Below are 72,089 nucleotides of genomic sequence, written 5' to 3' on the forward strand. Positions count from 1 at the left end.
CATTCAGACTTCTTACAAACAGGTGCATACCAGCTCTGCTGCTGAGCCGCTGCAATGTTGCGCACACGGTTGATGTGATTAGTAAGGGAGGTTAACGGGATTGTTCACCGCGGGCAGGGAAGACTGAGATTAACAGTGGATTGTTTTGAACTCTGGGCTTAGAAGCACACAGCTGACAACTATTTTGAGAGCTCTGTCTTAGTCAGCCCACCTGATTTTCTTTTAATTTAACTGAGCAATCAGCCCTGCAGACCTCTTTGTTTATCTGCCAGATGGGTTGGGGGATTCCTGTCTGTCTTTATAAAATAGGCTTAGGTTAACAGATCATCTTTTGAAAAACTCATATATCTATCATACTTTAAATCAAAATGATCTTTCACCATAATCTGACTCTTCACTGCTGCAGTAGGTCATTGTTGGATTTGTGCAGTCAGCTGCTGGCTCAGTGCGAGGAACCAAAACAAAAGTGCTATTGTTCTGTTGGAGCATACTGTTGGAGCAGTGGTCCACATGACCACAAAATAATTGCAGGAAAAGTAAAATTCCACCAGAGACCATTTTTTTTGTAACACCAAAGTATGCTGCTTTTTTTCCACCGGTGTGGCTGGTATATCTGTAGCAGACTGTGTTTACAGACACAAAACAGCTGCTTTACAGCTTCAGTATTGTTGCAGTGAATCATTCCCGGTCAAACGAGTCTCAGGAGGTTTTTCTATGTTTTATTTGGTGCAGCAGGTGTGATTACATCAGAGTAAATACAACAAATCTAACTGTAACTGTAGCTTTCTTTGGCCTTTGCCCATTAATCTCTCAAAGATTATTAAAGTACGTGTGTGCACTAAAGCTAACGATGGCTTCAAACTGGTCCAAATACTGCTGTTGACCCAGAATGATTCTTTAGTACCTCCATGTTGGCAATAAATACATTCACAAAATACTGTAAACACGAAGGCAGATGTTATTACTTAAACAAGCGGTTTAAAAGCATCTCTGTATATATATATATATCTGCAAAACATTGAAGCTTTTCTCTTTATGGTGATTAAAAAAAAGTAAAAAACCCAGTCATAACTCATAAACGGAACAGAATATAAAAGGTCGATCATACACAGGAGACTGTCTCACTGACTTTATAAAATTTTAATTTGCAGTAAAAATATAGCACGCACTCACCTCAGACTACACGAAAAATTACCACTTGAATATTCAAGTAAAATAATTCACACGTAGAGCACATGCTCGCTGCTTCAGTGACTACAAATCTAGAGATATGTGGCGGGGATCCGTTTTAGCACCTGAAGACAAAAGGTTTGTGTCTTTCTTTCTGAGTTAGTGAGGTGTATCTTTATTCCCGCTTTGGTTTCTAAGTTGCTGGGAAGTTACTGGTGATTAAGAAATCTTGTTATTCAGCTGTCCGGGATATTTCTCAAATCTCCTCTCTGCCTCCTCGCTCAATGCATCCCCTGCAGGGAGATCAAATAATCAGTAAAGGTGGTCAGAGATGCCAATAAGAGTACATTTTATTATCATTATCATTATCTGGTAGTCTTACTGCTTTCCACTGCTTACCAATGTGGCAGTTGTGGAACCAGATCCGATGTCCATCGTACTTGCAGTTGCACTTCATGGCGTTGTTGGTGAAGTCGCTCTCAGCCACTTCATAGTTTGGATTGATTACAACCTGAACAGAGGAGAAGTATTAAATAAACTATTCTTACTCTGTTGGTTTTATGATCAGACAAGCTGTATGACCCAAAACTAAGTATACTAAGCACACGAAAATGCAGAATGAGACCACAGGGTGATGACAAAATCCAATGCAAGCACTCTGGTTTGAAAGAACTGAAACTGTCTGCAATTCTGTCCTTTAAAGCAAACCTAAGCTGGATGGTAGTGGGCATGCCACTTAGCCATCGTTACGCTAAAGACGATTCAGATTTTTTTTCTCTGTAGCAGAATTTTTTTTGAGTATAAGAGAAGTTAAAGAGAAGAGTTCCCCACACTAAACACTGCTGTATCCACCTTATCACAGTGAAGATGAGTGATGATGTACTTTATTCCCTGGACCTGAAAACGGGACTTTCAGAGAAATAAAAAAGAAAACTATGGAGATCAACTTTCTTAATCTACCCTGTAGGTGTTATTATGTGTGGAGCTCTTTAAAAAATGAAGTACTTTTTTATTTCCTGCAGAGAAACACTGAGATTCAGTCCTGCAAAAAACAAAGGTAAAAAGCTAAGTATACCCCATGATTCAGTAGCTTGTAGAAACCATTTAGCAACAATAACATGAAGCAATAATCTGTGACTTTATCAGCCTCTCACGTTGTTGTGGAGGAATTTTGGCCCACTCTTCTCTGCAGCATTGTTTCATTTTATTGAATCGCATGCACAGCACTCTTAAGGTGACACCACAGCATCTCAGTCAGGTTGAAGTGTTGACTTCTTTTCTTTGTCAACCATTCTGCTGCAGATTTGCTGCTGTGCTTGCGATCATTGTTCCATGACTCAGTTTTGGCCAAGTGTTAAGTTGTTGAACAGATGGCCTCACATTTGGCTCAAGATAGGCAAAGAGTCAAAACATCTCCATTTATAGAGATTGTCACACTTTGTTCAATCAACTCTTTGTACTACAATTAAATTCTGAAGAAGACATAGCCGTGTTGCCATGGCAATGTTTTGTTGTTGATTATGGCAATTTGTTTCTAACAGGTATAAGTGCAGTGGTAATAGATCTGCTGGCTTACTGAAGCTCCAGTATTAGCACGATAAACTGAAAGACGGCAGCTGAAGTACAATCAATCAAAGCACCATCTATCCTTGTTTGCCTTTACTAGCACTGAAATATATATATGAATCTGCCAAAGAGCTCTGAAACTGGCCTCATGTGGGTAAAACCAATCTGAACGTCACCATTTTTGGGGTTCTGTGCTTTGAATTTCCACTATAACTCTCTCAAACAGGTTTCTACACACTGAGTCCCACAGTCTCACCTGCATAATGTAATTTCCAGGTTTGATGTCTGTGATGTCAATCCACTGGCAGTCAATGTCATGACGGTACAAATCCCAGCAGCCCACGGTGATGCCCTGATCGCCAAAATTGGCGCACTCGTATCGTTTAGAAATGCCTTAATGTCCCAGAAGAAGAGACAGATTCAGTGAGATATGTTTGAAAGACTAGCAGCAATGCAAAAAGGTCGTTAGGGAATTTTCTGCTCATGTTTATTTGATAATAAATTCATTAAAAGGAAATCATCATTCTGACCTTCTTGACAGTCTGTGTCCTCCAGACAGAAACTGGCTTTGTGTCCCTCTGCCACTTTGGTACCGTTGGCATTCAGCAAATCATAGTGGGTAAATATATCCATACTGTGGTAGTGGCTGTATTTAATAAAAAAAGAAGTAAATGTTATCTTTTATATCCTGTATTTCTCTTTTGATGACTGACCACACACTGATGTCCGTGATGGTATTTGCTTATATCTGGAATCTACATGGTGATAACAGGATGACTTTACAGGAATTTAGAGGAATATTTGGCAAAATGATAAAAACCAAAGATAACACAGGAAGTGCATTAGTTTGATGCTCATTCTAACAATGCAATACTAGGACATGTTTTTAATAGATATACTAACGCCTCAAATATATGACCTGTGAACACTTATCCCCAAAGTCTAAACACTCAGTCAGTTCATACCAGTCATGTTACTGGATAAACACAATTGGTCCTCTGCTGTTATCTGAATAGCAGACATAAGCAGCCCTTCCTACTTTCTTTCAGCCAGTCTGAGCACATTTTTTGTTTCTCACAGACTAAACAAAAACACACATAGACTGGAGTTATACTAGACTCTAGTCCTTTTTAAATGAAATAATAATAAACATAGTTATCTCCTATGTTCATTTGGTCATTTTATTCATACCTACTTTTCTGCTTCAATGGTGAATTTTGTTTTAACACGATTTTGGGAACAGGAAGATACTCCCAAAACTGATTTATCAGTATGTGTGGATCACCTGACGTGTTATAAATATTTTTTCTTTTCTTTTTTCAAATAAATCCAGATCAACTTAAGAAATTTGATTTTAATCCCAGACCTTAAAATAAGTAGGGAAAACCCCAACAACACATGATCTCATATGAGTGAGAAATTGGCGACTGTGAGGAGGAAGAACTCCCTTTTAACAGGATGAGACCTTAACAAAGTGAACCTAAACAAAAGTTTCTTCCTTTGTCTTTCCACTGAGACTTTGAGAGTCAGAGACCTTCTGAAATTTTTGCTATAATAAAAAAAAATTAAACTTCCACAAACTTATTTTGATTGAAATGTAAATCACTATTCGGGGTTTAACCTTTAATTCTTTAATCACATATTGAGGTTATTGTTTTCATAATAGACCTGGTTTCTTACCCGTGACAGGCGTGCCACACCCACGAGTGCCGTCCAGCTTTTGGCTTGAAGTCAGCGCGGCCGATGTTGTGGATCTGAGAGGAGAAGCGGAGCAAGCGGCGGTGTCCGTATGGCCAGTTGGCCTTCGCAGCTGATTTAGACAGGCAGTCCTCCTCTGCAGCGCAGTAGAGCATGTGCAGAGGGCGATCCTCGATATAAACTGTCTGCTCAACCAGAGAGGCATTCAGGACGAGGTCAGAGGCCGCTGGATAGAGAAGGAGGGTTAGGATTGAGATTTAGTCCTCATTCTTTTTGTGGTAATACACAGCAGAAGTTTAATCTTGCTGCAGATTTACATAAATATGAACAATCAAAGCTTTTGTTTGTCTCCGTGTCACTCACTCTCTGAGCAGATTACTCCCGCTGCAAACTTTGCTGCCGCTCTCTGGCAGCTGACAGTTTTGTGGTACTGGCACTGACTCAGAGCCATCTCATTTCCCATGCACTTCACACCGCTCATCACCATGTCTGTCACATTACTGCTGTCCCAGTACCAGGTTTCCTTAAAGAGATATAACAAAACAGGCACACGTGCAAAGACAAAAAAAAACAAAAAACACGGTGCGTCGATCAGGACAAAATCCTTCACAGACTGCTGCAGAGAGTTCAGTGCGCTATTACGTTCTGAAAAACAGATGTTCATGACTCATTTTTGGCTCCTGAATGAGGACACAGTGTAATGCTGACTTTATGACCACTTTGTTCAGATGCTAAGAGACTCAATAGTCTTTCTGCAAGGCTTCTCAACCTCAGGCAACAATAGCCTAATCGAACCCTTAAATATAACATGCAACAGTCACTCTCTAGTGATCAAAGTAGAAATCTGCCTGTAGTGGAAAATTCAATAGCACATCCTTGTAATTGTGCACATCCTTGTCCGCTCTAGCCATTTTTTATACTTTAGCCAGTGAGGTTGCACATCTGCACATTTTGCTTGGTTTTCTGCTTGGCTTCAAAATATCAGCAATGAACTGGGATTCAAATTCTGTTGCACCAATAACTATGATCTACCTAGAATAACATTTTTAAGCAATATTGTTTACAAAAATTGGATTCTGCAAAGTTCAATTTTGAACTTCTACATATTTCTTACAAATAGTTTTTTGTATGTTTGAAATGTTCACTTTATATCAGTCACTGTGACAAATATGAGGGTCTGAAAAGCTTCACTAGCTTTTAGAATTTTCTAAATGCTGTCAGTTAAATTCAGCAATTTGGGGGGTTTTTGGTCAGTTTTCCTGTGAGCTTTCCTCAGTTTTTACAGAAAAAAAGACAATAGTTTATAGTAAGAAATCTAAAACACAACATACTTGTAATTCAAATCTATGTTTCTTCAACTTAATAGTGCTTCTACTGCAATCCTGAATATCACATCAGCGATATCACAGTCTGTGCTATCATTACTTCTGTGCATGTTTTGTTCATGTGTGATTTAAGTCTTCATTCCTACTTACAGTGATGGCATGCATGGAGTAGCCGAGCCCTAGCTGCCTGCAAACCACCATGGCTTCCTTTGTGGTCCAGCCTGTGCTGCACACTGTGCCCCACTTGGACCCAACCTGAACCTCCACCCGGCCCTCATAACTGCTCCGGCCGCCCACTATCCGGATCTGCAGAGTTTTCCTGCTGGGAGTCAGTGAGGGGACACACTTCCTGTCCTGTCTCTGAACTGTCTAAGCTAAACCTGTCAATGTTCATATCCAGTCCTCCCGCAGTAGAAAGTGTGTTGTCGAAGCAGCAGTTTGGTTAGTCTTTTCTAGGCGACGAAAACATCGACATGGTTTCCACATGAGGTCACCACATCACTTTGGTGGCGAGCGGTTTTGGGTCAGATTAGAAGCTTCACTTGCACGAAAGTGGGTTGTTTTTTATTCCCCCAGACAGAGAAAGAAACATCTACCCATATGTAAATTATAATATGCTGTCACATGTTCATGAATGCATGCTCAAATATATTCTTAAAACATATACTGCAACAATTTAAGTCTACGTTAGTCATTACTAAAAACGTTATATATTTGAGCATTTATGCACCAAAAGAAAAAAAAAAGCTGCACACTCAGTGGCCGTTTCATTTATTGCACTCTGTGGTGCGTGTGCCTGTGATGAGCTGAGTGCTTCATGATTACGTGCCGGTAAACGTGCCCCTGCAGCTACTGCCAGAGAAGCTGGATTCAGCATCTCAGAAACAGAAAAACAGCTGCAACTTTTTCGAGGATGTCGGCATCTGGAGTTTACTACACTACTGTCTTTAAGGCGACAGAGTATTGGTGCCCGGAAGAAAATGGAAAGTCTCCTGTCCTCTTAGGCAACATGGCCTACACAGCTAAAACTTTGAGTTTCATCAGAACGTAAGAAGGCAATGGAAAACTACCACATGAGAAGAAACAGGATTTTTTCTATGTATCCATCCTGACTGATTCAAGCAGTTAAGGATGATTTTGGTGATACAATTACAAAAATAATGGACTAGTACTTAAATGACAGCAACCATAGATCAGTAGTCCAATAGAAGACTTGTATGAATTGATTGTATGATTTCAAATCTAAATCTGCTACCACAGAATCCACCGTTGCAGACCACATTTTAAATGCACCAGGCTCATGTGAGGCAAAATCTATGGCGTGAACACTCCCCAGTCTTAGATTCTGTCTATTTGAGTACACTGTTGCCTTGAATACAGTCAACTGCAGATACAGTCGTCTAAACAAGGAGTTTCTTCACTTTTAACAACACTGAAGCCTTAAAAACAAACTAAAATGAAAGGCCATTGGGTGTACATGACAGTATATTATATTTCCATATGATATATATGTACCAAAAAAGACAACAGTTTACTCTGTTGCAGAATGTTGTCCTTGGTGGTGTTAATAACCTACTTGCAGGCCCTGGTTAGCGTAGCCCAAGCCCAGTTGCCTACAGGCCACCATGGCCTCCTTGGTGCTCCAGTTTTCACCACAGATCAGACCCCAGCTCTGTGTCCCATTAGGGTCTGAGGTCAGCACCTCGACACGGCCCTCATAGCGGGTTCGTCCTCCTGTGATTCGGATCTGTGCGGGACCAAGGGGTTAGGAACCACAAAGCAAAGTGTAGATGCACAAAGAGACGGGTTTTCTCTTGTGAACAACCTCTAATTATGTCAAAAATATTACAGGCTACTTTATGAAAAATCGATACATGTTTAACTACAGATGATAATTAATGAGATTACATTTTCAGAAGGTTTATTTTGATGATAGTATCTAATTTCAGGAGGTTTTAGCCCGCCGTCTGTGTGTATCTACACAAGGGGAAGTGTAACCAGAAATACTCGGGTTTCAGAAGAGGTCACTGCTGTCAGAAAAAGCTTTTTCAAACTGAATTTAGATTTTTTTAAAAACATTTTGATTTGCTTTTTCAGCAACTCAACAAGGAAACTCATTCAAAGCAGACAAATGTAAAACTCAAACTGAGGATTTGGCCAATGAGCTTTTTTGTGACAACAGTACCGAAGGATTATTGGTTGAGAACAGATGTGAGATTGTTCTTACTGTTAGCTCTAAATCTCACATTTTTGTGCACAAAGACGACTAAAGCAGCTTCTACTGAAGGCCAGAAAAGATACTAAAATAAACAGTGTGAAATAAGACAATATTTAACTTCTTTCCTATCCCCCCTGTAGAGGATAGAAACAATCTAAACATTCGAATCATTCAGCCTGTTTAGAAAAGTAAGTCTATTTGCTATGAATTCCATATAAAACAACAAAAATTTCTCAAATTAACAACTTTTAAATGAAACATTTTAGTGAGAAAGTTCAGGTCTGACCGAGGTCTCGAGGCCCATGTAAGGCACGTTGCAGCGAACAGCAGCGTCCTCTGAGTGCTGGCAGTTCTCTGATGTGATGTTTTTAACGGGGCAGTCCCAGATGGACCTCTCCTGCCCGAGGCACTTCACCTCATTCATGTAGATCGGACCCATTCCTGGACAAGCAGACAGACAGATGCACTGACAACTTTGAAGTTACTTTTGATAGTCTTTCAAGGCAAAATGATGAGACACATCCTACAGTATTTAAGAGCTTGGAAACACAACACATTTAGAGCTTCTGACAAAATAGATTTCAGTTATGGATGTTGTAATTAATTATGGGGAAACCTTATCTGAAAACATTTTTTGACAAAAACTGAGGGTTTCACAAAAGTTTTAAATGGTACAAGATCTTTAAGCTGTATGTGGCGGCAACTGCAGTAATCACTGAGCCCCAAGGCAGTTAATTAGGAGTTTAATCCGATTTAGTACAATCCAGGTCACGACTGCTTTTTGGACCTTTCAAAAGGCTCAATCTGGTTTTGAGAAGCTCAGCCAATAAAGATGAAGAAGCACCCCAAACTAGCAGTACTGAAATTGTAGTCTTTGGATTTTATGGTGGTTATTTTAATATACTTGATATGCTACAATATGCAGAATTAAAAGGTCTCTTTTTGCATGGCTTCCAAACTGTATGCAGCACTGAAACGAATACCGAGCTCACTTTTTAACATCGGTCAGCACCACCCTGCTTCATATTTACTCTCTAAACTCTCACTCTGTCTCTGCAAGTCATGGCACCATGAGGTGATTGTGATGCGTAATTTCTGTGAAAGGAATTCCTTCAGCCGCACTCGTTTCCGACTTCAGTGACGTTCAGGAATGTTTCTTGGACTCGCTGAGCCAGGTGGTGGTCTGACAGGAGTCTGAACACACAGCAAAGGTCTGTTCCAGGAAGCATGACTGACAATGTCCGAGTGTAACCCCGCTCTGGATCCACAGCAGCTGATCGGAATAAATTTAATGAAAGAAGTGGCATAAAATATATTTGGAAGGTGCTTATCCCACAGCAGTTTTGCCATTTGAAGCCTCTATCCAGTCTAGCTTTCACTGGAGCTAAGGGACTGAGCCCAACTCCTGAAAAACAACCCCACACCATAATCCCCCATCACCAAACTTTATATTTGGTACAGTGCAGTCAGACAAGTATGGTTCTCCTGGCAACCACCAAACACAGACTCGTACATTGAGTTGCCAGATGGCGAAGCGTGATTCGTCCAGAAACATGTCTCCACTGCTCTAGAATTCAGTGGCAACATGCTTTACACCACTGCATCTGATGCTTTGAATTCTGCTTGCTGATATAAGGCTTGATGCAGCCATGGAAACCTATTCTATAAAGCTCTCCATCTTCTGTTCTTAAGGTAATCTGAAGGCCACATGAAGTTTGGAGGTCTGTAGTGATTGACTCTGCAGAAAGTTGGTGATCTCTGCACTCTATGCACCTCAGCATCTGCTGAATCCGCTCTTTGATTTTATGTACCTGAGTTGCTGTTGTTCCCAATCGCTTCCACTTTGTTACAATACTACCAACAGCTGACTGTGGAATATTTAGTAGCAAAGCTGCATGTCTACATGCTTGATTTTACATACCTGTGGCCATGGAAGTGTTTGAAACAACTGAATTCAATGATTTGGATGGGTAAGTGAATACTTTTGATAATATAGGCTTTAAAAGATTCCAGAGCTGGTGCTACCAACATCACCTCCAACAGAGGCAGACTGAGAAAACGTCTGCTGCATGTAATATTTTAAAGCTAGAGTGCTGTTCAGATAAAAATAGTTATTTAAACAAATCAATTTGTCTTCACATTCATATGACAGATAACTGGTATAAACATCTAGATGATGGGAACTTGGTTGGGGTGGTATTCTTGGACTTTAGTGCTGCATTTGATTTGATAAATCATGATCTTTTGATAGACAAACTAAAATGTTATGGATTTTCACCAGCTGCTTTGTGCTGGATGGAAAGTTATTTGTCTGGAAGAAGGCAAAAGGTTTATTATAATGGTTATTTCTCTGGGGCTGTGAAATGAACTGTGGTCTACCCCAGGGCAGCTGCCTCGGTCCACTTCTCTATTCAGTTTTCACAAATGATCTGCTGTATGTCCTGGATAAATCTCATCTTGTAATGTATGCTGATGATTCTACCATGTTTTATTCAGACAGTGGCAACTCTGAATTGACAAGCATATTACAACAAGATTTGCTGAACGTGTTTGACTGGATCAGTAAAAACAACAGGATTTTAAACGTATCCAAATCCAAACCTACGTTAATAGGAAGTAGAGGACGCTTAGTCAACAGCCCACAACTAAATCTTTCCATAGCTGGATCGGTATTAGAACAGGTCACCCAGATTAAATTACTTGGTGTTACCATAAACCACCACCTTTCATGGTCTCAGCCCATCGACTCTGTTATTAAGAAAATGGGGCAGGGCATAGCTATGGCCAGGAAATGCTCCTTTTATATTACTTCTTCAATTATGAAAAATGTCATTAATGCACTAGTATTATCTAATCTAGAGTACTGTTCAATCATTTGGTCAGCAGCTAATAAGACAGATCTGAACAGACTTCAGTTAGTCCAGAACAAGGCGGCCAGATTAGTGTTAAGGTGTTCATACTGTACAAATATTGATAAAATGCATGATAAACTTTCTTGGCTTTCTGTACAAGCTAAATGATACTATGGCTTACTTGTATTTTTAAAGAAAGCAATACTGTTAAACACACCATATTTTTTTCTACTCAGTTGCAGCATCCAGATGAAATACATAATCGTAGTACACGATTTTCAACAAGCCGCAATTTAGTAACTCCTCGAGTTAAAAGCAACTTTTTGAAAAACTCTGTTATATTTAGAGCATCTTTTTTATGCAATTAGAGAATTGGCTTCTATTCATAATTTTAGAAATCACTTAAAAGCCTAATTAGGCAGCTTTTAATTCATTGTAAATACTGTAAGAGGGCAATGTCATTTGGTATGGAAATTTGTGTATTTTGTTTTGGTGTTATTGATATTTATATGCTTATATTTTCACAATTGTAAAACCTTACTGTGGATGTAAGAGCCAAATTATGTGGATATTTGGTATCCACTTTATTGTGTAATATTTTATTTGATTGTATTTGATGGTTTGGGCCCCATGAAGACTAGCAACCACTGTTGTGGAAGCTAATGTGGTTCCTTATAAATAAACAAATAAACATTGATCATGTAAAGGACACCCTGTGTCTTAAAAGCTGAAAACTAAACTCAAGGCATGCTAAGGAACACGTGCCAGTGAGAAGAGCAAGATTTCAGAAATGAACCCAGAGTTTGTGTTGCTTTTCTGTCTGGAATGGAAAATCCAGAGTTTATCGCATCTCAGGGTTAATGAATTCAAGGTTTTGACTAAACCTGCTTTCTGGAAGACAGCCCAGGTACAGAAAAATTATCTGACGAGCCTCCTTCGCCAACTTCTTCTGTGGTAGATATCATAATATACACAAACTACAGCAGACATCCGCACCCAGCATTTCTGAGAGCAGGTGTGACGGGTGTGTTCTTTCTAAAGTTGCAAGAAACTAATTGTATTATCTATGTGCAGCTGTTGTGTGTGTGGATTGGTTTTAGAAAATTCTTCGAAATTCTGCACCTTAAACGACCTAACAAAGGCGCAATTTGTTCACAAGGACATGCATTTCTTCACACACATACACAAAAAACTGCTTCATTCAGGATTCCCAACCTGCCTGCTCTAAGCCTTCAGTGAGGCTTTTGGAAGCAGATCAGCTTTTCAGCCAAATTTCAACAACTTTAATATTTTTCCTACAAGCCAAGGAAATGGACAAAGTGCAGACCAGGGAGTTTAGCTACAAAAATGATTACAATTGTTATTTAACAACACAACTCACCATAATCTATGCATATATTGTCATAGATTATATTTCTATATGTCTTCAGTGTACACACATCTTTGACTCTATGTAATGTCTTCTACACCTTGGCAGAAAAAGTCATTCTTGTTGCTCATGTGGAGCCCAGGTGGCTCAGACACAAGCTGGCCTTATAAAACTGACTGCCTCGTCGTCACATGAAATGATCCATAGCCCAGCTGGAAAAAAAATACTTTTCTGCTCTAAAAGTGCCTGACCACCACTTAGGAATCACAAACACATTTAAAAAACAGCTATTTAATGAATGGGGCACTCAGTAGGAGAATTAATGGATAAAACACACTATGAAAGGCCCATTATTGTAATGACTTCATCAGAAAATGCACAATACATTTATAGCTCTGTCTCTCATGTCTGCCATTCCTTCAGTTTTATCTTTCTACAAGTGTAGCATTCCTTTACTTTTTCAAAAAGCTTCAAATGAGGAATCCGTGTAGGAATGTTAAAGGCAGATTATCAGTTCTGCAGGTTGAAGCGATGACCTGAGAGATTAGAAGGCCAGAGACGGACAGCTGGCTACTGAAGTCCTCTCTGAAGACAGTTATAAACACATCCTGCCTCAGGTGATGGCTTCAAAGAGATTTAATGCAAAAAAAACCCCTCAAACAGAATCCACTCAATGATCAAAGTCTACAAACATGTACAAACATTTCTCTATAAATAACCTCTTCAGTTGAGTTAGATTTCTATATGTGGAACCAGATCAGTTAACTTTTAGATATGCACTGGTACTTTTCTGTTAAATTTGAGCCATCTAAAGCACTTTCTTACTACAAGCCTCATTCACCCAGTCACACACATTCAAACAGGCACTTTTTACTTTTTACTAACATTCACACACTCACACTCTGATGAATGCATAGGGGGCAGCTTGAGTCTCAGTATCCTACTCAAGGATACTCTGACATGCAGATTGGAGGAGCCAAAGATCACCATTGTACAAACTTTTTAATTATTCCTGACCTTGACCCATGCGGGCACCGGTGAGAGCCTCCTTGGTGCTGCCAAAGCCGAGCTCCCTGCAGACAACGCTGGCCGACAGCAGATTCCAGCGGTCGTCGCACACAGTCCCCCACACGTTGTCTTTCAGCACCTCGACCCGACCCTCGCCTACCTTGGCGCCTCCCTTCAGCCTCACATTGGTCTAAACAACAAAGAGACACTTCACGTTATTCAACTATACCAGCACATATCTGTGATCACTTCACAAAAAAATACTTTACCGAAATTTTCAGTTTCTTTTTCAAACCGCTGTTTTGCATGAACAGCGGCCCCGGCATGCAGCTAATGACAGCCGGCATGCCACCCGCGCAGGAGGATGTGGCGTTTGGCTTGTTGAATTCCAGCGGACAGGCGGCCAGATGGACCTCTGTACCCGTACATGCCACAGAGTGAAGATGGAAGTTGTTCTTCTGACGTTCCAAATACAACCTGGAGGGAGCAGAAGCACGGGCAGGGACTGTGGTGAGTGAAATACTGAGCGAATCAATACCCTGGTTGTATTTATGGTACACAGAAAAAAAAAAAAAAAAAAAAAAAATATATATATATATATATATATATATATATATATATATATCTCACACACACACACACACGCAATAATAAGAAATGTTGGTGTGGTTTGTTTTAAACACACAAATAAAGATTATGATTATCACTTGGGTTAACAAAGATGTCACATTTTGGAAAATATTCATTACTCTGTCCTGCTGAAAATTTTACAAGAGGATGTATAATCCATATACAATATATAGCTGTAGTTGGTTAGTGTAGCAATAAAGACCACCAACAGGAAACTTAAACGTGCACAAACTTAAATAAAATCTTGGCAAAGGTCTCTGCTTGGCTGAGAAAAAAAGTCAGGTAACCTTTTATAAAATAGCAAATGGTTTTTACATTTGCATTTTTCTACTGATTCACTCGATTATAGATTCAGAGCACAGAGAACAGATCAGAGCCTGCTATTTTTTAGTCTTTGTGCTAAGCTACGCAGACTACCTGACTCTATGTGACAAAAGCTTGAGCTATTTCATCAGTTTTTCAACACCAAAATGCTCTTTATAATAACAAATCTTTGGACATTCAACAACACAATCACATATACGGTACACACACACACACATCTATGACAATTTCAATATTCAAAATTTTGTTGATTCTACTTCATTTTTTTTTCATGTCAGTATGTCAGAGTTATTCTCTATAAGTATTCACATGCATGGGACAGGTTGTCATACTGGAGAGAATGAATCTGGTTTAGACAGTTTTTCTATTTTTGAAGAGGGGAAAATTCAATATTTTGGCTGCTTTTAGGCTAATCTGGCTGACTTTATTAGCATGTGTGTTGGTCTTTGCAGACAGGTTGAATTTCCCCACTTCGTTGTTCATTCTCAGATTACCTTTTGCCAGGGCTGCTCTGTTTAGACTTATTGATAGCTTTAGCTTTGGGTGTCTGCCTGCAAGGTAAAGATGGGTTAGAGTGCACAGTTTGGTGAAGAAAGTGATGTGACAAAGTGAAAAATCATTGTAACAAAGACTGCGTAATGCATTATAGTGTGTTAGTACAGATACGCTCTTCAAAAGGATGGGCCATATTCAACGTAGAGGCTAAGCAACTGTCGTTACACAGTTATAAAACACTGTTTTACTGATGTAATGCAGAGTAAAAATGCACAAAAAGCCCACAGGCTAGTTGAACCAAGCACATCCTTCTTAGGTGAATTACAACAAAATTTCAACAAAAATAGACTGAAAACAAAACACAACAACATACAATGTTGGCCATTAGGGCAGAGACCCGACAGATTTACTTAGCATTGACATAAGTAGATACACTTTATGGACAAAAGCATACTCAGATTTCTCCTTTCCTTTGTATACAGTTGGTGTGACGATGGTGGCCAGGAACAGAATAAATAGTGATACAGTTGGTATGTCCATATGCTTTGGGCCATAAAGTGTATCACATGTTTAACACGATCACTGACACATGGTTAGTACAAACTAAGCTACTGTGATTGATGTACTTTTATGTCAGTGTGAACTTTAAGGGGTTTTTTTTATATGGTATGGCATTGCTTTATGTGTGGATGGGCTGCAAACAAAAAGCAGATGTGTCAGTTTCCTGCAGGTCTAATGGTTAAAGGTCACATGACAGTCCATACAGGGTCTGTGGGTAAGGGTGATCTGTGCTTTGTGTTGATGGATTTTTCTGTTAAATGTCAAAGAGTTTCTTACTTATCCCAAAAACTTCAAATGTCAAGAACTGAATCAAATAGAATCTGCAAATTGTAAATGTATTGTTTTAACCAGAAAAAAAGAGTATTTCAATGTTGCTTGATTGCCAAACTAATAAGTACACCCTCACTGCTTCAATGTGAAATAAGAGCACGCAGCTTCCAGGTGGTGCTAATCAAAGGTACTTGATTAACTGATAATCAGCGAGTATAAAAGTCTCTATAAAAGCAGAAGCTGGGGCAGGTTGCTAGTCCTTTGGACAGATCAGACCACAGTGGAAATGTCTGGCCACGATGCGCCATGTTTGCCATGTTTGGCAAAAACCAACCACAGCATATCAGCACAAGCGTCTCATACCTACTGTCAAGCACAGTGGTGAAGGTGATGATTTGGACTTTTTTGCAGCCACAGGACCTGAGCAGTCATTAGGTTCATGAGATCCTCTGTATACCAACGTATTATAAAGTCAGTTAAAGGTTGGTCAAAACTGGGTCATGTGTTGGGACAACAATCCCAAAAAATCTACAACACAATGACTGGAAAAAAAATCTATTTCAAGCTTTGGCATTGAAACCCACAAACTGGAAAAGGACAAATTTATTTATTCTGATCGTTTTGAGGGATTAGCTGACTTGAAGAAAAAAAAACCAGCATGGTCATTTAAGGTCCCCAACGCCCACGCCACGGAGTCGTTTGGTTCCGGGCCACGAGAGTTGAGGCTCAGGTGTGAAATTTATGGTTTCAAGGGTTTTTAATCAGTTTTTTGTGTTATTTTTTTATCGTTTTTATCATTAACTCAGTTTCCCTGGGTCTTTTCCCGTGTGTTATGAGTAAATCTTCTCTTTTTTTGGTACCGGTACTAGTTTTATTTTGTTGTATTTATCCGCAACACCTTAAAGGCTGGTCTGTGAAAATATTGTCGGACATAAACCGGTCCGTGGTGCAAAAAAGGTTGGAGACCGCTGATTTAAGGTATATTCCTTCACACCACATTTATCTGTTAAGCTTAGCTATTCACTGTAATAATTCATTTTCCTCAGGAGCAAAAGTTTAACCTCAGGACACCAAAAAGTATCATGTAACACGTCCAAAAACATCTGTGGTGCGACTTCTCACATACCAGGATAAAACAGGATGAACTGGATAAAACAAACACTGTAAATTATTTGCAGATTCTACCAGATGCAGGTCACTTTCGGTTATATGAACTCTGCAGTCAAATGTCTGCGACTGCTTCAGTTTAAGAACCCAGGATGAAAAGTTGCTGACCTCCTCCAAAAAGCATGCCATAATGAAGAATGGGATTTCCAGCTGTTGCATTAGATTAGAAGGACTAATGCATTAAAACAAACAGGCCTCTGACACTGCACAGATTGACAACATCTGTATCATCAAAAGATTCATTATGTGTTTTGTTATTAATACTGTGGAATGCTAAGAATTTTAGTAAGAATGGGTTTGTGCTGATGATATAAATATATAAAATTTAAGTAATATGCTTTGACTTAGGTATCATTCTCAATCTGTGCTGTCAGTAGTCATGTTAAAAGACAGAAATGGGAAGAAAAGTACCTTAGCACAATGTACCACAACCCCTTCATATGCTCCACACAACATAATAATATGAGATTAGAGAGGGGAAGGGACAACTATCTAAAAAGCAGGCACTGAGTGGTTATTTTCTACTCCAACTGGAAACCCACTACCAAAACTACAGTAAACAAGAGTGCAGACAGACATGGACAGTGGATTTTCCCATGACAGTGTACCTTCCACCGGCTGAAACATTAACCTTTGGCCTGGAGACCTTCTCAGCTGCTCGCTTTTTCAGACGTCTGTAACAGTGAGACAGCCAAATTCCATCACATGCAGGAGAGAAACGACATCCAAGCACACAATTCAACTGGCCGCACACATTCACACTAACGCATACACAGGCTGTCTTTGGTCAATACACACATTTAGTTAAGCTAGTGGAGAGACAGTGGTGAGTAACAGTTCTAGCATTCTGTAAGTACACATACATACACAATACGCACATGTGTGATAACAGCTGAAAGCAACTCTAACCGTTGAGAATTCAGCAGTGCAATGGACATCCTCAGTAAGCAAGTCATCAACACAGTATTGGTTATTGACTAATATAGCGCAGTTATATTTCATAGCTTGAGTGATAAAACAGCCTTGGCCTGTCACAGATGTGTTACTCTACATGTGACCGTACAAAAAGATAACGCAGGGGAAAAAAGCTTGAGGTTGTGGTTATTTAGTTTGTCCAGCCGAGCGTTGCTGACTGCACTTTTTGCAATACTTAGCACCATGTGCAGCACATGTGGCAGAGCATGCATCACAGCTGTGTGGCTGCTGTAACGCAGAGGCTTTAGAATAAGTAATAAAATGAGTTTGCGAACTGCATAATGTAATTTATGTTTGCTTTTTTAGGGTTTTTTTACTCCCTATAAATCAGAATCAGCGCCGGCTTCAAAAATCCATTTTAGTAAGGATTACTACTGAGAAAGGAATTTATTACTTATTAGTGATTGCAGTTATTTATATTTGATGGTAATCTCCTGTATTTTGACTTCCACACGCTTCCACACTCATGGCCAGGAACCAACCAGTGCAGAGGCTTTGGAGATGTCCTTGCATGCAGGGCCTCAAAACAGCGCGTAGCCTGATGTGGCAAGTCTAATACTAATCAGTTTAAAATTTGGCTTAAACAGGAAATGGAGTCACAGCAAAGTTCACCACAAGGGGAAGAGCAGGGTTTTTTTTGACAGTTACAGCTGCAACATATAGAGACTGGTTTGCAAAGCTCTGTACAGCATATAAAGACTACTGGGTACTTGAATAGCTTGCAGACTGCCTCAGCAAAACAGATCAGGTATCAGTGACATCACACGTAGCACTGATTAGGTCAGCATGAAAGGAGGAGTTTGAGATTTTCCAATTGGAAATGTAGAAAGGTGGTAGCTAAGCCAACAGTTAATGTGAGTTGGACCAGCTGTTATGAGCTTGGACCAGAGGCTGAGTTTTACTTTGCTGATCTAATCTAACGCTCAGTTATAGCCTCAGCTTTGTTGCCACATTGTTTATGACTACACACAACTCAAGGTATTTTTAAGTAGTGAAGTATGACTACTGGAAGCTCTTTGTTCTATAAAATATCACCAAAAAGATGAACATTGTGACTCATTTCATGTCCTGGTAGTCTGTTCATTATCTTACCCAGACCCCCTTTCTCTGACTCCAAACCTCCCCCCAAAGCCTCAGCCTTCACACGTGTCTGAGAGAAAACACACATTTCCCCTCGTACTACTGTGAACCGTCTGCAGGGGACGAATAAAACCTCCTTGAATGGAGTGCAGCCAGGAATGTCTGCAGTCGCTCTGGAGGGAATCACTGTTCTCATATAACACAGCAGGGTCTGCTCTATCCAGTCTACATAGTTTTAAAACAAAAAGAAAGGCCCGAAATTTGGCTTGATATATGACGTTGGAAGCAAAACATAAAAATCATAAGATAGGTTATGTTTTCCTATTGCAATCATAAGACATCAACACTCCAGGTGAAATCTTAACTGGTAATTGTTGTGCCAACACAAATTGGACTGTGGTTTCCATTCATGCACACAGTTAACAGTCACTTCAACTTCCTTTGCAAAGTACTGAGTACAGCCCAAGAGGTTTTTCAGCTTTGCAGTCTGTCCAAAGAACAACAAAAACATCCTCTGAACAATCAGATGCTCATACAAAATGCTGAAGCTTTCCTCACACGAGCTGTGCTGCAGACAGCACATGCAGTGTTGGCAGGGGAAGTCTACACGCATTCCCTGTCACAGCCACAGTAAACAGCAGTCACTATAATGTCTGCTCTTTACTGTACACAGATTAAGATCTCGCTTGAGGTTTGGTCAAACTGTTGCCACTTTGGTTTACACACTAAAAGTGTGGGAATAATGTCAGAGAGGCTGCTGCAAATATCCCAAGTGAATGAGGGAAAGAGCAAGTTAGAGTCGTTGTTTACAAGCAGCCGGATTCCCACTGCTGGCACTGAGAAATAAACTTGGAAAAAGAAAGTCCGCTATAACTGAATACATTTTTATAGGCTGTGCAATTGGTTTCTCTTTCCTATCAATTTAAAAGAAGAGTTTGGTATTTTAAGAAGTATACGTCTTCTTATTTTAGGGAGTTTGAGATTCATACAGTGGGGGAAGTAATTATTTGATACCCTGTTGAATTTGTGACATTGTTCACTTGAAAATGAGCAATCTCTCATTTTTATGGTAGTTTCATTTTAATGGAGAGAGGCAGAATATCAACCAAAAGTCCAGAAAAAACACATTAAATAAAGGTCGTAAAATGATTTGAAACAAGAATTTGATTCCCAAGCAAAACATCACTTAGTACATGGTGGGGTAGCCTTTGTTGGTAAGAACAGCAATCTCATGAGGGATTTTGTCCCAGTCCTTTTCACAGAAGCTCTCTAAATCCTTTAGGTTTCATGACTCCACAGATTTTCTATAGGACTGAGGTCTTGAGACATTCTTTGACCTTAATGTGGTTCTTCTTCATTTTGGTTCACTGTCATGCTGGAAAACCCATCCACTACCTATCTTTAGGGTTCTGGCTGAGGGAAGGAGGTTCTCATCCAAGATATTACAGTACATATCTCCATCCACTGATCCCTCAATGCACTGGAGTCATCCTGAATCAACCCCAAAAGCATGTTTGCACCTCCGTGCATCCTGTGAGGATGGTGTTCTTTGGGTTATACTCGGCATTTCTCTTCCTCCAAACATAGAAGGCTGAGTTGTTGCCCAAGGGATCAGTTTTGTTTTCTTCTGATAGCAGCACTTTCTCCCAAGCCTTCTCTGAATCATTTAGATGTTCTCTGGCAAGCTTAAGATAGGCCTCTGCATGTGCCTTGCGGTCAGGCCAAGATTTCAATTATTACAGCACAGCGTATTACCAATGGTGTTCTCAGTGACTGTGAGAACACCAATGCCTCCTCTCTTGGTGGTGAAGAGGTTGGAATTGAAGGAACTGATGGACAGGTGCTTCATACATATGCCAAGTTCAGATCTGTAATTCAATGATTGATTGATTGAAATCTGTGTGCTGCATGGGCACAAAGACAATCTATGGGAGAAAGAATATTGGCTGCTTGAAGAGGATCAAATACTTATTTCACTCATTAACCTAAACATGTAGGACTTTTATGTAATGTATTTTTTCTGGATTTGTGGTTGATATCCTGCCTCTCTCTGTTAAAATGAAAATACCATCAAAATAGAGCCCGTTCATTTCATTGGTAGTGAGCAAACTTACGAATTCAGCAGAAAATCAAACAATTATTTCCTCTACTCTGTCTTGGTCTTAAACATGAAGCTACTGGCAGCAGCCTTTAACATAAAGACCGAAAGTAGATGAAAGTAACAAAGGTGGAAGAACTGAAACAAGCGTCTAGGTCAAGCTTCACATTTACTATACAGACATGTGATCGTCTCATCGGAGTCTTGGCAACAAAACAAATGTCTTTCTCGAGATTAGTTGAAGATTATTATGATATACATGAACAGCCTCATAACCTGATGCAATTCACTTACCTGTAGAAGTTTTTGTTGACCTTCCTCTCATGAGGGAACCCCAGCATGCCACAGACCACGCGGGTGTTTTTGGCTGTCCAGCCTACATCGCAGATCTGTGCCCAGCCATCTTTGTATTTCACCTCTACCACACCTTCCGTGATGGGCAGCTTCTTTTTGGCCACGCCAACCACTGGCCTGAGTCGCACCTCCTCTACTTTGTTCTCATCAACTTGTGCCTTGCAGAACAGGAATAAATAACAAATATATTTATTTATACAAGATCACAAGTTGCTCTTGGAGCTAAATTATATGGATGAAAGCTAAACTATTTATGAAACTTGTCCTGCATGAGAGGACCAGACTACACACTGACTCACGTCTGTACCGGACAGTATTTTTCAGGTCTCGTGCTCTCACTAACAGCTCACGAGTGGTAAACGTGACTCCGATTGCCAGCGATGCACTGACTCACTTCCGCTGCTGTTTATTTGGAAAAGAAAAATCTGGCTCTGGTCGTAGATTAAAGTCTGGATGCCACATTTAAGCAACCCTCACTCACAGCAACAAAGAAAAAGAGGGAAGATTGTCATGTATCTGAAAATCCACTCACTTATTACTATGAAGCTTTTTATTTTTAATGCAATCTTCCTGTGTCATCTGCTCATTCAGTCTGTGGAGAAGAGTCACCAGAAAAACCTTGTTCACCTGGGACCATTCAGTTATGCAAACAACATCAAAGACAGAGACCGACTGGAAAAAAATCTCAGCCGGCAACCCACCTATGTGTGTGTCCTGAGAGGCTCTGAGTTGCACATCTTTATTTATTAAATGAGGGCGTGGTTTAACTTTGAGCTTGACATTCATGTATTCTGCATAACATAAGGCGAGGTGTTAGACGCAGAAGTCCTGCCTCAAGTACAGAAACTCATAAATGAACTGGTAACATCCATTTTTTCAAAATGCAGATGAGTTTCACTGGCAATTGGTACAAAACGCTTTTAAAACTACAAAACTACAGAAACCTAGATGAATGGTCAAATTAAACTACTTTACCCTCAAGCCTACGAAAGCATCATAGCCAGGAATTTACTGGATCAACAACAAAACAAGTGTTTTGCCCGGCTATAACTGACTGTAGCTGCTAAGTTTATTACAATTTTACCTCAGGAGTATACACTTGTAGAAGCTTTTGCTTTCAGCAGGTTAGACACGTTATAGAAAAAGAGCTAATCAGCACCATGTGTACTAGTCACAGGTGGAGCTGCACAGAGGCGTTAGATTTCTTCCATGTGTGTAGTCCTTATATATCAAGTCTATAAACTGTGAAGAAAAAGGATTGTTTATGAACAAGCGACGGCTTCTTAATCGGCTCTAACTTAATCTCTCTTAAATATGTTTCGGCAACTTACATCAATAACATTCGAGTCCACGAAGCCGGGTATCCTCTCATCTTTGCAGACAACTCCGGCATCTTCATCGTGAGTGCAGTCGCTGTTGCCCCAGCCACGGGACTTGCAGAATTCGATGCTCTTCTCACCTCCGTGACACTGCACGTTGTCCAGCCAGATTTTTCCTACGCAGGCGACAGACTGTTAGGGAAACTCCACCACACTTCCCAGGAGGGAGAAAGCAATAAACCCAAACCTGGAAGTAGCACTTGTTTGCAACACTGGTGGTCTAGGAAAAAACGTTTGCAGCTGCACTTACGATTTCGGTGGTTATAGTTGTATTAAAATCACTACAAGACTCTTTAAGGCTAGACACAGCGGCTTTCTAAGGTCGATCTAAATGCTAACATTGACGTCATTACTTACACACAAAGGCAATGCTAACATGTTGATGGAATGTTAGCATGGCAACTTAATTAGTTCCAAAAACCTAAGTACAGCTAGAGGTGATGGGAATGTTATTATTTTTACAAATATTTATTCATAAACATCTGGAAACATACTGTTTTTTTATTGTGTAGGACTACAAAAAATTGTCCTAATGCACTTCCTAAAAAGTAAAGGCGTTTCACAGTTACTACAATTTAGGTAGTAGTCACTGAGGTGAACAAAAATACAACCCCAATTCAAAAAAAGTTGGGAAGCCCTGCAAATGGTAATAAAAAACGATTCTACTCAATCATTTTCAACACATTACACAAAAAGCTAAAGACATCAATCTCATGCTTAATAGTCTGGATCACCAAAGTCAGTACGGGTAACGTGGAGGACGATGACCCAGTCCAACCCTGTGGTTCCTGAGATACTTTCTGCTTGAGCAAGAATTATTTCACTAAATATTAATAGTATAATACTGGGTTTAACTTTATATGTAAGTATTATCTTCAAGTGCTTCACACTGGGGAGTCTAGACAAACTAAATTTTATGTTAGCACATAATGTTGTTGGAAACAACTACTTTTCTGAACACCCTTATGTGTGTTACATCATGTAAAACACAAATGGATGATCACACAGTATATTTAACTGAATGCTGAAATTAGACACACTCATGGCTGAAGCCACCCTTACCTTGGCCTTTGCCATATTTAGCACTGTGGGTCCATCCTGTGGCTGAGACGAAGCCCAGGTGGTGGCAAAGTACGTGGGCGTTAGCTATTGTGAAGTCGTCATCACAGATGGTTCCCCACTCTCCCTTGTAGAACAGCTCTATCCGTCCCTCGTTGTGTTTTCGAGGATATCCGGACAGTCTGACCTTTAGTCTTTCGGGCCGGGGGGATGGGGATGGGGATGGTGTCGGTGTGGGCTTTGACGTGGCGGTGTTTGACGGTGTAGTTTGAGTTAAACAGTAAGGCAACCACAACCCAAGCAGGAGGCTGAACGCTAACTGCTGCTTGCATCTTGATTTATCCATTATTTCAGCTGCATATAAAGGAAGGTGCAAGACAGTTATTATTCAATTCAATTCAATTTTATTTATATAGCGCCAAATCACAACAAAAGTCGCCTCAAGGCGCTTCATAGATACAGAGAAAAACCCAACAATCATATGACCCCCTATGAGCAAGCACTTTGGCGACAGTGGGAAGGAAAAACTCCCTTTTAACAGGAAGAAACCTCCGGCAGAACCAGGCTCAGGGAGGGGCGGGGCCATCTGCTGTGATTGGTTGGGGTGAGAGAAGGAAAACAGGATAAAGACATGCTGTGGAAGAGAGACAGAGGTTAATAACAGATATGATTCAATGCAGAGAGGTCTATTAATACATAGTGAGTGAGAAAGGTGACTGGAAAGGAAAAACTCAATGCATCATGGGAATCCCCCGGCAGCCTACGTCTATTGCAGCATAACTAAGGGAGGATTCAGGGTCACCTGGTCCAGCCCTAACTATATGCTTTAGCAAAAAGGAAAGTTTGAAGCCTAATCTTAAAAGTAGAGATAGTGTCTGTCTCCCGAATCCAAACTGGAAGCTGGTTCCACAGAAGAGGGGCCTGAAAACTGAAGGCTCTGCCTCCCATTCTACTTTTAAATACTCTAGGAACAACAAGTAGGCCTGCAGAGCGAGAGCGAAGTGCTCTAATAGGGTGATATGGTACTACAAGGTCATTAAGATAAGATGGGGCCTGATTATTTAAGACCTTGTATGTGAGGAGCAGGATTTTGAATTCAATTCTGGATTTAACAGGAAGCCAATGAAGGGAAGCCAAAACAGGAGAAATCTGCTCTCTCCTTCTAGTCCCTGTCAGGACTCTTGCTGCAGCATTTTGGATTAGCTGAAGGCTTTTCAGTGAGTTTTTTGGACATCCTAATAATAATGAATTACAGTAGTCCAGCCTGGAAGTAATAAATGCATGAACTAGTTTTTCAGCGTCACTCTGAGACAGGATATTTCTAATTTTAGAGATGTTGCACAAATGGAAGAAAGCAGTCTTACATATTTGTTTAATATGTGCGTTGAAGGACATGTCCTGGTCAAAAATGACTCCAAGGTTCCTCACAGCGTTACTGGAGGCCAAGGTAATGCCATCCAGAGTAAGAATCTGGTTAGATACCATATTTCTAAGATTTTCAGGGCCGAGTACAATAACCTCAGTTTTATCTGAATTAAGAAGCAGAAAGTTAGCGGCCATCCAGGTCTTTATGTCTTTAAGACATTCCTGCAGTTTAACTAATTGGTGTGTGTTATCTGGCTTCATGGACAGATAGAGCTGGGTGTCATCGGCATAGCAGTGTAAATGTATGCTATGTCTTCTAATGATGCTGCCTAAGGGAAGCATGTATAATGTAAACAGAATCGGTCCTAGCACTGAACCCTGTGGAACTCCATAATTAACCTCAGTGTGTGAAGAGGACTCTCCATTTACATGCACAAATTGGAGTCTATTAGATAGATATGATACAAACCACTGCAGTGCAGTACCTGTAATACCTACAGCATGTTCTAATCGCTCTAATAGGATATTATGGTCGACAGTATCGACCGCTGCACTGAGGTCTAGCAGGACAAGCACAGAGATGAGTCCACTGTCAGAGGCCATAAGAAGATCATTTGTAACCTTCACTAAAGCTGTTTCTGTGCTGTGATGAGCTCTGAAACCTGACTGAAACTCTTCAAATAAACCATTCCTCTGCTCCTTATTATATACTTCTACATTTAAGAAAACACAGAGAGAAAACACAACACAGATATCAGAGTTGTACTGATTTCTACAACTCGTTTTTCACTGGGAAAAAAGTCTGTTTGTGCTGTAATTACCAAATATTCCTTTATGTCAATTCAGACAGAGATTTAACTCTTTGAAGTATTTTTTGAAAAAGTCCACCCCTCTTTCTTAGTTAGATCAGCTCCCACTCTAATATGGTTTCATTGATTGGTATAAAAAGGTGACCCCAGAATTTTAACCCCGATTCCTTGAAGAGTCTCTGGGTGCCCCAATGCAGTGTAATGAAAAAGTACTAACCCTCTCCGTGATTTCTTAGTTCTTTTTCCATATTTCTCACATTTTCACCCCTTTTTAAATCATGATTTAACTGAGAGTAACCACTATCCTCACACTGGTCTCTTTACCAGACCTGATGAATCCAAAACTCCCTAAAAAGAACTTGTCTGACAAAGTGATGTAGCTTAAAAGATCTCAAAAAAAGAAAAACATTATGCCACGAACTGAAGAAACAGCTGAGAAACCGAGTCATTGACATCTGTTAATCAGTGGAAAGGGTTACAAAACTATTTCAAATGCTTTGAGAAACCACAGTGAGAGTCCTTATTTACAAATTGAGAAAACTTGGAAAAGTGGTGAACCTCCCCAGGAGTGGCTGGCCTTACAACTTTACTCCAAAAGCACATCAACGACTCTTTCAGGAGAAGTTCACAAAAGAACCCAGAACGACATCTAAAGAACTGCTGGCCTTTACTCCGTTAAGATCAGTGCTCATGGTTCAACAATATGAAAGAAACTGGGCGAAAATGGCGTCCAATACAAAAACCACTGCTGACCAAAAAGAACACAAAGGTTCGTCTCACATTTCCCCAAAAAACATCTTGATGATCTCAAAGACTTTTGGGGAGATATTCTGTGGACTGATGAAAAAGAAGTTGATCATTTTGGAAGGTTTGAGTCCTGCTACATCTGACATAAAACTAACGCAGTATTTCATAAAAACAGCCAAACATGGTGGTGGTAGTGTGATGGTCTGGGGCTGCTTTGTTGCTCTGTTGCTTCAGGACGTGGACTTGCTGTAATTGATGGGACAATGAATTCTACTGTCAAACAGAAAATAATGAAGGAGAATTTTTGGCAATGACTTCCTGCCCTGAAGCTCAAGCACACTCGATACCAGCAAGTCCACCTCTGATTGGCTCAAAAAACAAAACAAAATTAAGGTTTTGGAAAAGTCCAGATTTAAACCAGATTGAGATTCTCTAGCTTGTGTGACCTTACACGGGCCGTTCATGCTCGAAAACCCTCGTGACTGAATCTAAACAATTCTGCAAAGAAGAGCAGGCAAATATTCCCCCATAGCAACTTAAAAGATCATGACTAGATATAAGAAATGCATGATTGCACTTCTTGCTGGAAAAAGTGACACAACGAGCTATTATGGTTAATGGTCATTTACCCTTTTTGCATAGGGCCACATAGGTCATATATATAACTTTTAAAAAACTTTAAAATAAATGAAATCCTCATTTTACAACTATATTCTGTATTTACTCAGGTTATTTCTGTCTAACATGAAAATTTGTTTGATGAGCTGAAACACGTAAGTTTGACAAACATGCAAAAAAATTAAGAAATCAGAAGGGGCGCAAATACAGTAATTGCAACAGTATTTTCAGCACATTGCACACAACACACAAACTGCTCGCCCTCAGTGTATTTTCTAAATAGCTGCAGCTACTACTGAAAAAAGCACCTCAAATATGCTCAAAACATGGAAGGATTGATGTTAAGAGTGTAGAGTTGCTCCAGCAGTCTGATTCAAACCATCTGGTTAATACTTGATTCTGATGTGTGTGGGGGTGGGAGGAGATCTTTTAAAAAGCGCAGGCTTTAATGACCCCATGATCTGGCTGAATTTAAAGGCTACATGAATGTTTATATCTATTAAATTAATTAAAGTGTCCTTGTAGCTTTCTGTTCAACCTTTTTCAATTTGTGCGTGCTAATGTTTCACAATTCTGAACAGACAGTACTCTGGGTTAATAATTAATAAATTATTAATAAATGTTTTTTTCTATGAAATACCAAAAGTCTGATTTTTCTCAGAAAACCTCATTCTGCTCTTTTCGGCAGTGGACACGGCACAGGCCTGCTATTGATAACCTGACAGCCACGCTCCTTTTGAGCTTTTAGCGAGTGGACGTCTGTCCCTCCAGAGACACAAATGCAGCAGTGTGGTGTGTTTGTACAGAAACCACAAACTTAAGTTAACCTTTCCAAAACATGATCTAAGGCTGAGTACATCATCTGAGTCCAATTTCACACCGAATGGAAGGACACACACATTCACAGTTGGTCAGAAGAGGCTTTTAACGGCATAGCCAGCACGTCTGAAGCTGCTTATTTGTGTGTCCTGTGTCTTGAATCATTCTCAAAAATATTTTTTAAGAAGAAAATCAAATGCAAACACTGTTTCCTTACATTCGGGTAGTTAGCAGAGCATATCGCTGCAAATGTTTCCCTTACAGAATAGTAAACTGACGTTTACACACTTCCTTGCAGACATTTGTTGTTTTAGAATTTGTCTTCTTATTCTGTCAGACACACAACTTGAAAGTTGTTTCGCTTCTTGACTATGGTCTGTGAGACCCAGTGAGGCTTGTAAGGATGTGTGTGGTGAGCAGATGGAAGCTGGAAACTAAGAAGGACTGAACGAGTTTGATTCATGAGTTTGGCTACAATGAATGAGTTTGATGAGACACATCAAAGCCAGAAGAGTTAGTGACTTTTTGCATATTTTCATTAAATATTTTTAGTGGGTGACAAACTTGGACTACATAATTGTCTCCTTTACTGCAGAATGATGCTGTTATAATATGTGCATATAGGTTGAGCATGGCCTTCCTTGGAATGGATGCTATTTAGGTGGAAGTATTTGTTTATATTATATGTCCTTTAGCATTAATGATGTCTTCACAGATGCACAAGTTATTCACGCCTTGTGAGGTCATGAACTGTTAAAGGTTCATGGATGCTGGCTTTTGAAATATGAGGTGCTAACAAGCCAGATGCTCTTCAGCACCAGAGGATGTGGAGCAACTATTTACAGATTTTCATTTTCTTATCATAGAGCAGAGATGAGAGCTGAGAATCTGGGTTATTCAACTGTGACTTTTGCCCATGTCAGTTATATACAGGAAGCCCTAAATTCTCTGTAATTTCAAGCTAAGAAATATTTTTGTTCTGAACCATTTTCCCATCCTGACTATGACTTTGGAGAACTCAGGATCTCTGGAATGCTTCCCCCCCCCTCTCCCCAATCATTTTACTGGCCTGATTCTAATCAACTTCATTGTTAGTGTGTTAGTTTCTTTAGTTAGCATCACACACTTTCACATAGTTTCAACATAGGATACATTTTTGAACTACTTTTTGCATTTTGCATTAAATGATTTGCTTCATTGTATTTTGTTCCAAGTTTTTTCGGGTTTCTTTTGTAGATTATTATAGAGTAAAGGTTGTAAACAAGGTAAGTTTTGCTAAAATATGTGGCAGACCAACACCAGCATTTTAACTCTGTTGTAAACATCCATCAGAGTTTACAGACAGCTTCCTGTTTTTAGACATACACAGAATTTTTGTGTGTAAAGACCTATTATTATCACCATTTCAAATGTGCTAACTTTTGTCAGTAGTTTAAACCATTTACAACCCACTGTGTGTCTTTGCCTTTACTGTTGCAAAAATCACCATGTTTTCAGATGTCAGGCAGTACTTTGGTCAGTATAGAGTTATCATAGTTGACAGACATGACACCCAACAAAAATAATGACCTCCAGGTTACGTGACATAGAATCATCCCATATGGAAGCAAGGATACAGAACCATGCAAAGGTATTAGGCCACCCTTAATTTCTTTATGTCTTTGAAGGAAAATGAGAACTAGGTGCTGGGACTTATTAAAAGCTGTGTAAAAATAAATACAAACATAATATATATGGCAAACAAAGACTTTGTACAATTATAACAAGCTTGAAAAGCAATATTTGTCTGTCTACAACATAGCCTGAACTCTCTTAGACAAGCTTTCTTTAAGTAGTCTTCAGGAATAGTTCTCCGGGCTTCTCAAAGGCCATTTAAAACACTTTGGATGTTGGCTGCCTTTTGTTGTGTTCCCTGTCAAAGATGATCCCACACTGCTTCAATAACGCTGAGGTCTGCACTCGGGGGAAGCCAATCTTTTTCTATTCAGGTATGTTTTAGTGGGTTGACAGTGTCTTTGGGATCATTGTCATGGAGATAAATTAAGCAGTTGCCAATCAGATGCTTTCCAGATTTTACCACATGGAAGATCAGATCTGATGATGTTTTTCTGTTTAAAATTCCATCAGTTTCGATGAGACCTCCAACTCCACTGGTTGAATTCCAGCCCCAAACCATGACAGAGCCTCCACTGTGTTTTACAGATGGCTGTAAAACACTGTTGTACTTCTTTCCTGATCACCTCTGTACATATTGACAATGGTTTGAACCAAACATTTCCAACTTGGATTCCTGACTTCATATTACCTGCTTTCACTGATTTGTCTCTGATTTTCAGTGTAGTTTTCGTATAATTTGGTATACCTTAACCTTTTCTGTTATTGATTAAGGATGCAAAACGTAGCTACTGGTCATCTACTTTAGATAGCTTTATTTTAGGCCACTTTTGCATTTGTCCTCCACTTTCCTCAATTTTTAAAAGAACACACTGCACACCATGCCACGTTTTCAGCCAACAGCTATTTGGGAAGTACCTAGACTGTGCAAAGATACTATTTTATGCCAGCCAAACTGTGTTATCTTTGAGAAATAAACAAATTATGTGTTTTTACAACAGCAAGAAAATATCTAAAGATACCATTTAAAACCAGTTATTTGGTAAACTGTCTGTCATGTATAGACACAAAATAGATTCATCCATTGAGCTGCGTGGAAGACCTCCAGAAAGCACTAGAAGAACTAGTGGAGTAAAAACAATAACTAGTTATTTTCTGGTTTCTGTAGCATTTGTTAAAAAAGAACCTCGATACAAAGTCTGAATCTGATGTTTCTGATCCAATCACCCATTTTCTCATCCTACTGTTTCTATTTCTATTATCAAAGCAGCCACTCTCCATACCAATGTGCTCATGGATCATGTCTTGTGAAAGGCTCAAATCAACCGGGCAGCAGTTCACCAAATCAGCACAGCTCTGACTCACCCACATACACAACACTCTTGGCCATTATAAAGTCTTACCCTGCACAACATCATGCCCACATTCCCTCCAAAAGCCACACATATCTCATTCTTAATCTCTAAATACTTGCAGAAATCTGTACTGTGCTGTACTTTCACAGACTGAAAATAAACTAGCAGTTTGAGCTCTATGGGCTAAAAAAAAAAGATTTCCCTGCCTTTTTGCAACATGTTATTGACTTCTGGGGTACTTTGTGAAACTTTATACTAAGAATAGTCCAGATGAGCCACAAGGAGTTGGATGGATGGAGGACAAAACTGACCCATAAGCCCGTTTCAATACAGCAACACAACATGGAAATCTGTGGTGGCTAAACATTTCCTGGACATTTTGACACAGTGCAGTTTAAGTATGTTGGCATTCTGGTTCATCTAAGTGCTAAGCAAGGAGTTGGACTATTTAATCTGGATGATTAACTGGCTGTTAAAAGCATCTGAGCACAAATCAATTTATCAATATCTTAATATAAAGTGTTTATTCTAAAAAGGATTTACATTATTTTTTTTTTTTTTTACAAAGAGAGAAGATAAGTACCAACATAATAGAATTCCCACACACTGCCATGCAACGTATTAACCAAATATGAGGGTTTTCTTACTGGAAATGATTCCAGCTTTTTTTAAAAAAAAAAAAAAAAAAAATCTCAGTAAATGGTTCTTCAAATCCAGATCCACATCAGCACCTCACACCACGCAGGAAGTTTCTTGTGAATGGACAGACGGATTTTTCCAAAGTCACTGTTTGTCTTTCCTGTCGCAACATTCCTCACATGTTTGATTCTGCATCCCAAAAAACTTCTCAGAGAAACAGCCTGTTTTACCACTCTGCGTACTGGGAGACCATACCTACGGCGCAGACGGTAAGGCAGCTTCACGGCTTTCAAATAATACAGTATAGTTTTTTGTTTTAAATTCAGACTATGACTGGACTAAAAAAATGCATCAAATAATGTGACTAATCATGAAGCAGTCTTACCTTATAATGCCACGGCGTAAAGGTTACAGCGGGTCTAATGGAGAGAGGGAGATGTGTCCTGAAGTTTATTAACTGAACCCAAAGTCAGAGGAAGAATAAAATCCCAGTTCTTGTGCTAAATCGCCCCCTCCATCAGACACAGGTTTCATTTGTAGGGCAGTGGTCCACCTTCTTCAAACGTTGTTGTCCGTAAATTGGCAGCTGCCCTCACCCGAGGAGGAGGAGGAGGAGGGTACGGGACTGAAAGGGGCTGGATTTTTTTTTCCCCCCTGGAAAGACACAGACTCTTTCATGGATGGTTCTGTAACAGACTGTCTTGCCTTTCGTAACTTCAAAAAAAAAAGAAAAGGAAAAAAATCACTTCGCCAATTTCACTCAGAGCCTACGTGTCTGTTAAAGCGCACAACGTGTCAGCGACAGAGTTACAACCGGGGTTAAAAATGTGCGACCACATCGACAGTTCCAGCTGTAATGCCTCTGCTAATGGTTTTTGCAATCCACTTGATGTTACCAGTAGTGCTGGCCAAGTAGTACTTGGTAGATTAAATCCTCCTCCGATTATATCTTGAAAAGAAACGGACCAAACTGCATACACTGTCTGTGCCAAATGGAATAAAGATACACTTTAAGATTTTATTTCAACCAAGATGAGACAGACATTTCTGTCAAGTTAAAGGAGGTGGATGCGTTTTGGTAGGTTTAAACCAGCAAAGACAAAAATAAATAAATAAACAAAATAAAAGCGGGAATTATGTATTAAATATTTTCAGTGGTAAATCACTAAAATACTGGAATTGGTTCTTTTGGAAATTTTGGTATCGATCCCCAGTATTGCTGATACCAACACTGACAGTTTTAACCTTTAAAAACAGCGTATGTAGTAGAGATTAGTAAGTCATGATTTATATGATGAATCAGCATAAATTCACACATTTATACACATTTTAATGACCACAAAATTATCACTGTGATTCTTACTATTTTTACACAGCTTTCAGCTTTTCATGTATTTTGAACCTGGCATTTTTGGAGACCTGGAATGTTGGTTAAATGTGCTATAAGATATACATAAAATAGCCGTGACAGTCAAGACAACAAATGTTCAGACATTTTTCAAAGTGCTTGTTTGAGGTGCATTTTTATTAGCAATCCCATACCAATGCCATCACTGGTATTGATTCTATCAATATTTTGATCGATCTGCCCAGCTCTATAAAACATGCATTCACTTACCTGAGACGAAGTTGTTCCTTAGTGCCACGCCAGTGACTCTTTAAAATTTCTACACTTACTGTATCCCACTATTTGGCACTTGTCAGGTTAAGTAATAGAAAAACAAAACATCCCACAAACGCAACTTATGCAAAGTCCCAGAAACAGCTAGAAGACCAACTAGCTTATAGAGCAACTAGATGTAGCTTATTGTTAGCTTAGAATGAACAGTAGAAAGCAAAAACCTGGCTATGCCCAAGCATGAAATTTACCCACAACCTCATTAGTTTTTAAGTTGTGCAATACACTATAGCATAACATACTGCAGTATAACAAGTGCCATTTTAAAGAGTAGCTGTTAAGTAGCCAAGCTAATCTGTAACCACATAATTTCCTTAGGCATTAATAAAGTAACCTGATTTTCATTATTCTGAAGCGGCTGGTTGAACCTTTTAGCTTAGCTACAAACTCAGCCATCTCCAAGTATAAATAAATTTTAAAAATGAACAACTTGTCATTTAAATATCCCCAAATGATATGTCCATGTGTAGTTAGAAACATGAAGAGTTTGCCAAGTTGGTATTTAATAGGGAAATTCAATAAGAAACGTGACATTATTCTATTACAAAAAAAAGTACAAAGTTTTCTTTGTATAAGCAAAAGGAGAGAGAGCTTGAAAAACACAAGTTTTAATTTTAAAAATCGCATGGCTGAATACTATACTGTATTTCGTACAAAAACATGTGAGGCACTTCATTTAAAATCAGCTTAGTGTATCTACAACTTGCTCATAGATCTCTAATAACTGACACCTAAAAAACCGTGTCTGCAGCTATTTACCAAGTCGTCTCTTCACTGCTTAGATTAACTTTATGGACACATAATCGATGGATGGACTCGTTACTAAACAGAAAACAATAAAACCGGACAGATAATGAAATTCTAACAGTGTTTCGGTTTTCTCAGTTCAACATTGATATAACCTTAATAATGAACGATCGTCACAGCAAGTAGTAAATTCACTCAATATCTGAGTGCTTACTGAATAGGAAAAACCTAAACTGGGATCACAGCGTTTAAACACCTCTGTTGTTGGGAATCAATCAAGTTTGTGCTTTAAAATGCCCGTTTTATGTATGTGGGGAAATACAGGAGAATGATGCCACGATTATTACCTGTACTTCACATGCTCATTCATCAATATTTGTCTAATCAATTGCTCTGATTTCTCTGTAGGAATAGACTGGTTCAAGAACAGTTGACACCCAGCAGTGCAGATATCCTAATACACAACACAGTTTTTGATTACCAGCACTGAAATCTCAACTGGGAGGAGCATTTTAAGAGTGCTATATCACTCTTCACTGAGGCAGAAATCATATAGAAATGTTATATAACCTATAACAGTAACAGATCTGCTTAAAATAGTGGCCTGAAATGTATTTTTCTTTTCTGTTAAATATTTTCATTTCAAATCCAACAGTGACATTGAAATGTTACATAATAAAACGGACAGAAAAGAAAAAACAAAAACAAACAGTAAATGGTTGTAATTATTTGCAGTGTTAAAGCTTATCAAGGCCACCAGGTGGATGGGAGTTCCATCAGGTTAATAACAGAAACACTAAACTCAATTCATTATGAATTCATCATTTATTACATTACAGTTTTAGAGAGCAGTTACTAACTCCTAAGGTAAAGCTGATACTTTCTTTTTCCAAGAATAACCAGCAGTTGTTTCCATTCAAAACTGTAAAAAAGCTCAATTTTTCCTAATGCCAGAGAAAGCATTTAAAATACATTGTTTGTGTCTGAAATTAAGTTGGTGATTTTATAGTCATTTTCTAAAATTTAAGCCACATTACACTGACGAATTATACTTTCATTACTTCTTCCATCCACCTGGTCCCACCTTGGGTAACATACAGTTAAAAATGATAGCAAATATTTGGACAAGAACCTGATACCCACTGAGGGGTAAAGAAAGTCAACATGACAGGACTGCCTGCTGAAAAGTACTTTTTAAATGAAGTGTTTCAGGCAACCCCGGTGAATTTCTTTGAGGTGCTTCAGACTAAACGTGGCTCATTTCTGCAGAGTCCTGCACACAATAACTGTCAGCTTTGCTGTGTACAACTTCATGGCAGGAAACCAGTTTATTTCATCTACTGACCAAAATAGCAGATGTGTAGAAAAACCTAGAAGTGAATTTCACCACTTAACAAACTTTACAAGATTTACCAGCAACTGGTGGGTGGCTGGAATAACATCTCACACTGGAACTAATTGGTAACAGTCTAAAGTGCTAATGGTCTTTGCAGCAGATTGACAGGTACTTCTTTGGGTGGATTAGGACGGATGCAGAAGCTCTAACAGGGCTCCAACTGCACCAAAGTAACCCTAAAAACAGCAACAAATGGCACAAGGTGGCAGTTAGAAGTTAGAAGATACTATACATGTGGTCTCTGATGGGAGTAAGGGGTAAACTTACTAACCTCATGGCGAAGGAAGAGTGCCTTGAGCTGACCTTTAGACCAGTAGTCCATGGCATAAGCCAACAGCTTCATAGAGAGGGTGTTCACTCTTAGGAAGTTCCCAACAAACAACACAGTCTCGATGTTCTTTACAAAAAAACCCAAACAAGAATAGGGATGGAAATTATTAGTGCCTAAACAACTGATGAGAGACACCAGAGTTTTAGAATAACTGATATCACACTAGAAAAACAAGGGAAATAATGTAACTCATTCATAGCTCAAGGAAAGAAGATCCACAATGCAGTTTACCTCCTCTACGCCTTCATAGCCCTGTACAATGCTGCTTGATCAAGACGGCACAAGGCAGCACCGTAAAGAGGCTGAACGCAAAGAGGAAACAGACAGTAGGAACTGCAGGGGGTAGGGGGCAGACTGTTCAACAGAGGAAGACAAAAAAATCTCCTCAAACCTTTTTATAGTTGTGCAACTGGGAACACAAATCCTAATTCCTTGCAGTCTCTGAATGAACAATGAGGTAGATGGTAGCATATATACTCTGTAAGTGTAGCTGATTTGATCATTTAGTGGCTACACAGCATCCTCCATCTAGGTGGCTCACCTCACAGCTTTACATCATATATATCTGCAATCGCGGCCATTAGACTCACAGTGCAACAAATGCACACTTAAGGTGTGGCTGTTACATTGTCATCACTACTAACCTCATTCAGAGCACACATTCTGGTGATGGAGCCGATGTTATTGGTGATGGTGACCAGTGTTGCCCTGGCCAGGTCCTCTTTAGAAACAGACTCCCTCTTTTCTTTAGACATCATGTTGCCGAAACTGCCAAAGCAAGGCAAGATTTATGTTTGGAAGGTCGCTCAATTTTAGAAGCTGAGCAATTATAATTCTGCCTTTGACGTACAGCAATACTGAACATCTTATAAACAACACCAAAGCGGACAGAATACGTCAAAGTAAATTAGTTTTTAAGACAGATATAGCTAAACATTGAAAGCTGCAGTGATGGATCTGTAATTTAGAGCTTACTTTTTTACTAAATTTCAATTGTGAGATTCAAAATTAAGTTAGCACAGTCCTGGTTCCTTGAATCATCTACTTATGCTGGAACATATCACAAACAGGGTCGTCATATAAAGAATGAACAACGGCAGCAGCTTTAAAACGCACCTTGAGGCCACAGCCCAGCCTGGCAGCCCAAACCTCTCATAGTCCCCTCCATAGATGTCTCGCACCAGCTTGTCCACACGCGTGCTCTCCCCCTGAGAAGCCATTTCTAAGGCTTCCTCAAATGTAGAGCAGCCGGTCAGCAGGCAACACAGGCCAAGGAAGGTCCCACCACCAAGGCTGTGAACACATGCAAAGTGACACGTAAGGCGTATGTAAATCAAGACATCTTAGAGTAAAATAAAGTGTTTAGGTTCTGAAATTACAGGGGAAAGACATGTCTATGCATTAGAGACTGCTCATTCAAATACATGAGTTCTTTCCCAGTACAGAGAACAGAGGGCCATTATGTGGAGAAAGAAACAAGCATTCATGAGTCCCTTTCAAAGCCAGCAGACAGAAAAACCACATGTGAAAACAAACTAGAGGGCAGACTACAAAGGATTTTTTTTCTCCCTCTACCTAAAGAAAGAAAAATGACTATAATTGACCATTTTAAATGTACGGACTAAATCCAGAACGAATTAATTGTTTTTTGTCAAGAAAGCAGTTTGTAATGGAAGTGGAAGGTAACGGGAACGTCACACAAAGGCACCGACTCGACTGGACTGCACCTTCCTGAATCACATTAATCTGGTGTCACAATGCATTTTCTGTTACCCTGCTCTTCTCCAATTCATCTTCCTCTCTTAGGACCAAGAAACTAAAAAAAAAAAGATGAAAGGTAGGAAAACCCAGCCAGTGCCCATGCTAGTCATGGCTTTTTAGACCTCAAAAGTTGCACTTCACCTAACCTGTAATATCCAACCGTAACTCAAGATTATCAAATTACATTTAATACACAAGTTCACTTTAAGGTTACTAAATGTAGGCGAATGCTATTTTCCACTTCACTCCTACTCACTTCCCAATAGCACAGAACCTGTTAAGCATCTCATCTGCCATCCAGCTCATCATTACCTGGTCCCAGTGACTCGTTTGTAGTTGTTCTCAGAGTAGACTGCCAGGATACTGACCCCAGACCCTATATTGACCAGCAGCAGAGGATAAGGATTCTCCAGTGTACATGGCTTCTGGACACAGTGGTCTGGGTCTGCAGGATTTTCAAAGTAGTAACACTCTGAGGGACCGCTAGACATCACCGAGTCGAGGTACAGCACCCCCCGAATCAAACAGTCCAGCTCATCCAGCTTGTGAAGCTCCAGGTCAGCCATCTTTGTTTTTCCCCCGAAAGGAGAGAGGGGAGAAAAAAAAAAAAAAAAAAAAAAAAAAGTGGGAGAAGGAGCAGAGATAACATCAGAAAAGTGATGTGGTCTGGAGAATACAGAAGCAGGAAAGTGGATGATGGGGAGGGGATAGGGACAAAGATCAGTGAGCAGGCATTTTTATTATAATATAATAAAAATATAATAAGTTGTCCAATTAAATCAGTTCATTGGAAAGTGAGTATGTGTGTGTACATGCTTGCTCAACTTCCAACACATTTGTGCTTAGATGAAGCCAAAAACAGTGCTACAATTCATGGCTCATCTCATGATCTTTACTGACCCTAGACTGCCAGCCCCACCCAACAGAAGTAGCATGTTCTCGGTCTCTCCAATCTCTCCAGTGTTTCCAATGGATATTGTTTGCTCCGTCTCTATGCTCATCTCATTTGCCTGCCCCCCACCCCTCCTGATCGACCAAAGCAAATAGCTGCCTTTTATTCCAATCTATACCCAACGCCCTACAAGAAAACCCCCCAAAACAGAGCACAACAGCAGACCCACCATACGGAAATCAGACTCAAACTTGTACGCCCCCCCTCCGGTGGCGCACAGGGTGGTGTGAAGGCTGGAGAAGTGCTTGTCGCGGCCCATCTGCAGGAAGGCTGGGAGGTCGTGCGTGGGAAAGCGAATAAAGTGCAGGTTGCCCTTCCTGCCGCACAGCGTCAGGTCCTGCAGCTCCAGGTGAACGTCCCTGATGCCAGTCTTGCCATAGGCGGTGTTGGAGGTCAGGTAGCGCCGGATGCTCTTCAGATTCTCCACCTCTTCTTGCTCCTCTTCCGCTGTGATGTCTTTGGGCTCAAAGTAAACGAGCTTCACCAGAGTGCCTCCGATGTCCATCCCAAACCAGGGGAATGCTACATTATGTGAGATAACACATGCAAAACTGATGTTCACCCTCGTTTTTGTAAATAAAAATATTTTGCACAGTGATGAAAAATACATACATCTACAAATATAAAATATTTATGGTAAAGGGCACATATAAAGCTGAGTTTTCAGCGTTCACCCAGATGATGGCAAAGCTGCTTCATCCATAGATGCAACAGTACAGTGTGTACCGCTAACGCCATCTTGTTGCAAAAAGAAAAAAAAAAAAGATTCTGGCTATGTACTGCCACTACAGCCCACCAATAATAAATACACCGGATGCCAAATTAGTCACACATTTGCTATAACCCCAGTACAGTGGAAGGCCAGTGCAAATATACATTTTTTTAATTTATGTGACCAACTGCGGGGTTTTCTTGCCAAACCTATATTATCAACAGCGACTGTCTTTAATGGGGAACGCCTCTGATTTTTTTTTATTTTTTTTTATTGTAGACATACAACAGCCCCCTTTTCGAGTAAATACACCAAGCCCACGCTGCCAACATTAACACATACGCGGCCTCGTTTTCTTCACAGAGTCGTGTCGATGCCTCGTCGCCGACTGGGAAGTCCGCCGGTCGGATGTGGCCCTTCCTGCGGTAGTGGCACTCTCACTGTTGGGCTCGTTTCTGAAATGAACGGGCATCTCCTTGTCGGACCGCGGCTGCTTCGAGGGCGTTTCGTTTTCGTCAATAATATCATCGTCGTCTCGCTGGTGGCCATTGAACGCCATTGAAATGACTAATTAGCTACATATAAGCTGACTGTTCGGTCAAATGAAACCAAATGATTTATGAGGACAATGAATTTTGAAGCTCAACGAGGTAGCTAATTAGGTAGCTAAGTAGCTAACAGTCCTTTGAAAAGGCTGGGCTACATGTCCTTTTTGTGTTCGCTGTCAAGACAGAGGTGGGCGGGGTTAACGTGTTAGTGAAGGACGCAACGACCAATCAAACGGCGACATTGACAGTCGGGAAAACAGTTTATCAGAATCAGAATACTTTATTGATCCCTGGGGGAAATTATTTTTTTTTGTTACAGTGCTCCATTATAAACCAATATAAACCAACATTAAGAAAAGACAGACAATACGCTAACTAAGAATAGTACAATATATATGTATATATATATATATATATATATATATATACATATATATACACACACACATACATACATACATAAGTCACTCATTAATAAATAGCTGGAAAAGAAACGTGTAGCTGTAGCAGTAACCAGTGTGTTAAGTGGATGCGTTGTACAGGGAGATGGCCACAGGCAGGAAAGATTTCCTGTGTCGCTCAGTGGTGCTTTTCGGTAATCTCAGTCTCTCACTGAACGAGCTCCTGTGACTGACCAGCGTGTCATGGAGTGGGTGGGAGGTGTTATCCAACATTGTCTTTATCTTGGACAGCATCCGCCTCTCCGACACCACCTTGAGGGAGTCCAGCTCCATCCCCACAACATTACTGGCCTTACGGATTAGTTTATTAAGTCTGTTGGCATCTGCGACCCTCAGCCTGCTCCCTATAAAAAGAGGCTGATGTCACTTTTTTTCTTCATAGTATGAAAAACGTGATGTCTGGGAGTAGAAAATAGGTTAAATATACACAAGTCAAACTTTGTATTGTTATGTTGTCTCTTATTTAAATAGCGCAAATAAAAAAACAGGAAAAAATAAACTTGAACTTTGAAAACCAAAGTAATATATAGAACAAATAACCGTAGTTTTAGTATTCAGTTATATTATAAAACTAAAACTAAGACGAAACTAATAAAAAATAAACTAAAACATTTAAACAACAGACTGAAACAAGCAAACCAACTGAAACTAAGATGAAATAAAAACAAAGTCAAAACAAAAGGGAAAAAATTACAAATTACATAACTATCTTATATTACAGACACATTGACAGATAGACAGAGAAGCATAGTTTTAGAGGCATTACTAGTAACACAATTTCATGAAATACAGTAAATATAATGAGACAATCTGAATTTTATTTAATGGCCTATTATGCCTGATTATATGTAACTTTTTCCTAAAGGAATTCAGTGGTTACAGTTTTAAAAAAACACAACAAAAAAACCCCCCAAAAAACCCCATACATCTTTTCAGAAATTCAAGTTTATTGATGTGAATGATGAAGTGCAAAGCCAAGTCAGTGCATATAAATTTTAGGTGGAACTTTTACATTTTTACAGATTACATAACCACATGAACTGTAATTATGTCATCACCTCAGCAGCTCAAAAAGGCTCTTAAAAAGTGCAAAAGATTTTCCTTAAAATTTCATTATTGACATCACTATCTACAATAAAACCTCTCAACTTACAGAACAAACCTAAACATGTTTTTATTTAAAGGAGAAAAATCATCTATTGACGACTTAAACGTTGAATCAAACATTTGCACCATATAAGACAACCTTAGGCTTAAATTGTGCCAATTGTTGCAAAAGTTGGTGCCAGTTGCAAAATATAGTTATTGACATTTTCTAACCGTAAAATAACATTGATTAAATTTAAACACGCATTTAGATACATGAAAGCAGAAGAGGACACGTGTCAAACGCCATAGACAAAACCCAGGTTATGATACAATGATCACTGCCATGATAAGAAAACACTTACCTGCTGTTTACAAAAACAAACAAACAAACAAACAAAAAAAAAAAAACAGAAAAAGTGGTGGGTGGTGCCATGGAATAATAATTCCTACCAAGAAGCCTCATAGCGCTAAGGAAGTTCACGGGCAATGACTTTAAAAAAAAAAAATTTATGCAGGGATTAGCTGACTGACTGCTTGATTGCTGAGTGTTTGTTAATTAGGTATCTATATTGGACTTGGAGAAGGCATTCGACCGTGTCCCTCGGGGTGTCCTGTGGGAGGTGCTGCGGGAGTATGGGGTGTCTGGCCCATTGCTACGGGCCATTCGGTCCCTGTACAACTGTTGCAGGAGCTTGGTTCGCATTGCCAGCAATAAGTCTGACTCGTTCCCGGTGGGTGATGGGCTCCGCCAGGGCTGCCCTTTGTCACCGATTCTGTTCATAATTTTTATGGACAGGATTTCTAGGCGCAGCCAAGTGGCGGAGGGCTTTCACTTTGGTGGCCTCAGAATACCATCTCTGCTTTTCGTGGATGATGTGGTTCTGTTGGCTTCATCGGGTGAAGGCCTCCAGCTCGCACTGGAACGGTTCGCAGCCGAGTGTGAAGCAGCGGGAATGAGGATCAGCACCTCCAAATCTGAGGCCATGGCTCTCAGCCGGAAAAGGGTGGAGGGCCCACTTCGGGTCGGGGATGAGTTCCTGCCCCAAGTGGAGCAGTATCTCGGGGTCTTGTTCGCGAGTGATGGGAGAAGGGAGCCGGAGATCGACAGACAGATTGGTGCTGCGGCTGCAGTGATGCGGGCGCTGCACCGGTCCATCATGGTGAAGAGGGAGCTGAGTGTAAAAGCGAAGCTCTCAATTTACCGGTCGATCTACGTCCCTACGCTCACCTATGGCCACGAGCTGTGGGTAGTTACCGAAAGAACGAGATCGCGGATACAAGCGGCAGAAATGAGCTTCCTCCGAAGGGTGGCTGGCCTCTCCCTTAGAGATAGGGTGAGAAGTTCGGCCATCCGGGAGGGGCTCAGAGTAGAGCTGCTGCTCCACATCGAAAGGAGCCAGCTGAGGTGGTTCGGGCATCTGACAAGGATGCCCCCTGGGCGCCTCCTGGGTGAGGTGTTCCAGGCATGTCCCACCGGGAGGAGGCCCCGGGGGCAGACCCAGGACATGCTGGAGGGATTATATCTCTCGGCTGGCCTGGGAACGCCTTGGTGTTCCCCCAGATAAGCTGGAGGAGGTGGCTGGGGAGAGGGAGGTCTGGGCTTCTCTGCTTAGGCTGCTGCCCCCGCGACCCGGCCCCGGGTAAAGTGGATGAAGATGGATGATATCTATATAGCACATATATATATATATATATTTACAAATAAATACATTTAAAGCCATATTTCCCCACTATGAATAGGGGAAAACAAAGAATTTACACTGTGGTGAACTACCGGTACTGCTGCCTCCACAGTCCCCAACAAGCCAAACTCAGGTCCTTGATTCATTAACTCATGCTGGATGACAGCCAATAGTCTTATCTAGCTTGTCAGAGAACATGCAAACAATGATTAATACACGCCTTTAAAAAACACACATTTGCATCGCACAAGTGCATAAATAACCTGAGATTGCAACCCAGTTCTTTGAAGTGACCCAACTAGAATAGTAAGGGTAGATTTAGTTTTTGTTCCCTATAGTCAACCTCACTCAATAATAAAGACATAAAATGTCAAACTTAAGAACAGAATGGTAATTAGTGACGTGATCAAAGGTCTGCAGAGCCAGCTGTAATTACTGTAGGTAATTATTAAACTGCTGCCTCATGCCAACCCATGGCAGTGATTTCATTAAGGCACCTAAAATCCTTTTCAAAAGCCTTAAAGTCTAATCTTCTCTTTCATTCCAGGTATTATATCCCCTTATTTGTTAAACCTCCACACCATCAGCATTGCACAGGCACCCACTCCTGCAGCGGCCAGAATGTACTTTGCATTAGGTGATTGGCTGAGACGGGTCCACGGAGCTGAAGTATCTGCTGGCTCTTCTCCTGCTTTGAAGGTGGTGTTTAAACTCCCAGAATCAGCAGCAGGATGAGTGAACGACGGTGGTGCCGAGGAGATTTCTTTGGCCGTTTCACCATTGACGTCTAGGTTAGGGATAGATGGCTCACCGGACGCATGTATCACCAGCTCCTGTGTTTCAAAGCTTTGACACGGCGACTCAAACTGGTTCTCCTCAGGTTCGTTATAGTTGAGATTAGCGAAGCCGGTCTCCTGGCATGGCAGTGGCGTGACTGTAGTAACTGGTGAGTCGAAAGAGGACACGTCATCCGGTGGAGCTTCACTTATTTGCAGACGCTCAGTGTTGCCCGAGTAGGGCTGCGGCTCTGAGCTGGACGCGAGGATACTAGGACTGGGTTGATTTTGCGGTTGGATGCTGACGAGTTGCCCTGGCTTGCTCAGACAAACATCATCATTAAGAGAGGCCTCCATCACCGGAGTACCAGGCCTGGGGGAGGCTTCAGCTGCAGTTTCAACAATCTGGGGGGAAAATTCATAACAGAGGTCAATTTTATTGCCAAACTGCAATTTTTCAATGTCCTAACTTTCAGGTATGTGTAAAACCTTATAGGTTCGTTAAAAGCACCTATATGGAGGTCTGGTAATAACACTAATACATACTACTGTCAAAAATGCTAACTTAAGGTTCCATTGAATATAATACATGTCATACAGGAAAACTTTTATATCGGATTTTCTCACTTGTACAAGTTTAATTGTGTTCTAGAGTATTTTCCTCTCTGAAATTTTGAATGAAATCATCATTACCAAAAGTTTACAAATAAATGTGCAGGATGGGTTTTATGAAAAGATGCCTTGTGAAAGACTAGGCCTATGAGACTGCTAGAAATTGTTTTTGTGTGTGTGCCTTCCAGTTTTTTTGTATACCCTGCAGTAATGTGAGCATGTGGCTTAATGGCACACGTCCAATGGTGTTATGCCCTTCCAGTGACTGTCAGCTGGAGACTTTTACTCGCCAGGAAATACAGTAATGTTCCAACAAAGGTCGAACTAGCAAGGCCCTTTAAAAAATTACACATTTTTCAACATACTTTTTAGGGTTCAAGGATATACACAATATAGTTGGATCATTAAAAAAAGTTACTTACTTAAAAAAAGAAGAAGAAGAAAAGGCTACAATCGTACTACAATACTATTAGCAAAGGTTATTTTTGTATGTATTTGGAAACAATTGTAGCAACCCTTTGCATGTTCTCCTCTGTCCACAGATTACTGTTCTTAGTATAAATAATTTAATGTAACTTTATATTTATAGAAATGAAATTTCTCTAGAAAAGAGAAAAAAAAAAGCCAAGTATACCACCCAAAGAAACCACAGATGTAAAGTTTCTCATTTTGAACGAAATGCTGCCTAAGGTGGTTTAAGCACCAAGCTAAGTTAAGTGAATATCAGACAGCACTGCTGCAGGAGGTGCCATTATTCAAGTCTTAAAATGATCATATTTTAGTATTCACCTGTGTAGAAGGAGGCCCAGAAATCTCTTCAGGCTGTGAGACAGCATCAGGATTTTTGTTCAATGGAGGAGTGCTGTCCTGGACCGGAGGCTTCTCTGGGGTCCTTGTGTAGAAAGAGGGTCCATCAGTCACATCAGAGTTGATCTGGGCTTCAGGTGGACTCTCTGGCTCCTTGATCTTTTTGGTAATCCTGCTTCCGAGAGGATCTGCTTCATGGTGTTCAGTTGGATGTGGTGGTGGAGGAGTGGTTTCCCTATTGACAGAAATGGCACCATCTCCAGAGCCCACCTGAGCTCCAGCATCAGCAGCAATATTTTGGATATCTGATTCAGAGTTTTCCTCTGGCTCCTTGCGAAAATTAATATCTCTCTCTGTGGATGTCACCCGAATGTGTGTGGTCTTGGGGGAAGCAGGAGGTGTTGATGGAGGATGTGCCACTTCAATCTGTGTTGACTTTGGAGGCTCAGGGACAGGCTCAGGTGGGGAAGCAACTTTGGGACCTGGGTCTGCTGCACTCTGGGGGGTTTGTGGCAGTGTTGGAATTTTCGGAGAGGGTGGGGCCTGGATAGCTGGCTCTGGGGGAGCTGGAGGAGCTGAAGGAGCTGCAGGAGCTACAGCTGGCAGAGCTAGAGCATCCCGACTGTTATCACCACTCTCTGGAATGGGCAGATGACCGGCAGATGGTGCCGGGTGGACGTGTGCCGTGACAACAGACGTTGGAGAGGAGCCGGGGTTGGAATCTAGGGCAAAGGAAACAGTTCTGCTATTTAAATCTCTCATGACATCCTATCAGTAAATCCCTGTGAAATCCTGAAGGACTACCTAAATGTGAAACTATACAGAAATGAATTTGTCATCAACTCTGCAATGATGCATATACACATATATATACATTTTCATTTTAAAAATGAAAATGTATATATTTATTCTATATGCAACACGCTCTGCATAGTGTTCTTCAAAAAGGAATCCATTTAAATTTTAACAGTTTTCCAAGCAGCATTTACAAATGATGAATCCAATATACTTTAGTCTTGGATCTAAACAAACAGAGTAATGTTTGTTGCATAATAATGTATATATAATCACTTTTCTGAGCGACTGTAAACATGTTTGGGTTGAAACATATTTGCATTATCTGCACAAGCTGTTTATGTTTCGGAGAAGGTTGAGTTCAAACTGTCATTTCCAGCACGCTGAGTAATCCAACAAACCAGGACATAAAAAAAAATAATAATCTGGTCTAGATTAGCAAAAACACAGGATGTATTGCAGCATGTCATTACTTATTTGATAAAAACTATGCCAACAATGGAGAAATTGCTTGTGAAAACATTTTGCAGAAATAACTTGTATTACTTTCTGTATGACTATCAGTCTCTCACATCGTTCTTCCACCCTTCTTCACAGCGTCACTTCAGTTTACTGCGGTTTGCAGGCATTCAACTTTTCAGTTTTCTACTTGTCAATAGGTGTTTTCACTGAAGAATGAAGAACTTCAGAAATGGACTTGGAACCGTTCCCATACTGTTGGACAGGAACAGGATCATTGCTGATGTATTTCCTCTGGGGAACTGGTTACATACCTGAATGCTTCAGATTTAAAACTGGCCTTTATCAACTGCTTTTGTAGAGGTTTTCACACTTGCTACTTAGTAATTCACACATTACTTCTGCTCTATAGCTTAGTTTTTGTTATACAAATAATGACAAGTGTGCTTTGTCATGTCAAAAGTGTGTACCAAGACTGTATCCGTTACTGCTTACGTAAACTTCAACACTATCATGTACGGTGCTGGGTAAATTATTTGGCAACTTACTGTTAACATCTGTTAGAGCGTTGTATTCTGCTCTGATGTCCGCTGCAATGGTTCTCTGCTCACATGCCTCAAGCGCCTCAATGAACTGCTCGGGCCAGTTTTCTCTTCTTTTCAGGCAGTCCAAAAGAAGCATCATGCCATTATAATGCCCACTTGTCTCAGTTTTTGCCTCAATGACGTCCTAAGATTTGTTAAAAAAATAGATCAAGTGAGAAAACAAACTCAGTTTAATAGATAACAGACAAATCATCAGTAGTTTAGTCTTTAAAATATGCCTTTACCAGTGCTAATGCCCTTTACTGTTCGGTTATCAATAAACAACCAACCAATCAACCAAAAAAGCTAATTTAAATCAGTGACACTAGTGTGTTTACCAAAACAACAAATGTCGTTTTTACAGTGAGAGTCGTGCAAGGAATGGCAAAATAGTTTGAGGCCTTTTTTGGGGTTGCCTAACTAACAAGGCTTGTACTGCTCAATGTGTTTTCATAGGAGCATTAAATAGTCATTAAAGACAGCAAATAATTGGTTGGTTTAAATGAACACTTTCTGATTTAAATGAAGAAATGCAGGCTACTGTATTTAAACACAGTTCACATGTGGCTATACAACATGGTAATATACAGAAAAGAAGGTATCAGACTGAGTATACTTGGGGTGCATCTAAACAGAACAACAAAATTCTTAGTCTGAGAGCTTTCTGAAACATACCCTGTCGTGAGCAGTCAGGCAAGGCAGATGCATTATTATTTCTCTCGGTTTCACCTTGGAAACGATGATTGCCATATTCCGCCGTATGTAGCCATTGTACAGTTTGTCACAGGCGAACGACATCTGGAAAAGTCAAAGGGCAAAAATATTACAAATGTTTACTTTTGTTATCAACTCTCAGGTTCTACAGCTATTTACAGCTGCACACCCAGATAAACACTTTACTACATTTCAAAATGTCAGATAACACCATTTTATATTTTATTTTTTTAGCCTCACTACAAATGATGTGTGAAAGTACCCTAAAAGTGAAACCATGAAACGGGATTGAAAAGCACAGTGAGGGGATTCTTTTCCAATGAAAGTGAAAGTGAAAGAGAAAATGCAAGCAAAGGGCAGCAAAGGAGGGAAAGTGCTTTTCTTTCATTTAGAAACCTTCTCTTTTTTCCTTTTAGTCTTGACAAAGCCAAAAATCCCCTCCAAAAGGGAATAATACACTCGTAGCATCAAGGTTGCAGCCGCCTGGAGTAAGAAGAAAGAAAGCAGGCCCCACTAATCACTGATTAATCATCTCCAGGATTTAATACCTGACTTTCCAATGTGCAGTATTAAGCCCCTGTTCTAAAACACAGTTGCATATTTTCAGGGTCAAATGAAGGCTTGGGATCACTTATTTGTGTGTTGAATACACTTTAAGCCCTTTCATTTGTTTTTACCTAAACAGCTAGATTAGCATCTGCTATGAGGGGGAGTCATTTTCACAGAATATCAGTGTCAGTGCTAGCTTTAAAAAAAAATGATATGGGACTCTAAAGTTCTGAATAAATGTGGGACATCAGCAAAAGGAGTCTGCCTGTGACTCAAAACGGAAGTGATGTCAGGGGGAGCAAACAAAGAGCAAAGTCTTCCTGGCTGTCTTAATAGCCCACAGAGGACATGGTTTACCTGACAGGTAGACAAAGTGTTGAACCTTAAGATTAACAGGAAGAAGTTTTGAGAGTGTGCATTATTTCCAAGCTGGCGTCTAAGTATAAAGCGAGGAAAGATTGTAGATTAACAAGACAAGGAAGGACACAAAAATGCACCTTGACACAAGGACAGTTTCTGAACAGCTGAGCCGAATGAATGACCTCTAATGTGGCAGGTCATTCCTTGCCAATATCCTTGGCTTTCCAAGTCTCAGGATCAAGTTTCATAGACAGGTCTGGTCCAGTACGATATTACCACCGCAGCTATTTTAGTCCAATAAAAACTCTCAAGACAAAAAGAGGTCACAAGAAAGAAAGAAAGACATTGAGACGTGTGTTGGGTAATAACTGCTCCAACCCGTTTTTGGAGGAAAACACCCAAAGAAGGTCAGGAAGGAGGAAATAGGGTGCACACAAACTACACGTACGACCGCGTGTCAGTTACTGTAATATCACGTTAAACTTTCAAATCTATTTTGGGGGTCAAACAATTCGCGACACGAAGTTTGCAAATAAATTTAAAAAGGCTACACCGCCACATCACACAGAAAAGGACTGACACCTGCCTGTAAATGATCGAAACCTGTCTGAAATAACCGAGTATGTGCTAACTAAATGGAAATAACAGTCAACTGCTGCCAACAAGAAATTAGATAGCAATTCGTTTTAGCTGGAGAGTGTCGTGTCTAACATTAGAGCTAAAACATTAAGTAAAACATCGATTCTGTTGAGCAGCACGGTTAATTTAGCTTCATAAATCATAATGTAGTGCTCACCTTTGCTTTTTGGTGTCCTTGCAGCTCGTCACTCCCTTTCTACGACGATTCCTGCACTCAGTAAAAACCTGCGTCCTCCTCGTCTTCTCACACACACATCTGCTCAGCGGTTTCCCCCCACGAGGGCTCCCTCCTGCTCTCCTATTGGAAAACAACGCCATCAATCAAATATTGGGCCAATAGAAACTGCAATGAAGACGTAATGAAGGCGTGGCTTGCTTATACTTGACCCTAACCCTGACCTTTCTTCTGCTGTGATAGGACGGCAGCCGTGTTACATTGGATCTCGATTTCTGGTTTACATCTGTCCCTAATCCCATGTGAGTGAAGTTGGCCCCCCCACCTTCTGTGCACGCACTCACACACGCGCGCGCGCGCACACACACACACGCTGCTGTTTTAAATAGCATTTTAAAGCTGCTGCTGAATAGGGTCCAGCTATGTTTATTTTATATCACTTATAGTGACAATAACAACAACGCTAGAATTTTGCAGGATTGCCATATGCAATACGTATGAGCAACAAATTAAAATACTGGGGAAAAAATGGCAGCAAATAAAGTATTTGACTAAATATACTTTAATATTTTCATGCTTATCATTTCATGGTGATCAACACCGGGAAAACCAAGGAGTTGGTGGTGGACTTCCGGAGACGCAGACCCACCATACTGATACCGGTGAACATCCAGTGAGTGGACATTGAGATAGTGGACTCTTATAGGTACCTGGGTGTTCACCTGAATAATAAACTGGACTGGAGCCACAACACTGATGCTCTTTACAGGAAGGGTCAGAGCAGACTCTACCTGCTGAGGCGGCTGAGGTCATTTGGAGTCCAGGGAGCGCTTTTAAAGACCTTCTATGACTCTGTGGTGGCATCTGTCATTTTTTACAGTGTTGTATGTTGGAGCAGCGGTTTATCGGCAGCTGAGAGGAAGAGGTTGGATAAACTCATCAGGAAGGCCAGCTCTGTTCTGGGATGCACCCTGGACCCAGTGCAGGTGGTGGGAGACAGAAGGACTCTGGCCAAAATAACATCTCTGATGGACAGAGTCTCCCAGCCCATGCATGTAAATGTTGCTGAACTGCAGAGCTGCTTCAGTGACAGACTGCTGCATCCTAGATGCATGAAGGAGCGTTTCCACAGGTCCTTCCTCCCTGCAGCTGTCAGACTGTACAATCTGAACTGCTCCCAACAAACACAGATGTTTACATCTGCGCTGTAACTGCAATAAGTTAATTAACCGATTCGCACTACAACCTGGTTTGCCTCCTATCTGTAGTTATCTTTATTTAATTTAATAACTGTACAGTACTCTCTGTATATAGTAACCACTGTCCATAATGTAAATATGTAAGAAAAAAATGTGTATGTTTCTGTTCTGTGTCCTGTGTACTGTTTGTATATGTGTCTTTTTGGCTGCTGTTACAACCAAATTTCCCCTTGTGGGACAATTAAAGGATTATTCTATTCTATTAATCATAAGGAAATAATCCTGGTCACCAAAGTTACACTTTAATCCAGTACTAGAGGACAATAATACTCCTGTGGCTGTTTTAGGAATCACTGTGATTTGTACAGGGGTGAGGGTAAGCACTCTTCAAACTACAGTACTGTGCAACAGTTTTGAGCCATATCTCATTTCTTTATATTTTGCTTCTAATGATACACTTTCTTTTAAGGGGGTCCTCAGCAATAGTTCTCCAGGCTTCCTGAAGGTCTTTCAAGGCTTTTCTTTGCATATTGGCTGTATTTTAACTCATTTTTGGTAAAGTCCTTGTATCTAATAATTTTTAGAGAAAATCTTTCTTTTTAATTTTTTTGTTTGTTAAGCCACCTAACACTGAAGGAATCAATCAAGCATAAAAAAGGCATCTTACTCAAGGGAAGAGCCAATGATATGTCTATGCACTGCAGACATTTTAGCAAGAACCACTTTTGAATGACATCTTTAGGCTCTTTGTTATAAGCTGTTGGTAAAAAAAAAAAAACATCATTTGTTCGCATTTCTTGAATTGACAACAATGTGATTCCAAAGACAACACAGTGTGGCAGGTATAAAACAGTATTTTTGTACCAACAGCGTGATTCCCAATGAGCTATTGGTTAGAAACTTTGCATATCTCAGTAGAGTGCAGTATTTTCTCAAAAAAACTGAGGAAACTGAAAAAGTGGAGGACAAAAGAAGTGGCACGCCTAAAAAAAGCTAGTTACAGAAAATAAACATTATCTGAAAGACCTGATACAGGACCTGAGAGATGGATCTGGGCCTTTGGCTGAACCTTCTGCTGTTCAAATACAGTGGCAAGCAAAAGTATTCGGCCCCCTTGAACTTTCCCACATTTTGTCACATTACAGCCACAAACATGAATCAATTTTATTGGAATTCCAGGTGAAAGACCAACACAAAGTGGTGCACACGTGAGAAGTGGAACAGAAATCATACATGATTCCAAACATTTTTTACAAATAAATAACTGAAAAGTGGGGTGTGTGTAATTATTCAGCCCCCTGAGTCAATACTTTGTAGAACCACCTTTTGCTGCAATTCCAGCTGCCAGTCTTTTAGGGTCTGTCTCTACCAGCTTTGCACATCTACAGACTGAAATTCTTGCCCATTCTTCTTTGCAAAACAGCTCCACAACTGCCCTGTGACGGCCTCAGAGGTTGTCTAAGAGAATATTGGGAGCAACAACACCATGAAGTCCAAAGAACACAGCAGACAGGTCAGGGATAAAGTTATTGAGAAATTTAAAGCAGGCTTAGGCTACAAAAAGATTTCCCAAGCCTTGAACATCCACGGAGCACTGTTCAAGCAATCATTCAGAAATGGAAGGAGTACGGCACAACTGTAAACCTACCAAGACAAGGCCGTCCACCTAAACTCACAGGCCGAACAAGGAGAGCGCTGATCAGAAATGCAGCTAAGAGGCCCATGGTGACTCTGGACGAGCTGCAGAGATCTACAGCTCAGGTGGGGGAATCTGTCCATAGGACAACTATTAGTCGTGCACTGCACAAAGTTGGCCTTTATGGAAGAGTGGCAAGAAGAAAGCCATTGTTAACAGAAAACCATAAGAAGTCCCGTTTGCAGTTTGCCACAAGCCATGTGGGGACACAGCAAACATGTGGAAGAAGCTGCTCTGGTCAGATGAGACCAACATGGAGCTTTTTGGCCAAAATGCAAAACGCTATGTGAGGCGGAAAACTAACACTGCACATCACTCTGAACACACCATCCTGGACTGAAATTCAGTGGCAACAGATTTATGGAATGAATCAATATTGGATTTTTTAAAATTTAAATCATTGTCAGTGTGTATGCAGGAGGTTGGAGAGTGGTACAACAGTCAGCGTTGTACCATGTAAAACATGTTGGCGACTCTGTTATGGTTTGGGGCGGTATTTTAGTCAGTGGTGTTGGGGATCTTGCCAAAATTAATGGAATTTAATTACCACTGGATTTGGATCCACATACAATACTATCTAGAAAACATCCAACTGGCAACAGTTTAATAAAAGCATACAATACAATAAAAACACAAGAGCATGAACCTCAGCATTACTGAAGCAGTGTGGGATCATCTTGACAGAGAACAGAACAAAAGCAGCCAAAATCCAATGAAGAGCTTTGAATGCCCTTTAAGAAGCCCGGAGAACCAACGAACACTCAAGTTCGTTAGAATTGCACAAACTCTGCTTTTGTCCCATTTTTCTAGAGGCTAAAGCTAAAGCAGAGAGAAAGCTTTCACTTGTTTTGTTACATGCAGGGGCAATGAACTGCTGAAAGAGCTGCAGTTGCAATAATCCATTTTCTTGAGTGAGTTTGAAGTCCATTGTTGCACCTATACCTGCACTTGTATCTGCACTTTTATAGTTATATCTCAGCTAAATAAACTGTAGTTCTCACACTATTTTCACACCAAACTTAAGTTTGTCAAAGGGTAATATGAAAGTGAAAGCAGCAAACAGGTTTGTTAGAGTCATAAAAAATAAAACACAATTTTATAGCACAGAAGAAGCAAAATCAAAGCAAGTCAAACTTAAATCTTGGCATATGCTTATTTTAAACCAGAAGGTGGAGCTAGTTGCTCACTCTCAGAGGCTTACTGCTTATTTAAGCCCCTGAGGGATGTGTTTAAAGATAAGGTCGCCCTTAGCGTGACAGTATCGTGTCATGAACATGTTTCTCTGTGTTAAAAACATTAAAAGTGGTACAAATTACTGGAGGAATTTGAACATTTGTAACATTAACTAGTTTATAAGACACTTACTGCACTACAACAAAGGTTTTATAGTATAAATGTTTTAAAACTGCAGTAAGTGAAAGTACATTCCACAGATGATGCTTCATTGTAACTGTGCTCGCAGCTTTGACTTGATATCTCTCAAAGTACGTGAGGAAAAAAACATTTTGTTGTCTTGGCCCATTCATTTCCTGCAAATATATATTAACTTTTTTTCAATTTTCCTTATTAAACTGCAACTACAGGAACTACAGCTTTCTAATTTCACACATTACGATTAGTTTTCTCTCCACAGGGGGAATTATTACTCTGCCTGTGAAACACTATTCTATTGTCTTCCACTACTCTCAGGGGAACTTTGTCAAGTCTGGAGTCACAAATGTAATTTTTCTCAGCATGAGGTTGGAGGTCACACATTTATTTTAAAACCTGGAATAACAGTTTTTTGTTGTTGTTTTTGTATCCACTTGGGGGCAGTCGAAATAAACTGTGAACACAAGACAAGAAAAATACTGAAAATATCTGCTTGTTACAATCAGAAGAATGAGAAATGTGTGTATTAAGAACCTTGAAGCTGCAATGACACATTATCATTAGAAAATGGATTTCCTTCTGTTGTTTCTTCCTCTTCATTTACACTATATATAACCCAGGGTTATGGATGGAAATATTCAATAAGTCAAATTCAAGTCAAATGTACAGATTATTCATTTCAGGAAAAAAGGCACTGCAAGCAGAAAAATATAAAATTACAGTTTTGGAAAGTCCAGCTGAGAAAGCAATTATTTTTTTCTTTTGCAGAAACATTTGCAGATGTTCGTGGGATCACTGTCCTGTTGCATGGCCTCACATTTGACTCTAGAAGATGAGATTCTTGTTTTATACTAATTACTGTATGATTTGTGTAGCATCAGTGGGTGGAGCCAGCCTGTGATGTCTTTCAGTACATTCCTTTTAGATGTTTCTGCAAATGTGGTGGCGCTCTTTGTCTGTTCATCGCTATTTAAAGTGTTCGTTTTGAACTACTGGACTGTGAATGAAAAAACAGGTCACAGCCAGGCAATCCCAGGAGAGACAAAGAGAGGCTGAAACACAGTTGTGTTCAATCAGCTGGAGCATGAAGAAATCCAGATGTGTTGTATGAAATTGAGACAGGTTATTATTATAATTAGACAATACTCCTCCTCACTTTGGGCCAAGAGAGCATGGTTTAGCATGAAAAATATCTATGAAAGCAAATTGGATGTTTCATTCCTTTGTAATCCTTTTAATCCTCTGTTAATGACTCAAAAAATAACCTAAAGTGGTGAGAATCACCTCCTTAAAAGCCTAACTGTTTGGTAACATGTAGGATTATAATTGTGAAAAATCTGGTATTTACTGTAAGAAATTTACTGTTTTATTGGACAAACCCTCCATAGTAGGAGGAGGACACAGAAAGGCAAATAAAGCCACAGTATGAGCCCAAGGCAGCATCACCAGCCCATCACAGTTGAATAGGGGGGGCAGCATGTACATCTAAATAAAAGAGAAGGACTGTACTCTTGTCACAGCCCCTTGGCTGTTAAAAAAAACCCAAAGTACAGCATCTTGCATGACAGGCATGTTGAAAAGAATGGCTATGTCAGACTTCAGTCATTGAGACTGAAAAATGAAGCTAAAGCGAATGAAGCTGCAAATGATAACTTACTGCTCCAGCATGTTAACAATGAAGGTTCAAAATGTGAGACCAGTGGGTGAAATCACAGTGGCTCTGTCCATTTTACATGAAATATATGATTCCATATAAAAAAAAAAATGGGGGAAATATACCCCCCACAAAAAAGCCTAAGAAGACAAAAAATCAGTCATAAGGTTAAAGGTTTCACAGAATTAACCTTTAAGGACCATTCTTGACTTCCTAAGCCTTGGAGATGATGAACCTGGGGTGAACCCTTGTGGCTCTGTGGAGCCATAATTAGACGACTGCAGGATTAGCCCCACATGGAAAAGAGCCAAGAAATCTGTGAACCAGGTTAATGACTACAGTTTCTTTTTTGTTCAAATACAGCTGCATCTTTCAGAGGGGACAAGGAAACAGGAAGGAGGCAGACGTGGCTTTTTGCTGAGAACTCCAACCTGATTATCCACTAAGTGGTTAGAGGTTATGATGTTAAGCCTTAACCGTATGTGCTTCTGATCTGCATCCTGAAAAGCTCAGACATGCACTTACATCACCAGGGTCATAAGTTGGATCTCTGCTATAAAAGAGAGACATAAAGGCAAATTGTTACATAAACAAAAATGGTTGTGCAGTTAGTTGGGGCAGAAAATGCCCCGGTGAAAAACTGACCCCCCCTTAATAAAGCCACATGGACATTAAATCCTAGCCAAATCAACAATAGGAAAGAAATGAGCATAATGCGATCAGCAGATTTGTTAGCATTAGATAAATGTAATGTTGTAAAGGCCAAACTGTAGACCTGCATGAAATGATTGGCTATGAGTCAGCGGACTAAAGTCGTCATTACCTGGATCGTTAGGTTGAGTTCTGCTGACTGTAGGGAGCGCTGCAATCACAACTGAAATGTTTAATCAAACAAGCATGAAGGAATATAAAAGTAACTTAAAATGTAAAAACTGTCAAATAAGCTCAAATTTTCATGTTCTTCTTTTTTTTCCCGTTACAAACTGTTTTCTAAATTACTCCTGTTGGCCCAAGTAATGAGCCATAAATCGTAGCTGTAATGAAAAAAATGTTGTTGTTTTTTTTAATATTTCTTAGGGTCTGGGGGGCATTACAGTGAACTTTACCACCCTGGTGCTTGTTTACTAAAATATAAATGTCCTGGGCAGTGTTTTTATTCTAGGATTAAATGAAAATCTGCTATTACCCTCAGAGATGTTGGAACTGCCTGCCAGATGTGATGCAACACTAGCCTCTTTTTAAAAGAGTTCTGTAAAGCCACTGATAAGGCTGATAAGGCTCTCTCTCCTTCTCTTTTTCAGATCGATAGATAGATCAAGGGTGTCAAACCTAAGGCCCGGGGGCCAGAACTGGTTCGGCAAAGGCTCCAATCCAGCCCAACTGGTTCAAAATATGATAGCGGGACTTTGGACTTTCAACTGTATTTTCATAAGTTTTGCAGCTTTTCCTACTAAAAAAAGACCTGTCCAATCATATTCATATTACACCAAATTAATTTAGTAATAAATAATGGGTTAAATGATAAAAAACATAGGTCAAAAAAAGGAAAAAGAAAAGAAGGAAAGCAAGCAAGAAACTTTCCGTGAATTAGAAAAGAACTTTCCGGCCAGTAAGCCATCACATGTTTTTCTGTAATCATACACATTTATTACTTACAATTTCAATTCTTTATCATGTAGGAAAACTAATGAACAGTGCATCCTGTAACTATTCACAGCATTGTACTTGTTCCATATTTTGTCATGTCACAGCCTTTTTGGATTAAATTCATTTTTCACCTAAACATTCTATACACAGTACCCCATAATAACAAATTGCAAAACGTTTACTTGAAATTCTCAAAAATGTATTAAAATTAAACTGATTAGAGTGATTGGACATGATTTGCAAAAGCACTCACCTGTCTATATAAGGCACCATAGTTGACAATGCGTGTAATGCAGCAATGTACAGAGACATCCTATATGATAACGTGCTCTAGAGTCCTCTGGACTGGACTTCAACAGGACAACAACTCCAAGCACACAGTCAAGATAACAAAAGAGTGGTTTGGGTGGGGAGCGCCCTGCCAGAGCCCAGACTTACATCTCATTTGTAACACTCAAGCATGAACAACATTTACTCTATGAAAAGGTCCCATATTTTACAATAATGATTACTTTTTGAGTGCATTAGATTAGTAAAATCTTATAAAACATACACCCTTTAATTAACACAGGAGAAAAAAGAATTTACATAAAATGCCCCCCCCCCCCCCAAAATATGAGGGAATAATGCTGCACATATCTCTATCACAACTGACTGACTGACAAAAAAAAGGTCTGTTATTTGGTTTAGTATCCTAGGATGTTGAAAACCCCTAAAAATAAAGTGAATATAAAACCAAATGACCCAGGGGCAGACATTTGGAGACATGGTCTACTGCCAATGAATAAATTATGTGCAAGAGCACAATCATACTGAAGAGCTTTAGAGGCTCATTTTTTTCCTCTTCAACCTGTAACCTTTCTTTTCACTCAGGCAGACTAAAATGTCAAATTTGCCGGGGCGTTGGAGCCACAGGCGGCCTCTGCTTTACTGGTAAACACACAGATGACTAAAAGCAGGTTTCTTTTCACAACCACTCAAAGGTTAGACTGTTGACGCAACTGATGTGGGTTAATGGTGGTGCTGGTGACCACCTGACTATCTACATCCATCTCTACTAAGCTGTAATAATCTATCAAGATATTATAATTATTATTTAAATATAAAAAGCATATACATCCTTGCATTTGAGTTTTGAAACTGTTTTTAATTGTGCCACATTTTTATTTATTTGTTCTTTATCTTTTGCAATTCGCTATTTAGTCTTATTTAGTTTTGGCACAAGGGTTTAAATTTTTGTGTTGGACAGCTGCAAGCCCAGACTGTCTTCTTTCCCTTCAGATGCTCATATGGCTCAGCATCAGTGGCAGATGGTAGGATGGTAGCAAAATGGGGAGAGAGAGGGAGCTCTGGCATCAGGCAGTACCAACTCTTGGTCTAAGAGCTTGAACTGATACAGCTCAGGTCCATGATACTCCTCCGCTACCATAATTACTGCTTCAGGGGATACTACAGGAGAAGAGCAGAGACCTCAAAAGATGTGACAGAAGTTCCGTCTGATTATTTCTCTGGCCTGAGGATTGCTGAGCAATTTGTGCCTCTACATTTAGATCTCTTCTCATACCCCCTAAAAGTCACCATTTCATTGAATAACCAGAAACTACTTTGTAGCCAAAAGGATTTACACCCTAATGAACTTGACCGACCCTCCGTTTTTAATCCATAGGGTTTAATGTGATGTTGGTCAAACATTTGCAGCTATAAAGGCTTCAACTCTTTTGGAAAGGCTTTCCACAAGGTTAAGGAGCGTTTATGGGATTTTTTGACCGTTCTTCCAGAAATGCATTTGTGAGGACTGATATTGGATGAGAAGACGTAATTCACAGTCTCCGCTATAATCCATTCTAAATGTGTTCTACAGCTCTCTCCACAACAGCACAGATACAGGTCGGTTCTTTGAAGCAGGTGTTTATTGCTCGAGTCTTTCTCTGATACTTCTGTACTACAAAACACATTAGGAACATCACACAGTTCTTAGCATGTATGCACATGAAATAAAGCACAAGACAATTGTACCCAAAAAAATAGCAAAATGCTTCATTCCTGCTTGATTTGCAAAGAGGCCATTAAACTTTGTCTGACTGAAAATTTAAACCTTTAATACAACATAGCAGAGCTGACCTGCAGTCCATGAGGGAGTGTCACGGTCTGCGGAGATCGAGTGAAGGTGTGTGTGGACCCAGGCGTGGACACAGGCGGACGGAAATAACTTGTTTGTGTGTGTGTGTGTGTGTATATACATATCTTCATACATTCTTATATATTTCTATACGGTGTATTGTGTATTTTGTTGTACAGTTATTTTATTTTCTACTTTAATTTATATATTTTATCTTATTCTTTCCCAGTTAAATTTACCCTTCATTCTAATTTGTGTTGTACAGTTATTTCATTTTTAACTTTAATTTTTATATTTTATTTTATTCCTTCCTAGTTAAATTTACCCTTTTTAATTTTCATATTTATTTCCTATCTTATTCATAGCCTTTTCTTTTTTCTTTAGGTCACGAGCAGTTGTGTAAGCATTTCACTGCATATCGTACTGTGTATGACTGTGTATGAGACAAATAAAATTTTAATTTGATATTTGAATTTGAACTTTAAACAAGGGCGAGCCTTTTATTATGGCTGAATAACAGAAAACAAAGCAAGGCAGTAAGGACAGTGGCAAAACTTAAACTGGAACCTAAACTGGGGAAACTAAAAACTGTGACGACTATGACAACTGTGAACAAGACTTTGTGCATGAACATGAAAGAACTATGAAACACATATAAGAACAAGCAACATGACCTGCATAGAGTCTTGAAACCTGACATTACATGAGGGGTGGAACACAGACAACGCAACACTGACAAAGAGAAACACGGGGCTTAAATACACTGAGGGATAACGAGGGGAATGAGACACAGAAGGAGAACACACCTGAGAGTAATCTGACAGGACCAAGAGGAAGCAAAACTCAATATACTGACATAGGACACAGACTTTCAAAGTAAAACAGGAAACAGAACAGAGGCAGACTTGACTAGGGGATACAGCTGACAGGGGAGACAGCGACCATGGAACAGAAACAGAAACCAAAAGACTAGAAAAAATAAACTATGACAAAATCAAATTCAATAATGATACAAAACTCAAAACACTGGGTCACCCAGGACCGTGACAGGGGAGGTCTCCTACTTCCACTAACTGCCAGTTCATTCTTGTGAGAAATATTAACCTACTTCTTAAAGTTCCTTAATGGTGACAGAACTGTAACACATGAATTTACAGTATATTCGTACAGCTTTTTGGGATGAGACAAGAAAATGTCATTCCTGCATCGCTGTTAGCAGGACGTTGTTTACAGATGCTTTGCCTAAGACTTTCTGCATGATCCTGATATGACAGTATTAGGTAAGGACATGGTTTGCTGTTTTTTAAGACATAATGTAGTATTTGATGATGAGTCTAAATCTGATGTCGGTCATATGGTCTATGTCATGGTGCCTGGGTCATTAACCCAGTGTATTGAGTTTGCATGGGTTTATGATGTATTTCTGACATTTTAGCTTGGTATTATTTCCCCGTGCGCCTTAGTGCGCCTTAGTTTAGGACTTTTTAATGCATTTATCACATTAAAATGTGTTCAGACAACAAATTAAAAATACAATCATATCATTATACAAGGCTGTACACATATTTTTTCTCCCAACAATATGGATAGAGGAGAAATGCAAACAAAGTATATTCTAGCCCGGAACAAACCATCAAAGGTATGTAAAGAATTTGCTTCAAACTGATTCCTAAACCCACCTAAACTGAGAATGAGTGGGTTTTACTTCAAAGGTAAAACTTCCCAGTTAACCTTGATGTTACATCAGGTATATAGAAGCTACTTCCAGATCCTCCTTTACTCACAAAGGGTTGCCATTGCTGGTAGCGCTGCATATTTGATTTAGCAGGTTATCTTGACCTTCCTGACACAACCACACAGGGATTTATATCTCCTCCTGATCTCTATCCAGGGACCTTTTGCATGTGTAAACCACTACAATATGGAGCCAAATGTTCAAATCAATTGACTATGGAGCCACTGCAGTAGTGACAGAAACCAAAGCCTGCGAAGAATCGCTATGAGTCACGCTCAAAAGAAGCGAAGGATTCATCTAAGGGAAAAAAAGATGCAAGGTAATGTGTGTTTTAATCCAATGACTCTTATAAAACTGTAGATTTGTGTTAGCTATTAGCCATTTACAGTTAGCTTGTTGCTTTGCTGGTGGTTCGTCATGTTATTGTGTTTTATGAGGGCATTTTTTGAGCTTTTGCAGTTTTTTTATTTTTCTGTTCTATTGTTTCTGTTCTGTTTTGTGTGCTGTTGAAGCATTTGTCTATTTGCTAGCATTTCCAAAGTTGCAGTGCACTTGATGTCTCAGGGTCACCTGTTACGAATGGAGACTTTTCACCCAGGAAGCCATTCCCTGGGCATAACAGCAAAGGGAAATCTACATCTTGTTGTGTGTCTTTCCAGAGTGGAAATGCTCCATCAGAAATAAAGATGTTATGCTATGTTCCTTGGTAGTTAGCTCATGGTAGCGGAAGATGAGCAAGCAATTGGACTGAGGTTGACTGAACGGCTAAAAGCTGAATTGCTATTCTGGATTTGACCATCATTACCAGGAGAACTAAAGTGAAAATGTCCTTGTTAATGTAGAATCACTATGGAAACCAGAGTATAGGAAATATAGGAAATTTATATTGTGTACTTTCTACATCCTTTGTGTTTTATTCAACTTCTCTTGTGTTTTGTGTGCTTTTGCACTGTTTTTTTCTTTTTTATTTGCTGGTGTTTTCTTAGGCGGCAGAGCATTTGAGCTCTCAGATAATGAAAAAAAAGTAAAGCAAAAAGCATAAATACAATAAAATGACAATTTTTTAAATAATTAAATATGACAAATTTTCTTTGAGACACATAACATTGTTGAACATTTAATCATCTCGTTACCAAGAGGATTTTTACGGGTGTGTCTGTTTGTGACAGGCACCCTAATCAGACTTGACACAACAATTATGAAACTGACACTTGCCAGAGACAGATGGACAGGTGCTCTGCAGCTGAGACTGTAGTTGCTGTCTAACCGTGAAATTCTGCCACAGATCTTAGCCAACAGGTCATTAGAGCGGGGCCTCAAGTAACGCTCTCTCATGACAGTCATGTCGACACAGTTGCTGCAGAAACATCATGTGCCTCTGGATGATACTATAAAGCCACACACAGCAGTGCTTCCAGCATAACTGGAACTTTCACAACAGGAGCCAGGCAGCAACTCCATAAACAAATTTCTGGACATGATCCTGTACAAAAGGAAAATTAGACTTCAGTAATTTAGATGCATTTTGCCAAGATGCTGCTAAACAGTGTGCACATTCAAAACACATCACACAGGTCTAGTTTGGTATTTTTGGAATTAATGTACATTTCAAATGTCACTAAAGCTATATTACCTTAAGAATACTTAGCAAAGTAGCAAGCAACACTTTATTATTACTTTATTATTATGTCAATTAATCCTTCTTTTATAAAACTCATTCAGTCTCATATATACAAATTCTTATTTTTTACTTTTTGTAATTTGTCAGAAGTTTCAATAAATACTACACTTTAAAACAAATGTATGGCAATTATTTCATAGTTCAGGCTTTAAAGCAGGGGTGGGCAACTCCAGGCCTCGATGGCCGGTGTCCCTGCAGGTTTTAGATGTGTCCTTGAACCAACACAGCTGATTTAAATGGCTAAATTACCTCCTCAACATGTCCTGAAGTTCTCCAGAGGCCTGGTAAAGAACTAATCATGTGATTCAGGTGTGTTGACCCAAGGTGAGATCTAAAACCTGCAGGACACCGGCCCTCAAGACCTGGAATTGCCCACCCCTGCTTTAAAGGGATGTTCCAACTTGTTAGACTAAGAAAATAGTCTGTTTTGTGTCAGACCTCTCCCTCCTACTATTGCTTTTCTATGCAGTGTTCACCTGCTGCATCACTGAGTGTGCTTGGTCCTCTGTATCAGCCCATCATAGCAGCTGTGCCATCAGTTGCAAGCCAATAGCACAAAAACAATAACATTTTTTTCCTGAGATGTCCTGCATAACCATGCTTTCTCACAGCATCACAACTCTGAAGCATGATGCTAAAAAAAAACATTTAGTGGAGCGAATAATTTCCCCCCACTGGGGATATAAAAATAATTCAGCAGAGGCAAAGATATCTAGATCAGAGGGCGGGAAAAAGGTTTGATGTTGGTTTGTTTAGTCTCATCTTGAGTGGGCACTCCACTCAGGTTATCCTGTTCTAGGTGTTCAAACAAGCAGCAACTGATGGTGTCTGCAGTTAAGACCTAGCAGAGCATCTCAAGATACTGTGTTACTTTGTCCAGTTATTTTTTAACATCTGAAAATGGGGCACTGTGTATCAATTCCAAATGCAATACTGTGGTTAAACCCCTTAAATAAAAGCCCAAAGTCTGCACTTCAATCCCATCTTGAATAATATAAAATCATTGAAGATGGGATTGAAGTGCAGAGGCAAAATGACAAATAATGCACCTAACTGTATTTTAAACTGGGTTGAAAATAATTGTTAATAACACTAATGACACTGTCTGTGTCATTGCTGTTTACTCCCAGATTGTTACGTTTGCTGTTCAAGCCTATAATTTTCAACCAAATAGAATTCGACATATGAATAGCGTATCAGGCACGGGTGCTGACATCCATGCTTTCCTGTGACAGATTGGCTAGTTCACTGAGCCACAGGGAAAAAATAAAACATGCACAATGGCCCCGGAGCTGCTGGTGAATTATTCATCCTATGCATGTGTCACACTTTTACAATATTTTCAGGCCACTTATGCAAAAGGTTGCAAATTAGAACAAAAGAATTAAATAGGTCCATAGTGACCGATGTCAGGAATCGTATTTCAGAGGTTAAAAAATCTGATAATAATCAACCTACCAATATTTATTTAGTCACCTTTTAGATGTAAACACATAACCTGTAAATGACTTATTAAAGCAGGCTTCAAAAAGTGTAATGACTATGTGTGGTAGTTTCTTTGTGATAACCAAGAATCAGAGCTGCAAAAATGGAGTAAAAATCTGTGTGAAAAAGTGTTTGCTCCATTCCTGATTTCCTGTTTTTTTTTTTTTTGTATGTTTGTCACACTAGAATGTTTCAAATGATCAAACAAATTTAAATAACTCAAGTAAACATAAAATGCAGTTTCTACATGTAGATGTTTATTATCAAGGGGGAAAATACATGGCCCTGTGTGAAAAAGTGATTGTCCCTAAACCTAATAACATGTTGGTCCACGCTTAGCTGCAACAACTGCAATCAAGCTTTTGTGATAACTGGCAATGAGGTTTTTTCAACTGTGTGGAGGAATTTTGTCACCCTCATCTTTGCAGAATTGTTGTAATTCATCCACATTGGAGAGTACCGCTGTATTGAGGTCATGCCACAGCCTCTCAATCAGATTCAGGTCAGGAGCCTTTGACTAAGCCACTCCAAAGTCTTCATTTTGTTTTTCTTAAGCCATTCAGAGGTGGACTTGCTCGTATGTTTTGGATTATTGTCCTGCTGCAGAACCCAAGTGTGCTTTAGCTTGAGGCCGTGCAAATTCTCCTTCATGTTTTAGTAGATGCAGAATTCATGGTTCCATGTGCCACAGCAAGTCTATCAGGTCCTGAGGCAGTAAAACAAACAAAGAGTATCACACTACCACCATCATATTTTACTGTTAGTATGATGTTCCTTTCCTAAAATGCTGTGTTACTTTCAAACACACCTTACAAAAAGTTCAACTTTAACAGGCTCATCAAAACACAAAATGAGGGAACATATTTTGAATGGTTCTTCATTCCCACTGTAGAGTTCCAGAGTGATACTTGGAGTATCACTACCAAAGTACACTGAACCTGTTCTGGTGGCATGTAGTGCCAGAAGACCTTACAGAGACGCTTCATGTTGGCTTTCCTTTCATTTAAAATGTGCTTGTTTGATTTTACTTTGGACGCCATTCCAGTTTATATGCAGTGAATAAAGATTTATAGAATGGTTAAAATATGCAATTATGTGTCTGGTATTCCTGGTATGAGTATCTATAAGAAAGTTTAGCTACACTTTTATTGTGCACTAAAAACTATGCTATAACGATCTACAGTTTGATTGCAGTGTGTTATAAAACATTTGCAAAATGCATATATAATGTTCCACTCCTTTTATTACAACTATTTCTTATATTGGTAGTCATCCTCTGTTTGTTAGAAATAAATTATCTTTTTTTCCCTTTTAGAAATAAATATATAAAAAAAGAGTTGAGTATAATTTTGACATATATTTATTCATGTGATCAGCCATTTTTAGCTACTTTACACTCAAACGGGGGATTATTGCATTTTTTCTTTATCACTTTGTTGATTCATAAAGGTGAAAAAAGGATCATTGAGTGTCCAGCTTATGCACTACTACTTTCTAAAAGTGAATGCTGCTTTCAGTGAAATATCATTATTCACTTGACCCAAATTATGCAGCTGGATTAGTTGTGAATTTAATATGGAGGAATGATCTATTTGTACAGAGCATGGCATGTCAAAACCTTTTGAATTAAATGGAGCGATTTGATGGTCGAATTGTATTTTATCAGTGATTAAGGTCGGGTGGGTGTTTCAGGGGGAAAAACGAAACAGAGCGATTCGTATTTGAGAAGGTTTTAATATCGATGATATGCATCACATGTACACAATCACAATTTGAATGTTCTGAGTATTTACACCGGCTTCTTATCTGTACAAATCTCCTCTGCTACATATTAAACATGTCCTAAGTGACAGCGTATCAAAACTGCGGGCAAATAAAAGAAATATTCAAATCAAAAGAACAGAAATATGCGTAACACCGAAACATACTGTTTGAGTTTATTTTACATCTAGTCAAGCTTACGATAGCAAACAGGCCACTACAAACTTTCAGCCAGGGTCTGCGTTGTGGGTCAAAAAACTAGCAACCAGTCCAGAACAAGCAGAAATATTCTGCTAAAAGGAAAAAAAAAGATACTTCTGATTACAACATTTTCTCTTCTCTCTCCCATGGAACCGGGTCCTGGTCCTCTTCCACGTGTGTGTTTCTGCGCCCTGTCCAAAAGTGCTCCACATCTGGGAACGACTTCTCGTTCCCTGGCGAGATCGCGTTGGTGACGGCGTTTGCCCCGACCTCTGCTCCGTTCCCCTCCGTTTTTGGACATTTTTTTCGGGGCACGCGCTTCTTGCTTCTGCAGGTCCCGATGAACCAGATGCTGATCAGTCCCTGACGCACATCGTCGTACATGGTCATCAAGATGACCGGGGACAAAGAGCTGCATGCGTAAAGGAGGACTTGCGCGAACATCATTAAACCCACGGGAGGCCTGGAGTAGCCGAGTCTGATCCAGGTGAATGTCCCCCACTCCGGCAGCAGCATGAGCCCGAGGGCGCCGCTCAGACACAACAAAACCAGGATAACTTTGCTCTGGTGCTGCGGTCTCGGTGCGTGGTTCACCGCAGTGTGCAGCGTTTTAGTGTAGTAGGCCACTGTGTAGATGACTGGCACAACAAAAGTTGCAGTCGGATAAATTTTGTAGAACAAACTCATGAAGTCAGACGCGCACGCTGGCATTTCGGAGACGCAAATATTGTCGCGGCCATACGGCAGCATGGAGGCAAACAGCATCTGAGGGATGGGAAACATCATGGACACTATCCAAATGAACGCCAGGGCTCCGTGAATCCACGTCGGGTTGTGCAGACCCCCCGTGGCGTTGCTGGGAATCAAAGTGTGTTTGGCTCTGGTGGTGAATGCGAGGATTAAAGTTTTTGCAACCACACACGAGTGCTGGAACCAGTCTGTGGTGCTGCACACAAAACTCCCCAAGGTCCAGGTCTGCTTATAGTAGGTGATGGCGCGCACGGGCGCGCACAATAACAGGATCACCAAATCCGTAGAAGCTAAAGAAGCGAGAAGTGCTTTTACCTCAGAGCCCTTTCCGTTCCTGAAGTCACGGATGAAAATGAGCAAAACGAGCAAATTCCCAACCGCTCCGGACACGCAGACACCGATCAAGAGGACAGGCATGGCTGTCCGGGTGTTCTCCCCTTGAAGAAGTTGAACTCCTCCAATGAAATCAAAAAAAGAGACATTTGATGGTCTTTCAGTATTCATCTCTCCCACCGTGACTTGAAAGTTTGCCTTCGTTAAAGTAACAAAACGTATTCAGCAAACTGTCCCGCAGACGCAAATCCTGGAAGCAGAGCAGTCGGAGGAACTGTCCGGGGCAACGCAGTGCTGAAGCGCTTCTGACGGGGTCGTGAGCGCATCAGCGAGTGGGTGAGCGGGCAGGCAGGTAGGCTATTTCAAATGCTTCTATTTGGTATCGTCAAGCACTCACGTCACTTTAACAGTGTCGCTCCAGGCTGCAGCCAACCCAAAATGTGAGCGCAGCGGGACATGGTTTACATCCACAACCTCACAAACGTAGTCATGCAAGAGTAATCGTGCCCTAATAAGCCTGCGCTACCGTAAATCCACCAATATATGCCTCAAATTTTCGAATTTTGCCAAGTGATATAAATATAGTTCAGTTTTAGGGGAGGGAAACTTGGGTCAACGTGGGGACCAAATTCGCAATTTTAGGACTTTAAAATTATATATAGTTTCACATTTTAATGTTATAGTTTATTTAGTGTAAAGGTAAGATTGAAATAATAATAAAAATAAGTAAAAGCAAGATTGTGTGACTTTTGACATCAAATCAAATAGTGAAGGCAGCGCTAAGGCATCTGTGAACCGTTGCTCATAGTGACCAAAAATGCCAACTTTAAAATTGTAAATTCTTCTTTTCTTCTTCCACTAATGCATTTATAATGTATTCATTCATTCATTCATTTATTTGTTCATTTCAGGCACAACAAAAATACATACAGTATATTGAACATAAAGTGCACAGAACAAAAAACAAAAATTACCTGAAAAGGAGTGGGATGAAGAAAACTTATTAACTCCCACCCCTATACTCACTCATCAACAAAAAACAATAAGCTTCCCGCAGCTACGCCCATCGTTGCAACCAAACAAACCATCAACAGCCCCGGGCACATGCAAGCATCTCAACGGCAGCTCGCAAACAACAAATAGAACCATCATAACTGAATACAAAATATATATTAATTATAAATTGCGTTACCACAGGTAACAGGCCATAATAATTACATAGTGACAAACACACATACATATACATACATACATATATATCTACACACACATGTACATATATGTACATACATACGCACACACTTTTTTTTTTAGGGTATGAACCCTATCTATCTATCTATCTATCTATCTATCTATCTATCTATCTATCTATCTATCTATCTATCTATCTATCTATCTATCTATCTATCTATCTATCTATCTATCTATCTATCTATCTATCCTCTCCCAGTGAACTATAGTTACCTACAACAGCTAGAGAAGCCTTGAAGCAGGTACTTTGGTATGAGGCACCTAAATGAGAAATTATTGAATATCAGAATTAAATATATTGGGAAATATTAGAATATTAGAATTGCTGTTACAGATAAGTTAGTTGCCCTGAAAAATATGTTTGAGGATTTAAGAAAAACAGCATAAAACCAAAGAAAGAAAGTTTTTACATTCTGACATCCCATCACAACGGCTTGGAGGCAAACAGCATCTGAGAGATGGGAAACATCATGGACACTATCCAAATGAACACCAGGGCTCCGTAAATCCACCAATCAACCTTGGTTCATGGTGATTCATGATGGTAGCAGAGTTCACTGTCTAACATAACAGCCCAAAAGCTTTTGTGCGGATCCAACTGAGTTTTGGCTCATATTGTTCTCATACCCATCAAATACCCACTTCACTGTCATCCCTCACAGCATAATAAATCCACCTTTAGGTAAAAGATTTTACCAACCTAAAAGATGGCTAGTTTTATTGTCATCACACTGTTCAAACTTTAAAATATCAATAATTGTCTAAATCTCTGCGGTGTAGCTGGCACATCATGGAAAGTCCATCTGCAGTATTGTCACTTTAAATCTGTTTAGTTCACATATACGCAGCGTTCTCCAATCAGCTGTTTCTACATGCAAAGTCCATAACATCAACTTTTAACACAGTAGAGTTTGAACATTTGTACATTTGCTCGGTGAATCATTTGAAAGTAACAAGCCAGTAAGAATCTCTTATTTAATTAGCTGTTCCTGAAACTAATCAGATGTCACTCTTTCTAACTAAAATCACTCCTTATAACTGAGCAGTTTTATTGATGTCCTTAGTTATGCTAAAAACTCCTATCAGTGACTGTGTGACATTTACTGTATTTGATGATCACATCATGGCCCATACGCTTGCCTAACTCATTAGATAAGGTTAGTGTCAGGCCCACTTATAGTCTAGCCTGTAATATTTAAGCATCCCTAAAAGAAAGGGTAAACATCACACCTGATTTATTTTTTTGTAACCCATTCAAGTGTTAATAAATCATTCAAGAAGTATTAATAAGTTATTAAGTAGAAGTCTACTGTATATATAGATAAAAACACAACCGCCTTTAAAGCAAATAGAGTCAAATATATTACCATGTGGTGGTTCAATGATCCAACTATGAATGGAAGTGTATGGAAGTGTAGCATTGAACTCATTATTCAGTGATGTTATCATTCTAATACGGTGAACTTCATGCACAAGTGCACTCGGCACACTGCGCCACAGAGTGAGGTCTGTTTACTTGACTTGAAGAGCATCCGGTTGGTGGAGAGAAGGGAGAGGGTGTTGGAGGTGTTGGAGGGGAGGAGCGGGGGGGTGAATGTGTAGAGGTGAGGGTGCCCACTCAAATGCTGTCACCTCCTCTGAGAGGACCGGTTGCTAGGAGACCGGCACCACCATCACAGTATGGGGTTAGGAAGATGTAAGGCATCACGAAGTAGTGCGAGATGGATAGAGAGGCTTTAAAGCCACTCTGGAGCTTCAGATCTAATGAATGAATAGTTACAGCGGTGTAATTGCAGTGGGGGAAAAGGCTCCTGTGGTATTTAAAGGGATTATATAATAGCATGAGCAGGGGTGCAGCCCTCAAGGTGTGCAGTAATCAGGGATAATTGATATGTTATGGTGTGTGCAAGGCTGTGAATGCAAACAGATTTCAGCGCCCACTTGTTTCACCTCTGACAAACTGGAGCGGAACCACAGATAGTAGCACTGAGCAAAATAAATAAATAAATAGCAACAGTAACAATAAAATGGGAAAATGATACAGTTAGCATGCCAATGTTTGCAGTGGATATGACCTCAATTTTATTTCATATGCATGCTAAAATGAGCAACTTAGCACTACAGTTTTTCTCAGTTGCTTTGGTGCATTTCTCACAACAGAATTAAACTTTGCACAATAGTTAGTTCAACCTCCACAACATGTAGTCGTTTTGGCACAACCTTGTGGCGGTTTCATGTTCATTTCGTCCAAAGGCAAACGCCTTTGGACATGAAGCAGTTGAGTAAGTACAAATATCTAAAGAATGGTCACTTTTGACTTGCTATTCATCACTATCTCCTTGCTTTTATCATGAATGTCACAATTATTTATACTTGTACCGGCTGAATAGTCATTGTCCTTACAACTAATAGTCTTCATTTCATTGCTTGTGTCAGTGCACTCAAAATTGTTGAACATCTTGTCAAACAATTTGTACACCCATTTTGAAAACCCTATTTTTAAGGAGTTTCCATGAAAATCTCCATAAATTACTTTTCTCAGGTGAACCTTATCTCACACTAATGAAAATTGGTGTGTGTTACTCTTACTTGCAACCAATGAAAAGCCTCTTCTACCCAGTCACAGGTGAATCGCGTTACAGTATCCCCTACTCTACAAGTGTATATATATAATGTAAACCAACAGACAGGATTGGCATGAGGTGCATACTGAATCTACAAAACTGCAGAACATGGAACGTCAGCCTTGTGGAAGAGGGGTGAGGATCGGTGGAGGACGAGGACAAAACCGGGTAAGAAGAGGCCAACCACATAGACACGTTCCTGACGAAATCAGGGCAACACTTGTGGATCATGTGATAAACCATGGCCTCACAATGGGCGAGGCTGGTCGAAGGGTGCAGCCAAATGTTGGGAGAACTACTGTAAGTTCTATTACAGTTTTTCTCAGTCGCTTTGGTGCGTTCCTCACAACACCATTAACATTTGCACAGCAGTTAGTGCATTTCCCAAAACAATTAGTGCAAACTGCAAAACCTAGTGGATAGCCTGCAAAAGCACGTCACATGCACAGAATTGATTATCCATACCTCAAAAGCAAGTATCCATGTCAATGAAACTGTCAGTGCCATCAAAATGAAAAGTCTTGACACCATCTTTATGAACAAGATAGTCAAATGGCATTGTCATGTTTCCACTATGACAGTTTATAATTTCAGTGTTTCCCATTGCAAAAACAATTGGTGACACCTGAAAATGCTGACGACAGCACTATGGCCTACCTGTACAGCCATCTGAAATGTGCAGTACAGTCACTGTAGATGTTATGGGAGTCTTGGGAGTAACTGAGACACTGAATACGTACGTTTCACATTTCCATTGTGTAGAAGTGTTTGTAATCCTACAGAATTGTGCAAAAGAAAAATATGCTACAGTCACTTGTTCACTGTAGAATACATGTAAACATAAAATCACCCATTTGGTAGAGCTGTGCACTAATGTGAACAATAAACAGCACATGTAACAGTACAGTAAATCATTCTGGCACATCCAGACGTTCCTGTCTGTCTGGCCACATATTTTCATCTACATCACAACAGATGTTATCCCTCGCAATGCAGCGAGGAAAGTATCTCCTGGAGTGGCGAATCCATCCTCTGCAGGACCCTGCTGTGATGTCGTCACATGCTGCATCCATGGCTGCTAGCAGGGCCATTTGCTCATGTGGATGCCGGTCATAAACTTTCCACCTCCAGGCAGAGAAAAACTCCTCTATTGGATTAAGGAATGGGGAATATGGAGGGAGATATTCAACC

General features: G+C 39.9%; 4 protein-coding genes across 6 annotated transcripts; all 4 read right to left on the reverse strand.

The window, feature by feature from the left end:
• Positions 1–699: 699 nt before the first annotated feature.
• On the reverse strand, positions 700–33,643 carry loxl3b (lysyl oxidase-like 3b). Of its 3 annotated transcripts, none has more exons than XM_084915737.1 (15): positions 31,950–33,643; positions 23,602–23,952; positions 22,492–22,655; positions 21,101–21,318; positions 17,262–17,327; positions 13,476–13,683; positions 13,216–13,396; positions 8,264–8,418; positions 5,910–6,065; positions 4,798–4,957; positions 4,417–4,660; positions 3,267–3,382; positions 2,993–3,129; positions 1,570–1,681; positions 700–1,463 (listed from the first exon to the last, which is right to left on the reverse strand). In XM_084915737.1, exons 2-15 carry the CDS (start codon positions 23,942–23,944, stop codon positions 1,390–1,392), a joined length of 2,334 nt encoding a protein of 777 aa, XP_084771863.1. In that variant the 5' UTR covers positions 23,945–23,952; positions 31,950–33,643; the 3' UTR covers positions 700–1,389. The 3 variants fall into 3 exon arrangements, with proteins under 3 accessions (XP_084771863.1, XP_084771862.1, XP_084771864.1); XM_084915736.1 differs by lacking the exon at positions 5,910–6,065 and adding an exon at positions 7,336–7,506; XM_084915738.1 differs by lacking the exons at positions 5,910–6,065; positions 17,262–17,327 and adding an exon at positions 7,336–7,506.
• An 82-nt stretch (positions 33,644–33,725) lies between these two features.
• On the reverse strand, positions 33,726–39,877 carry pank2 (pantothenate kinase 2). The gene is made up of 7 exons (XM_084915741.1): positions 39,484–39,877; positions 38,599–38,951; positions 37,790–38,043; positions 36,833–37,009; positions 36,361–36,484; positions 35,657–35,782; positions 33,726–35,561 (listed from the first exon to the last, which is right to left on the reverse strand). The coding sequence occupies exons 1-7, from the start codon at positions 39,698–39,700 to the stop codon at positions 35,511–35,513; spliced, it is 1,302 nt and encodes a 433-aa protein (XP_084771867.1). The 5' UTR covers positions 39,701–39,877; the 3' UTR covers positions 33,726–35,510.
• A 1,200-nt stretch (positions 39,878–41,077) lies between these two features.
• On the reverse strand, positions 41,078–49,475 carry mavs (mitochondrial antiviral signaling protein). The gene is made up of 5 exons (XM_084915739.1): positions 49,374–49,475; positions 47,630–47,752; positions 46,919–47,099; positions 45,099–45,838; positions 41,078–44,102 (listed from the first exon to the last, which is right to left on the reverse strand). Exons 2-5 carry the CDS (start codon positions 47,750–47,752, stop codon positions 43,482–43,484), a joined length of 1,665 nt encoding a protein of 554 aa, XP_084771865.1. The 5' UTR covers positions 49,374–49,475; the 3' UTR covers positions 41,078–43,481.
• Positions 49,476–65,692: 16,217 nt separating this feature from the next.
• On the reverse strand, positions 65,693–67,514 carry LOC146366304 (G-protein coupled receptor 151). The gene has a single exon (XM_084915349.1). It carries the CDS (start codon positions 67,192–67,194, stop codon positions 66,061–66,063), a length of 1,134 nt encoding a protein of 377 aa, XP_084771475.1. The 5' UTR covers positions 67,195–67,514; the 3' UTR covers positions 65,693–66,060.
• Between the last annotated feature and the right edge of the window lie 4,575 nt (positions 67,515–72,089).

This window comes from Perissodus microlepis, chromosome 19 (genome assembly GCF_051167445.1).
Source record: "Perissodus microlepis isolate ML-2025 ecotype Zambia chromosome 19, ASM5116744v1, whole genome shotgun sequence".
Lineage (NCBI taxonomy): Eukaryota > Metazoa > Chordata > Actinopteri > Cichliformes > Cichlidae > Perissodus > Perissodus microlepis.

Bases quoted from the DNA above. Each gene is read 5' to 3' on its own strand.
- loxl3b (XM_084915736.1), bottom strand. From the start codon at position 23,944: ATGGATAAATCAAGATGCAAGCAGCAGTTAGCGTTCAGCCTCCTGCTT. The intron at 13,397-13,475 runs GTAAAGTATTTT...TTTGTTGTTTAG, and splicing joins AAAAGAAACTGAAAATTTCG to ACCAATGTGAGGCTGAAGGG. The intron at 3,383-4,416 runs GTAAGAAACCAG...TATTAAATACAG, and splicing joins GTGTGGCACGCCTGTCACGG to CCACTACCACAGTATGGATA.
- pank2 (XM_084915741.1), bottom strand. From the start codon at position 39,700: ATGGCGTTCAATGGCCACCAGCGAGACGACGATGATATTATTGACGAA. The intron at 37,010-37,789 runs GTAATGATGAGC...ATGTGTTCACAG, and splicing joins AAACGAGTCACTGGGACCAG to CCTTGGTGGTGGGACCTTCC. The intron at 36,485-36,832 runs GTGCGTTTTAAA...TTGCTTTGGCAG, and splicing joins GGCTGGGCTGTGGCCTCAAG to TTTCGGCAACATGATGTCTA.
- mavs (XM_084915739.1), bottom strand. From the start codon at position 47,752: ATGTCGTTCGCCTGTGACAAACTGTACAATGGCTACATACGGCGGAAT. The intron at 45,839-46,918 runs GTAAGTTGCCAA...CCTTTGCCCTAG, and splicing joins CGCTCTAACAGATGTTAACA to ATTCCAACCCCGGCTCCTCT. The intron at 44,103-45,098 runs GTGAATACTAAA...TTTTCCCCCCAG, and splicing joins CTGGGCCTCCTTCTACACAG to ATTGTTGAAACTGCAGCTGA.
- LOC146366304 (XM_084915349.1), bottom strand. From the start codon at position 67,194: ATGAATACTGAAAGACCATCAAATGTCTCTTTTTTTGATTTCATTGGA.